The following is a 70487-nucleotide window of genomic DNA, read 5'->3' on the forward strand; positions in this document are numbered from 1 at the left end:
CACAGGTCCCGGTCTGCCTACATAAGGACTGAAAACTGTATTTTAAAAATACATCTAGATATATGGGTAGTCATACAAATGTCTGTTGGAAATCCCATGGGAATTGTGGCCAAGGGAACACACATAAAGAAAAAGCATTTCTAAATTTGGGTCACTAAGGTCTGTGAGTGTAACCTTGTAAGCCCTGTGACTCACACTTGCTCACACTTGGGGGTGGAAACAGCACACATTATGAGGAAGTAGCCCTGCCTTGCCTAATAATCAGTGTCAAGTCACAGTGTGGGAGCCGGGTGGTGGTGGGGGGGGGCACACCTTTAATCCCAGCACTCTGGAGGCAGAGGCAGGTAGATCTCTGTGAGTTTGAGGCCAGCCTGGTCAACAGAGCTAGTTCCAGGACAGGCTCCAAAGCTACACAGGGAAACCCTGTCTTAGAAAAATTAAAAACAAAACAAAGCAAAATCAAACATGGGGTTCTCATCTGTAATCTCCGCGCACTAGCGTCTACCATAGGAGGGTCACTGCCAGCCTGAGCTGCGTCATGAACTCAGACCAGATTTGGCTACAGTAAGAGCTGTCTCAAAGGAAAAGGGGGAAACAAACAAACCTGAAGGATTACCCTTATACCCCCAGCATTTGTGAGGCTGAGGCAGAATGAGTATGAAAACCTGTTTAAAGAGGAAACTGGAAGGGGCGGGAGAGAAAGCTCAGCAGACGAGAGCCCTGGCTGCTTGTAGTGGTTTGAAATACAATGGCCCCCAGAAGGAGCAGCACTATTAGGAGGTGTGGCCTTGTTGAAGGAAGTGTGTCACTGTGGAGGCAGGCCTTGAGGTCTGTCTCAAGCTTCACTCGGTGCAACAGTCAGTTGGCTACCTGTAAAATGTAGGTCTCGCAGCTATTCCAGCACTACTGCGTGCCGCCATACTCCCTGTCATGATGACAATGGACTGAACCTCTCTCTGAAACTGTCAGCCAACCACTCCAATTAAATCTTTTCTCTGTAAGAGTTGCCATGGTCATGGTGTCTCTTCACAGCAATTAAACAAATAAAAAACCCCTAAGGCACTGCTCTTGCAGAGGATCCAGGTTCAATTCCCAGCACAGACATGGCAACTCACAACTCTTAAATTTTATTTTATTTTTATTTTTGTGGGGAGGTTGCAGGGGCAGAGAGTGGGTGTGAGGGGACAGGAGATGGGTGGGATTGGGATGCATGATGTGAAAAACACAAAGAATAAGTAAAAAAGAAAGTTAAAGAAGAAAAAGCAGGTTGAGCAAGCCACGATGAATAAGCCAGTTAGCAGTATCCTCCATGGTCTCTGCATCAGCTCCTGCCTCCAGGATCCTGCCCTGCTTTGGTTCCTGTCCTGCTTTCCTTTGATGATGAGCAGTGATGTGGAAGTGTAAGCCAAGTAAACCCTTTCTTCTCCAGCTTGCTTTTGGGTCATGGTGTTTCATCACAGCAATAGAAACCCTAAGACAAGTGCCGCCTTTCTTCTTGATATTGTAGGCGAGGGGCGTAGCAAAGAAACCGAAGACTTGACTTCTCCATTAGGGGGAAGGTTTTGGTTGTGAATAAAAGAGAGACTATTCAGAAGCATCTGGAAGAGTCCAGAGAAGAGAGAGAAAAAAATAACCCTAGGCAGGGCTAGGGAAGTGGGAGAGAAAGAGAGAGAGAGAGATTTAGAAAAGGAGTGAGTAGGTTGGGGGAGGGACTCCTTTCGGGGATTAAAAAACCCATTTCACAAGTTCCTGAGGAATGCTGGTCTTTAGCCGCTGGGAACCCTATAGTCTAACTCAAGCTCATTTCTAGACATACGGAGACCTAGCAAGTAGCTAAACAACTTACCGGTTTCTGAAAATAGCAAACATAACAATCTGTATCTATTAACTAGGATCTTACTAAGTAGGTTTTTCCAAGGCACCCAAGAAGAAAACATCACCAGGTGATGTGAACATACATCTTCGCTGTGTGAAGCACACATGGTGGCATGTGAACTCAGGTTATGTGAGTTTTGACTCAGCATCCTGTAGGCGGGGTTTTTGTCAGATCTCCGGCTCCCCAATAAACAACACAGAGATTTATTATTAATTTTAAATACTTGACTGATAGCTTAGGCTTATTACTAGCTCTTACAACTTAAATTAGCCCATTTCTGAAAGACTCTCGAAGAGGTCCTTCTCTCGGGAGGAGACCTCCCAGACGCCAAGGAACAGGCTGAGACCACACGGATGCAAATCGCAAGAGGTTTATTGGGTAAACACAGGTACCTGAGGGCAGCAAAGTCTTTCGGAGGACTTGCGCGCCTGCCAACTGGAGGGAAGAATTTTTATAAGGAAGAGCAAAAAGCAAGTTTACAGAAGCAAAAGCGTGGTTATCGGAATGAGGCGGGGGCATGAATGGTTTCCTCTCTCAGCATGGGTGTCAGCAAAAGTCATCCTGTTCCTATCTTATAGATATCCTGTTTTGCAGTCAACCTGCTTTGTTGATGTCCTATCTTATTGATATCCTGCCTTGCAGTCTTCCTATCTCATAGACATCCTGTTCTCTTAAGCACATGGGATGTTCTTACGAGAGCAGGCTGGCTGCTGATCTGGAGAATTTTTTTTTTAAGCAAACAGGACGTTCCCCCGGGAGCATGCTAGCTGTAGGGTCTTTCAATTTCTATTCATTTACATGCTATTACATGGCCCGTGGATTGTTTTTATTTTCTACACATTCTGCTCCCTCTGTCTGGCAACCCTGCCCTTCTGCTTCTCCGAGTTCTCTCAGTTTCCTCTCCTGCCTAACCTCTCCCTGCCTAGCTATTGGCCAGCTGGCTCTTTATTAAAGCAACAAGAGCAACACATACAAAATGGTTATTCCACAGCAGCTTCCATATCATGTCCTGGTCTGGCAGACACTCCGTGTCTCCTTTTCTTGTTTTGTTTTTTGGTACATGGTCCCATCTATTTCAGGGTAGCCTCGAACTGCCTTTGTAGCTGAGGAGGATTTTGAACTCCTGATCTTCCTGCCTCTACCTCTTGTGATAGGATTACAGGTTTGTGCAATGCTGTTCGGTTTATGCAGTGTGGGTTCTCGAACCTAGGGATAAGCAAGCACTCTAAAAAATGAGCTATGTCTCCCATCTATCTGTGCCTCAGTTTGGTATTTCCCTTCTCCTCAATGAATGAGTGTCTATACCCACCTTGAAGTCAACTGCTCTGGCTCCATTCCTCCCGGAGTGCTGGTTCCAGCCAAGGCTGTGTGCACAGGCATGAAATGGTCCCTCCTACAGGGACTGGGCAGGGTGCCCAGCGCCTCACATGCTGGTTTCGTTTCTTCCGGTCCTGTTGTCAACATTCCAAGGCAGCAGAGCTGAGGAATCGAAACTAAAGTCCCTCAGCCTTGGTTCTAAGAAAATGAAACAGGAAAGAGGCAGCCACTGCAGTGAAAGCCTGTTCAAACCGGTTTCTTGAGCTACCCCACCCAGCCACGACTTCAGAAACCAGCCTGGAAACCAGCCTGCCCTGGGGCCACAACAGAGGAGGTGAGGAAGGGAATGGGAAGAAGCCATTAAACCTGGGATTCAGTTGCCTTCCGTGCTGAGTGTCAAGAAATTTCAACACCACTGATAAAGGCAGTTATCTGCAGAGATAACGTGTTTTCCTAAAGACAACTCAAAGGAGCAAAGGAAGTGTTAAGTCACAAACCCTAGAACAAATGACCAAGACGCTTACTTAACATATCAAAGCGAACTTGTTCCAGGTTCACCCTCAGCCCCTACAGGGTCCTAGTGGTTTGCATACCCTCCCCCATCCTAAACTTCTCCAGCCCAGAGGGTTGAACTACCCTTCCCCACATAGTTCAGCAATTAGAGTTACCCTGCTGTCTTTTGGGTCTCCTATCTGCTGCACCTGGCTCCCTATCTCCTCACGTGGCTCAGGGTCCTGTCCACTCCAGACTCTCCCAGACATCCTGATAAAATGTTTTCCATTTTATCTACAATAAACCTTCTTCTTCATACCAGGGGACAGCCATGTTCTTCCTTCTTTTCCTTCCTTCCTTCCTTCCTTCCTTCCTTCCTTCCTTCCTTCCTTCCTCTCTCTTTCTTTTTCTCTTTCTCTCTTTCCTTATTTTTTTTTTCATTCAAAGTGTTCTTGCTTGGGGTGAGAAAGTTAGTGGTCTTGAGTTTCAGCCTGTGGACACAATAGATGGAGCCACACACCTCAGAGAGCCCCAGCACAATTTCATCTACAAAGGAAACTCTCAGAGCAGTAAATAAACAAGGACAGACACTTTTATCTAAACTTGGTTTAATCTTTTCAAACTTGCTGTAAATTATGCTCTTTAGACAATATAACTTAGACATAGGATCCTTGGCTGGGTAGTGCTGGCACACATCTTTAATCCCAGCACTTGGGAGGCAGAGGCAGGCAGATTTCTGTGAGTTCAAGACCAGCATAGTCTATAGAGCGAGCCAGAGCCAGAGCTCAGAGCTGGAAAGGTCTGTGCTGTCCCTTTAAGAGACAAGCCTCTCCCACTCCCTTCCCCATCCACTGATGCAGGCAGATCTTCCTGCTTGCAGTCTGAGTCTCTTCCTTTTTCTGTCTCTCTCCCATAGAAGTAGCTACTGCTGTGGTTCCTCTCTTTCCCCAATCTGTCTCTGTCTCTCTCTGCCTCTCTTTGCTCTTCCCCCTTCTCCCCTTCCCTTTCATAACTCACTAAATAAATATCCAACCTCACTCCACATGGTGTGCCTATCCATGTCTCTGTCTCTCACCTGCCACATGGCTCCCAGCCACCTTTGGAGACCTGCAGAGTGATCTCGTGGTGTGCCCATCGATCTGTTTGTCTTTCCTCATGGGACTGGCTGCCCCATGGAGGTCTCTCACCCACCACATGTCTCTTGGCTGGAGAAAAAGATTAAAATGGGAGCGGGAGTGAGCAGTACCAAGACACCATTGAGGTACACGCTGAAGCGCTTCTGGGAGGAGTTTGCAGAGTTGGGCAGATATATGGAGCACCGGCTGTCTCTGGGCAAGACCACTTCCTTGGCTCAAGACCTACGAATGCCCCCTTGTTGGGGACCAAATCCTTTTGGCTTAGCCAGTTTACCCAGAGAAATCCAACACCTCCACCTGTTTTCTCTGCCCTGTAGGAGGAAATTGACACCCCCCCCATTTGCCGTCACAGCCTCTAAACTCACCCAGGAGGAGAAAGTAGCGCCCCCTGCCATGCCAAGGGGCAGGGTTTAGGAGCTGGAGAGATGGCTCAGAGGTTAAGAGCATTGTCTGCTCTTCCAAAGGTCCTGAGTTCAATTCCCAGCAACCACATGGTGGCTCACAACCATCTGTAAAGAGGTCTGGCGCCCTCTTCTGGCCTGCAGGCATACACACAGAGTATTGTATACATAATAAATAAATAAATATTTTTTAAAAAAAAGGGGAGGCAGGGTTTAGTCTTTTCTTCCTCAGGCCCCCTCTCTCTTCCCACATCACCTAGAAATTCTCTTCCTTAGACTCCTTCCAGCTCTGACTGCTCTGTAGTCTTTGTCTCAGTCCTTGTCCTTGTTCTGCTGGGATGATGCTCTCAACTATGGAAGCACCTCCTCTGGTCCTCCTCTGGAGCTCCTCTGATCCCCTCTAGTCTAGTGTTTACAAGAAAGGGGACTAGTTCCCCTGCTGTACTGGTGATAGCAAGGGGTGGGGAGTGTTTTTTTACTTCAGGTCCCCTCTTCCCTCCACACACTCAAGAGTGGCTCTAGCTATGGAGGTTTCAGGGGGAATTTCCCTGAGGCAAAGGCAGCCTCCATCCTTCCCTCATGGGAGGCACCTCTGGTAGGTCCAAGACCTGCAGGTTCCCACTCTCCACCTTCCTTTCAACCAGTTATCTGTGTAATGGGGAAACTCAGAACCAACAGTTCTCCAAGACCCTCAGACTTTCATTAGCCTTCTGTCTTCTACATCCCCAGCTGACCTGGGCTGCCTGTCAGCTCCTGGTCTACACCCCCAGCTGACCTGGGCCGCCCGTGTCTCTGCAAAGCTTGCCAGTTGCCGACCCGGGTAAACCCTAACATTCCAGAAAAACAGCGATCAGTACCGCTTTGTTATACAGTCAGTCCCGGGTATCAGAAGAAGCTTCAGAAGTTAGACGGGTTTGAGGGACAGAATAGGTCACAATTATTAGAGGCTGCTCAACAAGTTTACAATAACTGTAACTCTGTAGGTCTGTGGTTCTCAACCTTCCTAATGCTGAGACCCTTCAATATAGTTCCTCACAGAACACCAACCGTAAAATTATTCTCATTGCTACTTCATGACTGTAATTTTTCTGCCGTTGTAAACCATAATGTCAATATCTATGTTTTTTCTTGGTCTTAGGTGACCCCTGTGAAAGGGTCATTTGATCCCCTGGGGTCACAACCCACAGATTGAGAAACACTGCTGTAGATGAAAAGCGAAACAAAAGATTGACCCAGGCTGTAGGGGTAGCACATAGGGAGACCAAAACAAAGGATCCCATAGGGGGAAGTCAGAGACCCCGGAAGAGGAAGAGATTAGAGGAGGACCAATGTGCTTACTGTAAACAGAAAGGACACTGGGGAAAAAAGACACAAATTGAAACAGTAAAGAAGGACACCCTGGGTAAGGACTGGTAGACCAGGGCTCTATCCACTGAGTGCCCAGGAGCCCAGGCTGACATTAAGGTAGGAGATAAATTTGTTAAATTTCTGGTCAATGCCCAACAAACCCATCAGCTAATTGGGAAAGCCTAGGCACTGGGACCTGCAAGTGGCTGGCTATCTGAAAGACTTCTTCCTGTTTCTGCAAGGTGGCCGGCTTTTCCCTTTTTTTTGCCAGCAGTTGCTGCCACAGTCATGCTAACAAAAGAAATTGACCGAGTGACTTTGGGCAGGAACTGTTGCTTTGTGGTACCTGCCAGTTCTCATTGTTATCTTCTCTGGATAGGTGGAAGCCTGTCCTATCCTAGCCAAAACAGCCTCAATGGTCACCAAGACACCCCTGTAAGAGTTAATTCCTAGATTTAGATTGCCCCCCTCCCGGGGTCTGACAACGGCCTGGCCTTCACGGCCAAATCTGTCAAAGGTTCTAAATGTTGATTGGAAACTTCATCACATCTATAGGCAACAGATAGAAAAGATGAATGGGCCGTTAAAAGAGACTTTAAATAGGCCCTTGAGATCAGTGAAAATTGACCAACCTCCTCCCTTTTGTCCTAAGGGTCAGGTGCAGCCCATATCAAGGCTGAAATCATGTTTAGGAGACCTCCCCTGCCCAGAGATGTTCATAAGGCAGAAATTATTATCCAATTTCACCTCAAGTCCTTACAGGCCCTGCAAGAGATCCAAAGGGCCACTCATCAGATGCTGTATCTACTCATCAAAAGCCTGCATCTGAGCCTGCCCACGAATTCTAGCCTGAAGACCTCGTATGGGCCAAGAGGGTCATGACCCATGGTCTGGAGCCAGCACGGAAAGAGTCACACCCTGTGGTTATCACCACTCCACAGTGGTGAGGACACCAGTGTCACCCTGTGGATCCACCACACCCAGCTGACAGAGGCCACAGAGGACAACAGATGGATCCTCATCAAGTCATCTGACGCCCTGAAAATAAGACTGGTATGGGCCCTATCATTATGGTTGTTCTATTTTGTCCCTTTGTTCCCCCCAAGGGAAAGGTCCAGAGCCCCTGTGAGCCAGGAACTTGAGTATGGGTCCTAAGAAAGACTGGTTGCAGGAACTCATGGCCAGCCTGTTCTTGGAGACCCAACTGGTCTTCCAGGTAGATTTCTGTACAATATTACATCCAGAGGCTACTGGGGAATGGATGGTTCGCTTACTCCTGGGGAGGAGGAGCATGGCTGTGGGCTGTGAGCCCACCGATGAAGAGATGGGGTTCCCGTCTATGCAGTCCTATGCCTGCCCAGCTTCCAGGAGCCAGGCAAACACGCATTTTTTTTTTTTTTTTTTTTTTTTTTTTTGCTCAGTTGTGAAACCATGTCTTCCTGGGAGCATGCTGATCCTGTCATGGCCCCAGAAAAACAAACCCCACCTGTGATCACCTGACCCGACCCATTGGCCCAAACTGGCCCATCTCCAGACCCTCAGAATATGAGCCCCCTAAAGCGGCAAGCTCCAAACTCCAGTTTTGATGTGGGAGTGTCATATCAATCTGTTGATTTCATTGGATGAGCAATAAAGAAACTGCTGGCCCTGATAGGTTAAAAGATAGGTGGGCGGAATAAACAGAATAGGATGCTTGGCGGAAGAGGAAGTGAGGTCAGACTCTGCGCTGCTTCCAGAGGGACCGGACAGCTGCCATGCTCTGCTCTCCCAGGCAGCTGCAACCCACGATGGATTTAGGCTAGAATCTTCCCGGTAAGCGCACCTTGGGGTGCTTACACACATTACTAGAAATGGGCTAGTCCAGGTGCGAGAGTTAGCCTAGAAGAGGCTAGATAGAAATGGGTCAAGCAGTTAAATGAATACAGTTTGTGTGTTGTTATTTTGGGCATAAGCTAGCCAAGTGGCCGGGGTGTTGGGGATGCAGCCCCGCCGCTCCTATTTCAACACAGTTTCCCAAGAATTCCTTTAATAACCCCGGGAATAAAGGTGTAGGAGGAGCCCCTCAGTGTTTGGGTTGCCAGAGAGTTCACCAGTTCCTTCATCATCCTCAACTGGACATAGGTTGGCACTGCTGGCTGTGCCTAGACACCAAGCCCCTAGTCAAACATGCAGGGCTGTCTCTTCAACGGAAGGGATATATAATTGAATTCTCACCTGAAGGCTGGGGTGGATGAGGTTAATAGTCAGGTGACCTGTGTTGTCTGTGGGGCCAGGCCACAGCTGGCTCCCCCAGGCTCTTATGTCAATCATCCTCCTAGACTCACCTTGGGTGTCTCTCAGTCAATAGAACCCTCTTTACAGAAGAGGTCACGTGTGCCTTACAAGGAGTTTCAATGTAGTCATGCCATGAGCATTATTATACACGGGATGGAGTTAATATCACCAGGAAGCTTCTTCTTCACAATTGTGCTATGCGTACATGGTCTGAAATGAACTGCCTGGTACCAGACTCAGTGTGAGCCAGTGCCAGCGCTGAGTCCTGCTGACTGGGACCTCTTTCTCGTGTCATGTTGACTGACACTCTGCTGGCCATGGTGTTTGCAGAGACCCCACTGGTTCACGGCCATCATGGCAGGGAACATGACAACAGACAGGCAGACACGGCACACGCATGAGGCACATACATAGAGTCAAATGGGAAATGTTTGAACTTCTGAAACCTCAAAGCCCACCCCTCCCCCACAGTGACACGCCTCCTCCAACAAGGCCACACCTCCCAGTCCTTGGCAACCCGTTCCACCAACTGGACACCACACCAACATTCAAACATACGAAAATAAGGGACTCCACTCATTCTAACCACAAGTCATTTCTTTCCTTCCACCTCGTGCATCCTGGCTACACTGAGGTCATCAGGTTTGGTGACAAGTGCCTTTGCCCACTGAGCCATCTTCCTGGCTCAGATGCTTTTTTTTTTAAATATGTATTTATTTATTTATTTATTATACAATATTCTTTCTGTGTGTATGCCTGAACGCCAGAAGAGGGCACCAGACCTCATTACAGATGGTTGTGAGCCACCATGTGGTTGCTGGGAATTGAACTCAGGACCTTTGTAAGAGCAGGCAATGCTCTTAACCACTGAGCCATCTCTCCAGCCCGCCCAGATGCTTTTCTGAGCTGACTTTAACAAAGGGGCATTCAGCTGTGAAGCTGCATGGCAGGCAGAAAGGGGCAAAGCTTCAAAGTGTGAGACTGTCCTGGTAATTCAGTTTTCTTTTACATTTTTATTTTTTGATTTTTTTGAAACAGAGTTTCTCTGTGTAGCTTTGTAACCTGTCCTGGAGCTCACTCTGTAGACCAGGCTGGCCTCGAATGCCCAGAGATCTACCTACCTCTGCCTCCTGAGTGCTGGGATTAAAGGCATGTGCCACCACCGCTGGTTTATGGTGTATTAAGCAAGGAAAGCACTCCAAGAACAGGAGTGGACATCTGTGATGTTTTGAATGAAAATGATCCCCATAAGCCATTAGAAAGTGGCACTTTTAGGAGGTGTGGCCTTGTTGGAGGAGGCATGTCACTGAAGGTGGGCTTTGAGGTCTCAGATCCTCAAACCAGCCCCAGTATCTTTCTCTTCCTGCTGCCTGGCAATCCAGATGTAGAACTCCCAGGTACTTCTCCTGCACCATGTCTGCCTGCATGCCGCCATGCTTCCTGCCATGTGACAATGGACTAAACCTCTGAACTGTAAGCCCCAGTTAAATGTTTTCCTTTGCTGTGGTCGTGGCGTCTATTCACAATAATAAAACCTCAACTAAAACAACTTGTGAGAGAAAGAAGAAAAGCTTTGTTTGTGTTTGTTTTTGTCTGTGTAATAGCCCTAGCTGTCCTGGAACTCGGTCTGTAGACCAGACTGGCTTCGAACTCACAGAGATCCACCTGCCTCTGAGTGTTGGAATTAAAGGTATGTGCCACCAACACCCAGCTGGAATATCACTTCTTAAAATGAGAAAAATCCATGAATGGAGAGATGCTCGGTGGTTAAGAGCACTGGTTGCCTTTCCAGAGGACCGGTTTTGGTTACCAACCCCACACGACAGCTCACAAATCACGTGTGACTCCAGTTTCAGAGCACCTAAGGGCTTCTTCTGGTCTCAAGCAGACAGTGTTTAATAGACAGTGGGGCCAGAATAAAGAGCACTTTATCTGCAGAAGAGGAACTGTATACATTTTATGTTTCCTTATTACTTGAACTTTTACAAATAAAATTGTTCGGCTGGAAATTTCCAGTTGACTCCTGCTTGATCCAGAAAGAACCATTCCTCTCTCCAAAACCCACTCTCTTATAATCTCCAACAAAGAAAAGGCGCCAAAAGCCCAGTTCTGCATTGTGGCAAACTCCTCCCCTGACATTGCCAGTGGCTCAAGACCCTGGCCAAAGCAGTCAGCTTTGACCATACTTGGGTCCAAACCCAGCTTGTGGAGGACACGTCATCGCTCCTGCCCTACAGGGTATACAAGGTGCATGCTTCTGTTCTGCTGCATTGTAAGCGGTGCAGCTAGGAAAGGAAGGGATCCTGGCCGAAAACCAAGGCAGGTCACAAACTCACCCCAAGTGTAGCAGGTTATAGCCCTGCTCCAGGGAAAGGCTTACCCCACTTAACAACTCTGCTCCAGCAGGAGAGGGCTTCCCCAGCAAAGCTGTTACAGTTCTGCTCAGGTCCCCAGAGTGTAACAACTCTGGTCGGCTAGGGGACGGTTTTCCCAGCTATAGCCTTATAGCCCTGTTCCGCTTTGCTCTGCTCCCTTCAATTCCTGCAAAAGACAGCCTCACCCAAATCTTATCCAAGAGACTTATTGGGAGGGAAGGAAGGAGGAGGACGGCTGCCGGCTCCAAGGTGGAAAAAGCAGCAACAAACTGACCGGGCACAGGGTTTATATGAGGTTTCTTGGGGGTAGAGTTTTTCCAGAGTGGAGATTTTCCAGGGTGGCAATTGGTCAAATTTCAATCCCTAAACTTGGAGAAGCTTGGTGATTCGCTGGATTTTGAGTTTAGGGATTGGTTCGTTTTGTGCTCAGGGATTGGTTGGTTTTTCTACTGAGTTGGTCTGAGGTGTAGTGTTTCTTTGGCTCTGGTTTCAGGGCCAAAGTGTGTTTCTTTCACCGGTGCTGGTTTCAGGGTCAGGGTGTGTTTTTTGTTTTTTTGTTTTTTTTTGTTGACACATATACGTGACTTCTCCTGCCCGATCTTTCGGGCTGGAGGACTTACCAGGGAGTTGCTTTGCTCAAACAAACCTGCTCTTTTGCTTTTTTAATTTGGCTCGATTTGGCTTACTGCATCGGCGAAGAAACCTATTACCCCGTTACAGAAAGCCTATTAAAAATGTATAACTTTCATAAGGTCACAGCAGATGCAAACCTCTCAACCCTGCCTTATCTGTGCTATCTGGCAGCCCTTGCCTGGCTATCTGACTCAGTGCAATACCAGGTTCTACACACACACATTGAATTAACGTCCCCGTGAGCTGTGACTCCCAGGATAAAAGTTGATCACTTTCAAGAAAATCCCAAAAGCAATTATTTCCTTCGTTTGTGTCTTTCAAATTTTCAGTAGCAGACATGGATTACACTTTTGCAGTGCAAGTCTCATCCGAGTTTCACACACGTCTCATCTAGTTTCACACGCGTCTGAAAGCCCAGCTACCACGACGCCTCTGCACCAGCCTGCCTCACGCATGCGCCCTACGCCTGAGGTGTGGGGGAGCGGCCTGCGCGCGCAGCAGGTCAAACGCAGCTGGGCAAGACTGTCTCCCCTCCCGCGTCGACTTTGCCCGAGGCGGAAGTGAGTGGGAGGGGCCTCGTAGAGGCGGCCGGCCCCGGAAGTGGGCGGGGCCGCGAACCCCACGGCGGACTAGCAGTCTCCCAGTCGGGTTGCGGCCGAGGCCGGTCCTGGCTTTGTAGCTCTCTCAAGATGGCGGCGCAGTCACCCAGCGGGATCCGCCTCAGCGCGGTGAGCAGCCGCGAGGGGAGGAGCGGGCCGGGTCCCAGGAGGGCGGGCGGGCGGGCCAGCGAGCGGGATGGCAGTGGGCGGCGGCGCCTCGAGGACCCGGCGCGGTGGCCGGGGGGTCGCGGCGCGGACGCAGAGCCGCCGCCATGTCGCTCCGCTCGGACGAGCGGCCGTGAGGCGATCGGTGCGCGCCGGGCGGCTCGGGCCGGGCTGCGGCCCCCGTCCGCCGCGGGCGGCCTGCCCCCGTCGGGCTTCGCGGCTGCCGCCAGCTGTTGTCGGAGCCGCGCCCTTCCCCGCCCACCCGTCCGCCCGCCCCGGAGCGGTGCCGCTGCGGGCGCGGAGCCGTCGGGCCTCGCCGGGGGCGGCCGGGGCTGCCGTGCGGACGCGGTTCCCGCTCGGGTCCGTCCGCCTCGACCGTGGCACGGACGCACCGAGCAGGGCCTCTCAGCCCCTCTTCGCTCGCCCGGCTCGCCCCTGCCGCTGCTTCTGGCCGCTGCCAGTTGTGACAAACCCTTCTGAAGCAATTGGGAGTGGTCACACAAAACGACTTACACTTTCAGGTCCAAAACATTGTGGGCGTGGCTTCTTCACCTGATGATTTCTGCAAAGTTTTATTCTGCGCTGGTCCTGAGGCTCTAGGCGGGGAAAGTACTTCCTCAGCCCAGGAGGTCGATGTTTGAAGGATGGCGGCCGGGGTTGGGGTTTTGGGGGGGTGCTGTGGTGTGGCATCCCTGTAATCCCAGCGCTCGGGTGACTGAGACAGGCAAATTCTAGGACAGTTTAGGGCGGGAAAGTCCTGTCTCAGAAAGAAAAAAAAAGTACTCAGTGTTATATTTCATTGCTGAGCGGTAAGGGTTTCTGGAGGTAAAAGCATGTCTCGTTTCCCACCGGCACTTCACGAGTGCATCCGCTCCGCGTCCATTCATTTGGCCATGATAGGGGATGTGATAGCCCCAAGTGTGCGTGAAACGTTACCTGGTTTTATTGCCTCTGCCTATTTGTGAGGTTGAGCATTCTTCATATGTTTGTTATGTTTTTAATTGCCTATTCATAGTTTGCCCAATCTTTTTTACATTTATTTACTTTATGTCTATGAGTAGTTTGCCTGCATGTGTTTATGTATGCTATCTACCTGTGTGCCTGGGATGAGAAAAGGGACTCAGATCCCCCTCCATTACTGAGTAGTGAGTTGCCCTGTGGAGTGCTGGGAACTGAACCCCGTCCTATGTAAGGGCCGTAGGTGCTCTTACCATTAGTCATTTCTCTTGAGCCATAGTTTGGCCATCCTAACTCCCCTTTCTTTTGAGAGAGAAATCGTACTGATTTACGAGGCTTGTTTCCATCTTCCAGGTCAATGACTTTTCGTTACATACTCTGTTTAATGAAATGGTTGCTTAGTAGTTAAAAGAGAGCAACTTGATTCTTTCTTTCCACTGGGTTTAAGCTCCTTAATTCTGCTTCCCAACTGGGTGAGTCTGGATAGAGTAACACTCACCCCCCTAGGCTCCAAAGGGTTCATGTTCCCAGGGAAATAATAAAAATTATTATGTGTTGGGGCTGGAGAGATGGCTCAGTGGTTAAGAGCACTAGCTGTTCTTCCAGAGGTCCTGAGTTCGATTCCCAGTAACCACGTGGTGGCTCAACCATCTATGGTGGATCTGATGCCCTCTTCTGGCTTAAAGGTGTACATGCAGATTGAGCACTCATATACATAAAATAAATAAATCTTTGCTAAAAAGAAAAGAAATCTGTGTTGGTTATGGCCAAGGTCCTGGAGCAGATTCCCCTGAGTAATGAGGTGGTGGTGGTGAGTGTGTGTTAGGGGTTATCCAACAAGGGGTCTCCTGTTTGCCAGGAAAACATTCTGTCGCTGTATTCCCAGTCTTAGGGAAGTTTCTAAATCATACAACAAAATATAAAAAATAAAGTTGTGTTGCTGTTTTACCTTGCCTGCCTTATGCACCTGATTGGTCTAATAAGTTGATTGGCCAATAGCATGGGAGGAGATATAGGCAGACTTCTGGGCAGGGAGATGAAATAGGAAGAGGAATTTAGGATTGAGGTAGAAAGAAAAGGAACAGCCAGGGAGACACCAGGGGCCAGTCAGCCAGAGAGCAGAGAGGGAGGAAGCAGGACACTAGAACACACCGAATGGGAGAAAGGTAAAAAGCCCCGAGGTAAAATGTAGACTAATAGAAACAGGTTAAATTAAGTTAAAAGAGTGAGAGGGACAAGCCTAAGCTAAAACTGAACGTTCATAATTAATAAGTTCCTGTGTCTTTATTTGGGATCTTGCTGGTGGTCCAAAGAAAATTCCAACTACATATAAGCTCAGTGCTAAGAAGGCTGAGACAGGATCAAGAGTTCCGGGCCAGCATGGACCATGTTTCTTGATCCTTTTCCTAAGTAAGAAAGATAAGGCCAGGCGGTGGTGGCGCACGCCTTTAATCCCAGCACTCGGGAGGCAGAGGCAGGCGGATCTCTGGGAGTTCGAGACCAGCCTGGTCTACAAGAGCTAGCTCCAGGACAGGCTCCAAAACCTCAGAGAAACCCTGTCTCGAAAAACCAATAAGCCACAGCCTGAAGAGTGCTCGTAGGTAGTCACAATCAGAAGAAAAAGGTAAATTAGATGTTTAGTTGGTTTGGGATCAAGTTCCCACCTTTTCCACCTCCTTACAAATTGCATTCTCTGACTCTTCAAGATTGAAGTGAAGGGCTATGGAAATGGCTTAGTTGAATAAAGTACACTGGAACCATGAAGTCCTGAGATCAGATTCCCTGCATTGGGGAGGTACCAGTCAATCTAGACACGACTAGTGAAAGACTGTCTCAAAAATAATTGAATTAATAATGGGCCTGGTAATGTTTCTATAGTTCTAGTTGCTCAAGAGGCTGCGGCAGGAGGATCACAAGCTAAAGGCCAGTCTGCACAACTTATGAGACCCAGTCTCAAAATATAAGTGAACCAGGGATATAGTTTAATGGTAGAGCACTTGGCCTGGCAAGGGAAGACTCTGAATGCCGTCCTTAGTATACATAAAGAGAAACAAACAAGGGAGCTTGGCCTGTGCCAGTAATCCAGCCAGCACTTGAGAGGTAGAGGCAAGCTCTGTGAACTCTGAGTTCACATAGATGAGTTCCAGACCAGTCAGTAACAGTGAAACTCTTGTCTCAAAAATAAAGATTGAAATGAGGAAGCAAGCACACCAAATTCCATAAAGTTGGCAGCATTGCCAAATAGAGTGTCCTTGAGACCCTGGATTCATCTCTGGTGTGGTGGCAAAGTCTAGAGTTAGCAGTTGGCTCTAGGCATGGCAGTGACTTTAGTGCTAATTTGGCATGGGCTCTTGGGAACCTCAGAATTTTTTTTTACCTATCTACTTTTGGTTCATGACTAGTTGGTACACTGTAGCTCCTGAACCAAATCCAGCCTGGCACCTGTTTTTGTATGGTCTGTGATCTAAAAAATGAGCGCTCAAAATGGTTGAAAAAAGTTCCATGACATGTGAAATAAATGTTAGTTTCCATAGTTTATTGACCACACCAAGTGCATGAATTTGCCGATAGCTATGAAATGCTTGGATGAGGACAAAATCTAGAGGTTGGTGAACTTTGCAGTTATCAATAGCAAAGCGTCAAGGATCAGCCTTAACATATACCACCTTTATTCTTTGTGGGGTGGCGGTTTTGAGACAGGGTTTCTCTGTGTAACAGCCCTAGCTGTTGTAGAACTCATTTTGTAGACCAGGCTGGCCTCAAACTCACAGAAATCTCCCTGCCTCAGCCTTTAGAGGATTAAATGTGTATGCTACCAAGCCTGGCAGTTGCCTAGGTTTTTGTTTGTTTATCTTGAGTCAGATCTCCAACAGACCATACTGGTCTCGCAACAAACTTGATAGGGATAACCTTAAATTTTTGATATCGTGGTTCCCAAGTGATATAATTACAGACTCTTGGTTACTATGCCTAGTTTTATAAGGTGCTGGGGGTTAAGCCCAGGGCTTTATGCATGTTAGTCAAACATTCTGCCTATACATACATTCCCAGCCTCTTGAGTTGGGGAAGTGGAGGGAAGAGGTTCAGGCGTTTAAGTTGAGTTCAAGGCTATTCTAGGTTACACAATCCTGCCTTCCCTGCCACTGCATGTGCGCATGTGCGCGCGCGCACACACACACACACACACAGAGTTTCTCTATGTTGCTCTGTAGACCAAGCTGTCCTCCAACTCACAGAGATCTGCCTGCCTCCTGACTGCTAGGATTAAAGGCATGTGCCCCCATGCCCAGCTAAAGATTTTATTTTTTATGTATATGGGTACTTTGCATGTCCATCTGCATACCAGAAGATGGCATCAACAGTTGTGAGCTGCCATGTGGGTGCTGGGAATTGAATTCAGGATCTTTGGAAAAGCAGTGAGTGCTCTTAACCCCTAAGCCATCTCTCCAGCCCAACCAGCCCTGACCCTGCCTTTAAAAAAAATTGTACTTAAACTAGTTGATTATGTGCCTAAATTGCTCAAGAAATTAAGTTTGCTATAACAGGGTTTATTGACCTCTTCTTATCTGTCATAGAGAGTAAAGTCATACTTTAAGAGCTTATTAATTGCAGTGCTTTGTTATTTGAAGAAGTCATGGATACACACCAGGCCAATGTTCAACTGCAATAAACTTGGAATAGATAATGCAACCAACTCAGAGTGTTGAATACTGTCTCTGAGAGGCCGCCAGCAAAGCTCAGTAAGGCAGTTAGACCCAATCAGTACACTAATAACCAAGCACTCTCTTTGCAAAATCTTGTCTCAGAGTAGGGAGATTTAGGAAATGATTTTGTCAGACATCAGGGTCTTGGCTGGGTCATGTAGAAACAGGTCCTACATGGTACTTGGGGAGGCTGTGGTATTGTGGACATTAAGGAGGCAAGGATTTTATATAGGTCTTGACGTGTAAGCTATTGAGTTGTTTCCCCTTATCTTCCAGGCAGCTTCTAGGCTTTATATTCTTGGAGCAAGCATCTAAGTCATTTTTTATTTGGTTTCAGTGTTGTTTAGCACAGAAACAATGTTTATTGGATGTTGTTTTCATAATTAAGGGATGCATTAAATAATATGAATTGTTGGTTTGTTTCAGCTTTGCCCGAAGTTTTTACATACAAATTCTACTAGTCATACTTGGCCATTCAGTGCAGTTGCTGAATTAATAGGTATGTAAATTGACACTTCATACGCTGTCTGTTAATTGTAATTATAACTTAATAACTTCTGAAAAGTAATATGCAGCTATACTTTTTAAAATATTCCTGAATAACGTTAGTGTAAAAACTGACTTAACAGTTGTTTATGCTCCTATCAGATGAGTTTCTCCAGCCTTCCACAAACTACCAAGTGTTTTCATAGCTTTAGTTCTTAATTTGCTAAGTTTACAAAGTGTTTATGTTGCAGATGTGTTTTTACTAAGACTTACTCTTCACAGTGTAACACAAAGTGGATTCCTCGTTCAGGTGTTAGAATTAATATGCTGACTTTATGATGGTTTCTTGTGTCCTCTAAGGAATGATGAGGCCCAAGATATACCTTAATTATTTAATGAGCATGAGACAACATATATATTATGTTCAGATTAATATCATGAGGTCATGATTTTCTTCTTAGGAAATTACATGAGCAAGAATAGTCCCGTCCCGTCCCGTCCCGTTCCCCCCCCCCCCCCCCCCCCCCCCCCCCCCCGGTTAGGCTTATGTTTTAAACGGGGAAATGCTATTCTCAGGGGTTTCTTTGTATGTTTTACAGTGGATCTTTATCAAAGGAGGGTCCTACCTGAGATATGGGAGGAGGAGGAACTTTGAGTTTTGTTTATTAAGGAAGGGTCTCCCTCCAGCCCAGGCTGACCTGGAATTTGCAGTAAGTCTTGCTAGAGCTGGGATTGCAGGATGAGCACCCTGCCCACTTGCAGGAACCCCTCTCCTTTGGTATAATACTAAGATTTTCTAAAGTCAGAACCAACAAGCATCCAGGTGGTTTTATTTTTCTTCTCCCAGATCTGCAGTGGATGTGCTACAGCACTGCAAGTCTTTGTTTGTAGTGGCAGACTAGCAGGAATACCCATGCCTACAGCTCTTTGTTGTATTACCAAGTCTAAGTTCTTAATGAAATACTATTTAATCTTTCCTGGAGTGGTTGGAAAGGATTAATTGTAAACTGTTTTATAGAAGAGTAGTTTAAAAGCCATTTTTAAATGATTTTTATTTTTTTACATCCAGACCAAAGTTTTCTCTCCCTGCTTTCCTCCTAACCCCTCCCCTCCCACCTGCACCTCCCCTCCCCCATCCACTCCTCAGTTTCTGTTCAGAAAAGGGCAGGTCTCCCATGGATAGCAACCCAGCATGGCATATCAAGTTGCAGTAAGAACTAGGCACTACCCCTTCTATTAAGGTTGTATAAGACAGCCCAGTATGAGGAAAAGAGTCCAAAATTCAGAAAGCCATTATTTCTAATAAATACTTCAAAGTATATTTCAGTTAGAGACTGTTCCGATGGATCTTGATCTTGAATAAATCATAGATTGATTTTATTACTGATAAGTTAAATATTTTTCATTTTTAACATAGTCCTTTATTGTGCCTGTTCTGAGAATGAGTGTGTAAACAAGATGTTAAAGGAGAGGTGCACAGTGCTGGAGTTGTGAGCGCCACACGAATCCCAGTGGCAGATCCTGTAGGAGGTGACTCTTTGATCTGTATGTAGCTTAGAAGGCAGGGGTTCTGCCTTCTTATTCTTAACTTCCTTAGCTTCTGTGTCCACTGCTAGTGCTCTTCACACTCAACTTAGTTTCCTGGTTTTAGTCATCTTTGTGAGCGGTGGTGCTTCACACTTCAGTGAGTGCTTGCCAGTCTTTATTCCTGCATGATGTGAAGGGCTTGGAGAGAACTAATTCTGATAGAGCCCACGGAGGCAGTTTGGTTTCATGTTTTCAAACCTTAGGAATTCTAACAGTTAGAGCTTTAAAGTAATAATGATATTCTATTGCTTGTTACATTGTTCTGATGATCAGCTTCTTTAAAATGCACTCAGAATTTCTCAACCCTTTGTCTTCCAGATAATGCTTATGATCCTGATGTGAATGCTAAACAGATCTGGATTGATAAAACAGTGATTAATGACCGTATATGCTTGACTTTCACTGATAATGGGAATGGGATGACTGCAGATAAGTTACATAAAATGCTAAGGTATGTAAAAAAAAAAGTGTCATACTTTGGAAAATGGTGGCTTCTGCCTATTTTAAAATTCACACGTGCCATACAAAATATCATTTTATATCCTTAATTCTGTTTTTAAGACATGAAATGCCATATGCACAGCGTGACTAGGTCTTTCATTATTTTCTGTAACTAGGTTATTAGGCAATCCCATCATACTCATCACCCCTTCCCTTTGTCTGCCTTACCTAAAATTCCGGCATTCCTTTAGAGGTGGAACACACAGATAGTAGCTGTTTTTACTTTGACATAAGTTAGGCTTACCTTGTATTGTCTTTAATATTGTCTTTAAAGAGATGGAGAGAATGAAGAGGCATAAAATAATTCATGCATTCTCAGGCTGCAGAGTCAGTGACAGTGTCTGCACTGGGTACTGAAGTAAATGGTACGGAGCAGCGGAAGAATGCAGAAGCAGAAGTTCTTGTCTTTAAATGTTCATTATGCTGCCAAAGTCAAATTGACCCCACCATTAATCATGCCACATAGCCTTGTTCAGAACAAGAGAATTGTTCATATCTAGAGGAAACGATCCATGGCCTGGAAGCTGAAGGTTTGTAGACCTCGTGTTAAAACCCAGACATGTAGCCATACATTCCAGGTGATGAGCTAGTGTAAGTACCTAAACCCATTCTTTTCAGAGATGTGAAAATACAGCAGGGTAGGGCCAAGTTGCTCAAGATTGTATATACTCCTAGAGTGAGTGGAATCACCATTTGAATCCAGACTTTTTACTTAGTATTATGTTGAATTTTTAGAAATAAAAGAATGAGTGTTTATTTAAATTTTTCTTTTCTTTTTAGCTTTGGCTTCAGTGACAAAGTCACCATGAATGGTCATGTCCCGGTTGGATTGTATGGGAATGGCTTCAAGTCAGGTTCTATGAGACTGGGCAAAGATGCAATAGTTTTTACCAAAAATGGAGAAACCATGAGTGTGGGATTCTTGTCTCAGACCTACTTGGAAGTTATAAAGGCGGAACATGTTGTTGTCCCTATCGTGACATTCAACAAACACCATATCCTTTTCATTTTGAATTAATGCTGCAGAGAAACTTGAAAAAATCTGGAACATTTCTTTTATCTTCCTCAATTCTTGTCTTGCCCTGTCCTTTGTTTTAGGAAGGGTCCCTCTGTGTTAACCAGGCTAGCCTCCAAGCTACTGATTTTCTATCCCATCCAATCTAAAGCTGGAGTTAAGAACACGCAGGGCCTTACCCATGTCCTAGTAGGGTTTCTGTTGCTGCAACAGAACACCATGACCAGAAAGCAAGCTGAGGAGGAAAGGGTTTATTTGGCTTACACTTCCATATAAGATCATAGGAAGTCAGGACAGGAACTTACACAGGGCAGGATCCCAGAGGCAGGAGCTGATGGAGAGACCATGGAGGGGAGCTGCTGCTACTGACTTGCTTCCCATGGCTTGTTTAGCCTGCTTTCTTATAGAAACCAGGACTACTAGCCCAGGGCGGTAACCATCCACCAAGGGCTGGGTCTGCTTCTTCCTGGTTCCTTCCTCTCTGATGATTCTAGCTTGTATCAAGTTGACACAAAACCAGCCAGTACACCCATCCAAAATTTTGTTGTTCATTGTTCATTTAAAAATTATGTGTATAGTGTTTTGTCTGCAATATGGATATGGACCATGTGTATTGTAGTATCTACAGAGGTTAGAAGAGTATTGATTCCCCTGGTTCTGTTACAAATGGCCATGGAGCTGTCATGTGGGTACTGGGATTTGAGCCATCTCTACAAGAGCAACAAGTGCCCTTAACTAACTCTACGGCCCCCCAGTTCTTGTGTTTTTTTTTTTAATTTTTATTTTATTATTTTTTTTAATTTTTATTATTATTATTTTTTTTATCCTGTATAGTCTATTTCTTGTCTGTATATGCTTCCTTTACCCTGTGCCTGAAGCCTAGGGTTCAGTTTTTTTCTTTACTGGACAACCATAATGAGCTTATGGTTGTAGCTGTTTGTTTTGTTTGTTTGGTTTGAAACAAGGTCTCACTGAGTACCCCTGGGAGGTCCTGAAAAATCACATTGATTGCCGGCCCGCTCCCTGCTTTTTTAGTGCTGGGATTGAAGGAGCAGGTGCCACCATGCCTCCTTGTGTTGATTGTTTTCCAGGGCTGCAGGTGACAAGACTGAGTTTCAGTATGTAGTACAAGATGACTGGCCTCGGCTCTTATGCAGCACGGATTACAGGCATGAACCGCTTTGCCTACCTTGGAGTTCCTTACTTCAAGATTATTGTGGATTAATAAGAGAGACTGTGTTGACCTGGCTCGAAAGTTTCCCTAATAGTGAAAAGCAAGATGATTTTAGGAACTCACTGACATAAATCACTTAGAAATAATGAATTTGCTCTTTTTTCCTTCCTCTTTTAGAGTTGAGGTGAAATGCCTTGAGCCTCACGTAGCTGAGGTATAGGTGGACTCCGCTGAGCCCTGGGCATGCTCACGTTTCATCTTCCTTGTGTTCTTTTGAAATCACATTGCTTGACAGGAGTTCTAAATAATTTAGGGGTTGGTTTCTCTTGAGTTCACTAAAGTTGGCTTCTATATTATAATTGTGTAAAAGTTGTTGATTTCATCTTTAACTAAGGACATACGTCAGATGATTAATTTAGCAGAATCAAAAGCAAGCCTAGCAGCAATTCTGGAACATTCTCTCTTTTCTACGGAACAGAAATTACTGGCAGAACTTGATGCTATTATGGGTAAGAAGGGGACAAGAATCATCATCTGGAATCTTAGAAGGTAAATGTAGATCTCCGTTGTAAAGTGCACACACAGAGTTGGTTGCATTATATTTAGCCTTGTTACACAGACTAGAAATGAATAGAAAATGCATTTGTTGGTATACTTCCTGATTTGTGGTTTCGTTTCTTTTTTAGTTTTTTAGTTTATTATGTATACAGTGTTCTGCCTATATGTATGCTTATATGCCAGAAGAGGGCATCAGATCCCAGTATAGATGGTTGTGAGCCACCCAGTGGTTGTTGGGAGTTGAACTGAGGACCTCTGTAAGAGCAGACAGTGCTCTTAACTTCTGAGCGCTCTCCAGGCCCATAATTTTTGTTTTCTAAGGATATTTTATTGAGCCCAATTGGCTTCAATGAGTTACTTTGAAATTGTTCTAAAAATGTCGTAGTTGTATCAGTTTCCAGTAGTGCTTTGTCTGTTATTCCATTCCTAGGCCCAAAACAAAAAAACTACCTAAAAAAGAGATGAAATAGTAGCTAGGAAGTATAACTTGTGAAATTTAGATTGCATGAGCTAGCAATCCAGTAAGTAATGTAGATGAAAATTTTGCCTTTCTAAAATTGTATATATAGTTCTTGGGTTTGTAGAGGGCTCAGTGGGTAAAGGTCACTTGCAGGCAAGTCTGGTGACATGATTCAGTCCCTCAGATCCACGTGAGAAACCACAGAGAATGCATTTCCTAGAGTTGTTCTTAAATCTCTACACGAGTTCTCTCCCGTCTCATATGTGTGCACGTGCACACACACAGAATAAGCAAACAAAATAATTTTAAAAGTTAAAACTAATACTTCCCTTGTCTTTGGACAGTTAAGACCTTTAAATATTAATAAATACTACAGCAAAACCCTGTCTCAAAAAACCAAAAAAAAAAAAAGTAAGTCTGCAATACATTGAACCATAGAAATAAAGCACAAATAGCATTAAACCTGAAGCATTTTAGAATTTGTTTTTCTGGTGTATTGCATCTCCTTTTGCTTGTGTTCATTCACTTCTTATTCCCCCTCCTGGTTAGGTTTCTTTCTTTTCAGTCAAGCTTTCTGTTTTTGAGTAACTGGTAATTCCATGTGTAGGCTGGCCCTCCTGTCTCTTTACAGTTTTCTAAGTCTGTTAGTAGTGCCAGGGTACTGTCATTGGTGCAGGAAAGTGCAGGGCACTTGGCTCAGCACAGCACCCACAGTGTGCTGTGACCACACTTGTTTCCTTTGAGCTGTGTTTCTCAAGTCCAGGCAACTTTTGACCTTCTTGATCATGTCCAATGGAAAAGGTTCCATAAAGGTACTAACTCTGGGTGTGAGATACCTGGGACCCTTGCAGGTGTTTCCAGCTCTTTGCATTTCTTTGTAAGGACGCTAGTTCAGTGTTTTTCACACTGACACTCCATTGTGAGTTCAGGTTCGGTTGTTTCCCACCTCCCCTATTGAACAGCATGTGTGTTGTTTGTAGCCTGACACCATTAGAGATACTGCTGTAAACACAGATGCAGGTGCCTTTGGGAATGCCCAGGAGCGTAGTTTCTGTGCTGGTGATGTGGGACTTCCCTCTGTATGCTGTGAATACCATTGGTTAATAAAGGAACTGCTTTGGGCCTATAGTAGAGCTATAGGGGAGCTAGGCGGGGAAAACTAAACTGAATGCTGGGAGAAAGGCAGAGTCAGGGAGACTCCATGTAGTCCTGCAGGAGATAGACGCCAGAACTTTAGTTCGTAAGCCACAGCCACGTGGCAATACACAGATTAATAGAAATGGGTTAATTAATATGTAAGACTTAGCCAATAAGAAGCTAGAGCTAATGGGCCAAGCAGTGATTTAATTAATACACTTTTTGTATGATTATTTTGGGGCTAAGCGGCCAGGAACCAACAAGCTGCTCTCTCCTCCTACACTGTAAGGCTTTCTTAGAGGTCCTATGTTATGTTCTGTCCAGCAGCTCCTGGAGGATGTGGTTTCCTGAGTCCCCCTGCTGCCTTTCTTCTGTCTTGTACTTGCCCCCGACCCATGGCCTTCTGTTTATTTGCTTGTTTATTTACTCATTTTTCTTACCATATAGTATTTACTCATTTTTCTCAATGTGACATTACATTTTGCTTCTGTCTAAATTCTTGTCTTACAGTTACAAAAATGCAACAGAATTTGATTTTGAAAAGGATAAATATGACATCAGAATTCCTGAGGATTTAGATGAGGCTGCAGGAAAGAAAGGATACAAGAAACAAGAAAGGATGGACCAGGTTGCCCCTGAGAGTGACTACTCCTTAAGGGTACGTACTCAGATGTTGTTGGAAATGAGCAGTCAGTGAGCACTGAACTGTTGGCAGGGTTGCCTTATCCACTGGGCTGTCTACTGGAAGTGTATTATACATGAACCGACACTAAAATGCTCATTTGGCTACTGGTTGTTTTATTTGCTATGAAAATCTTATTTTAACAGGTGGGTTGGTATATAGCTTGTCTCACCAGGCCCTGGTTTGACCTCTCTTACACTGTAAATTGGACATGATGGTAGATGCCTGTAATCCTAGAACAGGGGAGGTGCAGGCCAAAGGATCAGGAGTTAAGGTAACCCTAGCCTACATAGAGAGTTGGAGGCTCACATGCGTTAAACAGTCTCAGAGAGAGCAGGAGGGAGAAAACCTTGATTTAACTTTGAAGACATCAGTTCTTAGAGTGCTTTTGCTTTTCCACTCTACACTTATTTATTGGAATTGGTGAATCAGTGCTTTTTATGGTTACCACACTGATTAATTCAAGTCACAGAGCACCAAATGCAGTGTTTAAAAAAATATAATGTTATAGGATACACATCTAATACACCTTCATTTGTCTTCTAAGACAACACAGTATTGACTAGATAATATACAATAATAACATTTTGTAGTCAGATCTTGAGATTTGACTTCAGAAGCAGGTTATGTTTTTAAGATTAAGTGTGTTAACTGCTTGTGTCACTGACAAACACCTGACATGAGCACTTTAAGAAGGGTGGTTTATTTTAGCTTATAGTTCTGAGGGCGATGTGACAGAAGGGACAGATGCTACTGGTCATACTCTGTCCTCAGAGGGGACAGAATAAGGTATGGTTTTGCTGAGCCAACTTTCTCCTTTTTGTAGTTTGAGACCCCAACCAGGGAATGGTGCTACCCACTTTTAGTGTGGCTCTCTCCTTGTCAATTAATCTAATTTAGAAAATCCCATATAGGCACTCAAAGAGATTTGTCTCCAAAGTGGTTTTCAGTCCTGTTAGTTGACAATATGACATCACATTGGGAGACACACAAATTGTGGTCCTGTGATGTTGGTAATATGATCATTGTTTCTTTCTTTTTTTTTTTTTTTTGAGGTAATTTTTTTTTATGATTTTTTAATTGAGCTCTACATTTTTTCTGCTCCCCTCCCGACCTCTCCCCTCCCCAATTCAACCCTCCCCCAAGGTCCCCATGCTCCCAATTTACTCAGGAGATCTTTTGTTTTTCTACTTTCTACTTCCCATGTAGATTAGATCTATGTAAGTCTCTCTTAGTGTCCGCATTGTTGTCTAAATTCTCTGTGATTGTATATTGTAGGCTGGTTTTCTTTGCTTTATGTTTAAAAACCACCTCTGAGTGAGTACATGTGATAATTGTCTGTCTGGGTTACCTCACTCAAAATAATATTTTCTAGCTCCATCCATTTTCCTGCAAAATTCAAGCTGTCGTTATTTTTTTCTGCTATGTAGTACTCCATTGTGTAAATGTACCACATTTTCCTTATCCATTCTTCTATTGAGGGGCATTTAGGTTGTTTCCAGGTTCTGGCAATGACAAACAAAGCTGCTATAAACATAGTTTAGCACATGCTCTTGTGGCACGATTGAGCATCCTTTGGATATATCCCCAAAAGTGGTATTATTGGGTCTTGAGGAAGGTTGTTTTCTAATTTTCTTGAGAAATCGCCATACTGACATCCAAAGGGGCTGTACCAGCTTGCATTTCCACTAGCAATGCTGAAATGTTCCCTTTTCCCCACAACTTCTCCAGCATAAGTTGTCATCAGTGTTTTTATCTTGGCCGTTCTTTCAGGTGTAAGATGGAATCTCAGAGTTGTTTTTTTTTTTGTTTGTTTGTTTGTGTGTTTGGTTGGTTGGTTGGTTTTGGTTTTTTGACACAGGGTTTCTCTGTAGCTTTGGTGCCCGTCCTGAAACTAGCTCTTGTAAGGCGTGCGCCACCACTGCCCGGCCTCAGAGTTGTTTTGATTGGCATTTCTCTGATGACTAAGGATGTTGAACATTTCCTTAAGTGTCTTTCAGCTATTTTAGATTCCTCAGTTGAGAGTTCTCTGTTTAGGTCTGTACTCCATTTTTTTTATTGGATTATGTGATCTTTTGGTGTCCAATTTCTTGAGTTCTTTGTATATTTTGGAGATCAGACCTCTGTCTGATGAGGGGTTAGTGAAGATCTTTTCCCATTCTGTAGGCTGTCATTTTGTCTTGTTGACCGTGTCCTTTGCTTTACAGAAGCGTTTCAGTTTCAGGAGGTCCCAGTTATTGTTTATCTCAGTGTCTGTAATGCTGGGGTTCTATTTAGAAAGTGGTCTCCTGTGCTTTCTCTGCTATAAGGTTCAGGGTGGCCAGCTTTATGTTGAAGTCTTCGATCCATTTGGACTTGAGTTTTGTGCATGGTGCTGTTTTCAGTACTGTAGCTCTGTAGTAGAGTTTGAAGTCAGGGATTGTGATGCCTCCAGAAGTTTTTTTTATTGCACAGGATTGTTTTGGCTATCCTGGGTTTTTTGCTTTTCCATATGAAGTTGAGTATTGTTCTTTTGAGGTCTGTGAAGAATTTTTCTGGGTTTTTGATGGGCATTGCATTGAATCTGTAGATTGCTTTTGGTTAAGATTGCTATTTTTACTATGTAAATTCTGCCTACCCAAGAGCATGGGAGATTTTCCCACCTTCTGGTGTCTTCTTCAATTGCTTTCTTTAAAGAATTAAAGTTCTTGTCATACAAGTCTTCTACTTGTTTGGTTAGAGTTACTCAGATATCTGTTGCTATTGTGAAGGGTGATGTTTCTTTGATTTCTTTCCCAGCCCTTTTATTATCAGGGCTTCTGATTTTTTTTTTTTTTTTTTTTTTTTTTTAATTTTTCTTGTATCCTACTACATTACTGAAAATGTTCATGAGTTGTAGAAGTTCCTTGGTAGAATTTTTGGGACCTCTTATGTAAACTTTCATATCATTAGGAAATAGTGAGAGTTTGACTTCTTTTCCCATTTGTATCCCCTTGATCTCCCTTTGGTGTCTTATTGCTCCAGCTAGGATCTCAAGAACTATATTGAATAGATATGGAGAGAGTGGACAACCTTGTCTTGTTTCTGATTTCAGTGGAATTCCTGGGACTTTCTCTCCATTTAGTTTGATGTTGGCTGTTGACTTGCTGTATATTGCCTTTATTATGTTTAGATATGTTCCTTGTGTCCCATGCTCTCTCCAAGACCTTTATCATGAAGGGATGTTGTATTTTGTCGAAAGCTTTTTTGGCATCTAATGAGATGATCATATGGTTTTTATTTTTCAGTTTGTTTATTGGTGGATTACATTGACAGATTTTCGTATGTTGAATTATCCCTCCCTGCATCTGTGGGATGAAGCCGATTTGGTCATGGTGGATGATGGTTCTGATGTGTTCTTGGATTTGATTTGCTAGTATTTTATTTAGCATTTTTGCATCAATGTTCATGAGTGAGATTGGTCTGTAATTCTTTTTAGTAATGTCTTTTTGTGGTTTGGGTATCAGGGTAATTGTAGCCTCATGAAAAGAGTTTTGCAATGTTCCCTCTGTTTCTATTGTGTAGAATAATTTGAGGAGTATTGGTATTCTTCTTTGAAAGTCTTGTAGAATTCTGAGCTGAAACCATATGGTCCTGGGATTTTTTTGGTTGGGAGACTTTTGATGACTGTTTCTATTTCTTTAGTAGTTATAGGTCTGTTTAATTGCTTATCTGGTCTTGATCTAATTTTGGTAAGTGATATTTATCCAGAAAGTTGTCCATTTCCTTTAAGCTTTCCAATTTTGTGGAGTACAAGTTTTCGAAATATGATCTGATGATTCTCTGTATTTCCTCCGTGTCTGTTATGTTCCCCTTTTCATTTCTGATTTTGTTAATTTGGATAATTAATCTCTCTTTGCCTTTTGGCTAGTTTGGATAAAGGTTTGTCCATTTTGTTGATTTTTCTAGAAGAACCAACTCTTTGTCTCATTGATTCTTTGTATTGTTTTCTTTGTTTCTATTTTGTTGATTTCAGCTCTCAATTTATTTCCTGCCATCTAGTTCTCTTAGGTGAGGTTGCTTCTTTTTGTTCTAAAGTTTTCAAATGTTCTGTTAATTCACTAGTGTGGGATTTTTCCAGCTTCTTCGTGTAGGTGTTTAGTGCTATGAACTTGCCTCTTAATACTACTTTCATTGTGTCTCATAAATTTGGGTATGTTGTGTGGTCATTTTCATTGTATTTTCAGAAGTCTTTAATTTCTCCCTTTATTTCTTCCTTGACCCATTGATGATTCAGGTGAGCATCGTTTAATTTCCATGTGTTTGTGGGTTTTCTGGAATTAGAATTGCTGTTGACTTCTAGTTTTAAACCATGGTGATCTGATAAGTACATTGGGATATTCCAATTTTTTTTATATTTGTTGAGGTTTGTTTTGTTACTGAGTATGTGGTCAACTTTTGAGAAGGTCTCATGAGGTGCTGAGAAGAGGTATATTCTTTTCTGTTTGGATGGAATATTCTATAGATGTCTGTTAAGTCCATTTGAGGCATACCATCTGTTAGTTCCCTTATTTCTCTGTTCATTTTTTTGTCTGACTGACCTGTCCAGTGGTGAAAGGGGACTGTTGGAATCTCCCACTATTAATCTGTGGAGTTTAATGTACGATTTAAGCTTTAGAAGTGTTTCTTTTACATATGAGGGTGCCCTTGTATTTGGGGCATAGATATTCAGTATTGAGATTTCCTCTTGATGGATTTTTCCTGTGACTAATATGAAATGACCTTCTTTGTCTCTTTTGACTGATTTTAGGTTGAAGTCTATTTTGTTAGATATTAGGATAGCTATACCCGCTTGTTTCTTAGGTCCATTTGATTGGTATATTTTTTCCCAATCCTTTACTCTGAGACAATATCTGCCTTTGAGGTTGAGATGTGTTTCTCGGATGCAGAAGAAGGATAGATTCTGTTTTCATATCCAATCTGTTAGCCTGTGCCTTTTTATAAGTGAGTTGAGTCCATTTATATTAAGGGATATTAATGACCAGTGATTGCTATCTCCAGTTAATTTATTTTTCATTTTTGGGATGTTAATTTTTGTGTTTTTCCCTTTGGGATTTGCTGCTATGAGACCTTCAGTTGTATGTATTTTTGTTGGTGTTTCCAACTTCCTTGGGTTGGAGTTTTCCTTCTAGTATTTTGTGTAGGGCTGGGTTTGTGGCTAGGAATTGGTGAAATCTATTTCTACCAATTTTGTCACTAAATATCTTGTTTTGTCCTTTTATGGTTATTGAGAGTTTTTGCTGGGTATAGTAGTCTGGGGTGGCATCAGTGGTTTCTTAATGTCTGCATAACACTTGATCATGACCTTCTGGCTTTCATTGTCTCCAATGAGAAGTCAGGTGTAATTCCAATAAGTCTACCTTTATATAATACTTGACCTTTTTCCTTTGCAATTCTTGATATTCTTTCTTTACTCTGTATGTTTAGTGTTTTGATTATTATGTGGTGAGAGGACTTTTTTATGGATCTAGTTTATTTGGTGTTCTGTAGGCTTCTTGTATCTTCATAGGTGTATCTTTCTTTAGGTTGGGAAAGTTTTCCTCTATGATTTTGTTAAGTATATTTTCTGTGCTTATGAGTTACAATTCTTCTCCTTCTATACCTAGTATTCTTAGATTTGGCCTTTTCATGGTGTCCCATATTTCTGGATATTTTGGGTTAAGCTTTTGTTAGACTTAATGTTTTCTTTGACCGATGAGTCTGTTTCCTCTATTGTATCTCAGCACTTGAGATTCTTTCTTCCATCTCTTGTATTCTGTTGTTCATGCTTGCGTTTGTGGTTCCTGATTGTTTTCTCATGATTTCTCTTTCTATAATTCCCTTGGCTTGTGTTTTCTTTATTATCTGTATTTTAGTTTTCAAGTCCTGAATAGTTTCTTTCATAAGTTTGATTTTTTTTTTCTTGGTTTTTTTCTAAGTGATTTGCTGATGTGAGTTTCAAACATTCTCTTAAAGTTATTTTTTAGGTCATTTTCTTCTGCTTCATCCATATTTGGTTCTTCAGGTCTTGCTATTGTAGGATCTTCAGGTTTTACTGATGTTCTTTGTGGTGTTGCTTGTGTTCTTACCTTTTCTACTCATTTTTTCTTATAATAGATGTGGGTGGGGCTGTCTGAGATTCTGTTGAATAATCTTCTAGGTGCCAGCGAATCCAAAGCTCAGATGGTTGTTCTTCATGGTACAGTCAGTGCCACAGTTCTAGTTACCCCGTTGGTAACTCTGTGTTTCTGGAGATAGCTCAGCACTCCTGTGCTTTGCTCTGCTCCCTTGGAGTTTGCTGTCTCAGGCCTACTTTGGCCTACGTTGCTGGCTTTGCTCTGTTTCTGTAAATCCCATCTGGATCCCCTCCTGCAGAAGTTCCTGGCTTGGTATTGGTCCTGCAAAGGTCTCTGGCTCTAATCTACTACCTCGGAGTTCCCAGGCTCCGGTGTACCTGGAACCGCAGAGGACCTGTCTCAGGCTTACTCCCTCAGAGGTCCCAGACTCACATCCAGACCTGTAGAGGTTCTAGGTTCCTGCCTATTCCCTTTGATGTCCCAGACCTACAGAGGTCCTGGCTCAGGCCTATTCCCTCTGAGGTCCCAGACTCACACCTGGTCCCACAGAGATATCTGGTTCCTGCCTATTCCCTCGGAGGTCCCAGGTTCACTCACACCCAGACTGGTAGAGGTCCTGGCTCAGGCCTAGTTCCTGCGTGGTCCTAGACTCATGCCCAGACCCATTTGGGTCCTGGCTTAGGTCTACTCCCTTGAAGGTTCCAGATTCACATCCGGACCATCAGCAGACTCTGGCTCACTTGTTCAGCAGTTACCCCCCTGTACCTGTTCCAGTGGAAATTGCTGGCTCTGGATCTGTTTGCTGGCTCAGTCCTGATCCTTCAGTGTCTCGGGACTGGATTGGCTCCCGGGACTGGATTTGCTCCTGGCTTCTGCTCCCTGTGGAGCTTGCTTCCTCATGCTCTCTCTGTCCTAGGTCAATCATTGTTTCTTAATTTGAATGAAATGATATTAATTTTATGCTTTTTTGTGCTAAATTACATATCCCAAACCAAGAATCTGACCTTTGCAAATTTGATAATGTACATTTTCCGAGGTCTGAGCAAATATAATAGCAAATGTGTGCTGTTTCTTTTCATATATTGTTACTGGGATATGTCACTGCTGTTAAAGTCATGCTTAAGTATGAAACAAGTCTCAGCAGTGAGAGCAGACAGTTTGCAGGGCAGTGTTTGCAGAGACCATGAGTTGGGTTACAGAAGTCATCATACCATGTTCCTTGGACTGAGGAACCAGGGGAAATGTAAGACATGTTCAGATTTTACTTTTCTATTGAGTGTTTCATTTGTCCTCTGAATTATTCAACACATGTTATTCAGAGATTGCTCATGGTAATGGGGAGAAGAACATGTCTATCTGTTCACCACTCTGGGAGCTCAGGCAGGAGGATTGCTCTTAGCTCATGGTTAGCCTGGGCTTTAGAGGGAGACCCCATTTCAGAAATCCCCCCACACACACACAAAGTAAAGGAATGGAAACAGGTTTTGAACTGGGTGTGTTAGCACAGTCTTGGGACTCGTTGCTCATGAGACATGGAGGCAGAGGATGGGGAGTGCAGTCGTTTTCAACTGTGTGGAGTCCAGGCTTCCGGAGAAAAAACCTTGCCAAGCTTACAACATTTTCTTACTTGAATTTGAGATTGCTTGTTACTTTTTGCCTAATAAATTGTCTTAGTTTGTTTTTAAATTATAATACCAACAATGAAAGATCAGGGTCAGACAGAAAATGTTCTTTTTTGTGCCTTTGCATATTTTTTTCTCATTTACCCATTTATTTTATTTGTTTGTTTAACTTTAAAAAAATTATTCTTTGGCCAGGCAGTAGTGGTGCATGGCTTTAGTCCCAGGTCTTGGGAGGTAGAGGCAGGCAGTTTTGTGTGAGTTCAAGGCCAGCCTGGGCTACAGAGCAAGTTCCAGAACAGCCAAGGCTATACAGAGAAATCCTATTTCAACCCCCCTCCCCAAAATTCTTTAAGAATATATCTATGTATACAATGTCTTTTGCTCGTATCAACTCCTCTTCTCCCCTTTGTTCTTTAGAAGCAGGGTCTCTTCAGGTGTTGGCCTCAAACTTGCCGTTAGCTAAAGCTGACCTTGAACTCTGATCTCCACCCTCTCCTTACAGGGTGGGTGTAGGTGTCAGCTACTACTGCTGGTTCCTGGTGGGGAGCAGGCAATCCAAGACTTTTTGAGAGGTTCCCATGAAAGGGCAAAGGGCATGCTGTGGCCTTGTCCAAGGGCAGACTTGACAAGGTCTGATCTAGGACTGGGGACATGGCCTCTAGGGAGTCAAGGTATGCTGGTCTGTGACACACTTGAAATATCCTGTGTTCCCTTTGCACATTAGTCCATGATTAACTTGGTGCTGACCCTGTCCTTTTCTTCTGCAACAGCAAATGGGACGCTGTGCTGTTTGGTAAACTTGCTGGCATAAGCCACAGCTTTGTTTTCTCATCATTTTCTAAAGATTTTAAATTAAGTCAGGCGTGGTGGTGCACACTTTTAATCCTAGCACTTGGGAGGCAGAGGCAGTTGGATCTCTGTGAGTGCAATGCCTTGTCTACAGAATAAGTTCCAGGACAGCCAAAGTGACAAAGGGAAAACCTATCTTGAAAAAACAAACAACAAAAAATTTTAGATGATATATTATACATGGTACTTGACAACTTTGATTCAGCAATGTGTCAGTATCTTTGTGGGTCAGCACATTGTTCACTGGTCTCCGTGCCATTGAGTGTCACTGCTCTAGAAGTGGTGGGACCTGGCAGAAGGTAAGCTGATAAAGGAAGAGACTAAAGTCTCATTGCAATAACCAACTTTCTTCAGAGCCTCAGATGATATATATTCTGAGGGTTAGCAGGCCTTTAATCCCAGCATTCAGGAGGCAGAGAAAGGTGGATATCTCAGCTACAGAGCAAGTTTCAAGACAGCCAGTGCTACACAGAGAAATCTGTCTTGGAAAACCAAACTAACAAAAAATTCTCATTAGTTCAAGCTGTATACAGCCGCAAGGACAAGCTGCACGAGGCAAAAACACGTTTTCCTATAGAGGCATGTAAAGGCTGGCTAAACATTTAGTTGATTAATAACAGCAAGCAATAATGAGTAAAAAAATCCAAGTAAACTCTCTCTATTCCTACACCTGGGAGGAGTGTGGAAGCTCATTCCAAGAACAGTTCTGTGTTTGAGGAAACTGGGGTCACAAGACTATTGTTTTCTTGGAGTGTTCTCACAAGCACGTAGAATTCTTGCACGACTCCATTCCTGGACTGTGTTCTGACACCCGAGTTTTAGAGATAAATCTCACTATGTAGCCTCAACGTGGAGAGCCTCCTACTTGGGCTCTGCGTCCTGGAGTTTACAGGTGTGGTGGTCACTCCTGCAGTACTCCTCAGGGAAGTATAAGCAGAAGGACAGGCGTTCAAAGCCATCTTCAGCTATATGTTGAGTTCTAGGTGCTATTTTGAGACTGTGTCAAAAACTTTCTCCTAAAGTCAGAATAACTAATATAATTTCGTGTTGTTTGATAACTTGAGTTTGAACTCAGGGCCTCATACACTGAAGTGCACACCTTTACCACTGAACTATACCCCCACTCTGTATTCTGTATTACTTTATCGAGGAATTAAGGTGTTTGTTAACAAAGGAAGCACTTTCTTTTTAAATGCATATCTCAATAATATTGAATAAATCTGTGAATAATGCTTTAGAAAGGACAGATTTTGCTATGTTCCTTTCCAGGCTTATTGCAGTATTTTATATTTGAAGCCAAGAATGCAGATCATCCTACGTGGACAAAAAGTGAAGACACAGCTAGTTTCCAAGAGTCTTGCCTACATTGAACGGGATGTGTACCGGCCTAAATTCTTAGTATCCTTTCTTTATCGTGCTGTGTGAACACAGTGGAGCACATTCAGTGTCATTTGTCCTTATCCTTTCTATCCTTGTAACATCTTTAAAAATTACATTCATTTGTGTGTACCTAGTGGGTGCATGTAGATCAGAGGAGAACTTGCAGGAAGTCCCAGGAATTAAAGTCAGCTTGTCAAGTCTAATGGCTAGCATTTTACCCGCTGATCCAGCCCACCAGCCCTTCCCATAGGAATTCTAATCTCCAGATTTTCTTTCTGTGTGTACTTTGGGACTTACTTATTTTTAATAGATTTGTATGTTTTTATTTTATATGTATGAGTGCTTTGTTTGCATGTGTATCTGTACTGTGTGGGTGCCTGGTGCCCAATGAGGCCAGGCCAGTAGGGTGTGTGATCCCCTAGGACTGAGATCATTGTGAGCTGCCATGTAGATGCTGAGAGTCAGACCTTTGTCCTATAGAAGAAGACCCACCTAGCCAGTAATTAGTAATACAGAAATGTAACATGAGGGCCTGCTTGTTGGGGTTTCTGTCCTGCCCGGTTCTCACAGTCATTAGGTCCCAAAGAATCACACAGAAGTATATATGAGTTACAAACTGATTGGCCCATTAGCTCAGGCTTCTTATTAACTCTTATAACTTATATTACCCCATTATTCTAGTATATTTTAGCCACATGGCTCAGTACCTTTTTCAGCAGGGTAGGTCACATCTTCCTTCTTCTGTGGTCTGGGCAGGACTGTGGAGAAATGGGCTTCCTTCTTCCTAGAATTCTCCTGTTCTCTTTGACCTGCTTCTACTTCCTGTCTGGTTGTCCCACCAATAATTCCTGCCTGGCTACTAGCCAATTAGCGTTTATTTAAAACACAATTGACAAAATACGGAATTGTCACACACCACTTCCCCCTCTTTTTTTTTTTTTTAAACAAAGGAAAATATCCATAGGCAATTTTTGGGGGGGAATGTGGACGTAGTATTCCAGGCTGCTTCCTGCTGGTTGGGGGCACTGATAATCTTATGGGGACCTAAAGAAAATTTAGAATTATGATCAAGTCCTGGCTGGAGTATCCTATGAGTCTTGATCATCTCAGGCAGCAGTCTTGAATCTGTTCTGGATGTAGAGCTCAGACATCTGGGCCATCTGCTCCTAGTCAGATTTCTCAGTTGATCTTCCTTGATCAAACCTGATTTTTCTTAATTCAGAATGAATCCCCAGCCTCTCATTTCCTGTGGAAACAAAAGCAAAATCTCTTATCCAAAGTAACATGCCTTTTGACTTCAATTTTGAAGTCAAGGTATTTTCAAAAATACCTATCTTGGATTAATTTAGCACATGTATAAACAAATATCTTTTAGCAACTATTCCTCCTTCCTCAGCATTTAAACAATTCAAAGAGAGCATAATAACATACAGTATCCAGATTCTCTATGTATTTTTCATCTTTACGTGGCTTTATTTTAACCTCTATTTCTTTTATTTTTACTTTTTGGCTTTTTGAGACAGGTTCTCTGTATATCTTTGGCTGTCCTAGAACTCCCTCTGTAGACCAGGCTGTCTTTGAACTCACAGAGATCCACCTGGCTCTGCCTCCCAAGCTTTGGGATTAAAGGTGTGCACCACCACACCTTGAAATCACAGAGGTCTCTCTAAAGGTGTGTACCACCACACCCAACTACTTTCTTTTTTATTTTAAGGACTTTAACCTTTAGCCTACATATATTTTTAATACACTGTAAACCATTTAGAGGTTTTCTTCATCTTTGACTCTCTCTTTACTGTATATCTCTCTTTTTTTCTGACCACATGAATCTTTAATTTGCTAAGCAATATGGAGAGGATTAAAGCCGTGACTTTGACAGCTGGATCCAGCTCATTCCTTAGCTTTATGATATTCCAGCCTCATGGTGGAGGTACCAGCCAGAGCCATGTTTATTGCTACAACTCTATGGCGTTTCAAGGTCCTTGCCAGCAAGCAAGCTGCAACAGTGTGTCCACAAACAACACTCAAATGCTCTCTTTAGCTGAACCTCCTGCCTCAAAGAGTCAGAGTTTGCACTGGCAGGACGGCCAGAAAGCCGGCATTTTAAAACGGCACAGCTTTTTTTGTGCTGTTGCTGAAAGCCAAAAAGCATGCGGTCAGGTTTTATCAATACCATTTAACTGTTTTGTGGCAGGACCTCTTAAAGAGCTGCAGGGTTTTGCAGCTAAAGCTGAGTCAGGAAGCCTTTCTTAAATGAGAGCGCTTGCATGCCTCTAGCAAGCAGAGCAGACCCGAGAAACTGTTGCTACCAGGAAGCCATGCTTTACTCTATTCTTCCCAAGCTCTGTCAAGCTTTATGTGGATATAGTTGTTCACACATTGGTGCCCTTTGTAACATGAGGGCCTGCTTGTTGGAGTTTCTGTCCTTCTACCAGGTCCCACAGCAGTTTGGCCCCAAAGAAAATCCCACAGAGATCTATATTAATTATAAACTGATGGGCCCATTAGCTCAGGCTTTTTATTAATTCTTGTAACTTATATTAACCCATTGTTCTTATCTATGTTAGCCACATGGCTCAGTACCTTTTTCTGTGGGGCAAGTCACGTCTTGCTTCTTCTGGTGGTGTGGGCAGGACTGGGGAGAAATGGGCTTCCTCCTTCCCAGAATTCTGTTCTCTTTGACCTGCCTCTACTCCCTGTTTGGTTGTCCCGCCTATACTTCTTGCCTGGCTACTGGCCAATCAGCATTTATTTAAAACATAATTGACAGAATACAGAATTGTCCCATACCACTTCCCCCTCTTTAATAACAAGATTTAATAAGAAGCCTGAGCTAATGGGCCCATTAGTTTATAATTAATATAGACCTCTGTGTGATTTTCTTTGGGGTGAAACGGCTGTGGGACCTGGTGGGAGGACAGAAACCCCTCATGTCACACAGAGAGTCATTGGGGAGGGATGACCTGTTATGTTCAGACTTTTCCTTAATGTTTTAAGACTAGAACAGTGAGAATTACTTTTGGATTCAACTGCAGAAATAAAGAGCACTATGGAATCATGATGTATCACAAAAATAGACTCATCAAAGCTTATGAAAAAGTGGGATGCCAGTTAAAGGTAAGGTTTATATTTGGAAAGGAAACGTTTTTAGCAAAAGAATAATGTATTTTTGTTTGTGACTTTTAGCTGTCTTTTTTTGAGGTGGGAAGCGGTGTTTGCATTTTGAGACAGGGTCTCTCTAATGTATCCATGGCTATCCTGGAATTCATTGTGTAGTCCAGTTTGGCCTTGAACTTAAAGATCCCTTGGCCTCTGCCTCCCAAGTCCTGGGATTAAAGGTGCTTATACCACACCTGGCTGGGCATAGGTCTTTTAAAAGCAATATTAGCCTGGCATTTGCTACAGTCACATGTCATTTGATACTCACTACTCCTACAAGAGGAGACAGAGAGTTTATTTTACTTTATAAATTTGGAAATTGGGACCAGGAAGTAGTTGCCCAAGAATGAATAGAAAGTGCGGTTCTCAGACACAGAAGTGCATCTCTGTGCTGAGTTGTTTGGAGGGAGGTGCTGGTGACTCCATCTCACTATATAACTCAGGCTGCTCTCAGACTGTGCTAGCGGGACACCTTCCATGGATGCAAGTCTCTCGACTGCATGATTGTTTGTTAATGGAATGATATTTTAAAATAATTATTTTATATATGAGTGCTCTATCTGCATGTACACCTTTATACCAGAAGAGTGCATCAGATCCCACTATATATGGTTGTGAGCCACCATGTGAGTGCTGGGAATTGAATTCAGGACCTCTGGGAGAGCAGCCAGTGCTCTTAACCACTGAGCCATCTCTCCAGCCCAAAGGCATAAATTTAATTGCTGTTTGTTAGTTATTTTAACTTGGCCGTTTTTATTAGTGCTTATGGAACCAGCCCAAAAAGTAGTAGCTGGTAGGTTAGACCTGCCCTCCTTCCACTTGAAGCCACGGGTAAAGCTTGGTAGCAGGGGCTTGTTCCTTGAGCCAGTTTTCTGGCCCTGGAATTACTGCCCTTTAAATAACTTTCTTTGTTATATTTATTTTGAGTTGTTTGTCAGAACCCACCATGTAGTTTGTTCTGTATGTTAGGGTCTATGCATTTTCTAGGTATTTGGTGATTAATTATGAGGATAAATTATCCTGTTAAGGTTTGTTGTTTGATTTAAATATAGAGCTCTTGGGGAATTAGCATGTGACCCTTGCACAGGGGCCTTGTTAACCTGTGTACCCTTCCAATTTTAGTATAGGCTGCTGGTGTGAGCACATGTTAACAGTTTAGACTGGGTGTGTTTTCTTTCTCTTTTTCCCACAAGTATTTTGGTTCTCTTTCTTTTTTTCTTGTTTGTTTGTTTTTTGAGACAGGGTTTCTCTGTGTAGCTTTGGAGTCTGGAACTCACTTTGTAGATCAGACTGGGCTCAGACTCATAGAGATTCACCTGCCTCTGTGTCCCAAGTGCTGGGATTAAAGGCGTGTGCCACCACCACCCAGCTTTCATCTTAGTCTAAGTTCCTTGTAGCATGTATTCTATGTTCTGCACAGCATGGTTGTATGGTCCGTTTAGACTGCTGTTTGTGCCAGGTGAGAAGGCGTGAACCACAAGCTGAAGCATCCTTTGTAGGTTGCTTTAGAGGTGGTGGGATGCGGAACTGCAGTTTGTCGGTGTGCAGGTCTATGTGCAGGACTGTGCTTGGGAAACAACACGCATCACAGTAGATGTGATCCTTTTCCCTTGTGTCAATTTGCACATAATTCTCATCTAATGGATGCTTGCCAGGAATGGGTGTGGAAGAAAGCTCTGCTATATCTAGGAATTAACATATAAAAACACCAAGCACTTACCAAGACATTTCAGAGGAGTCATATAAAGTATAAGGAAGTAAGTAGTTTATGATCTAAATCTTAGTTGAAGGGTATAGTGAACATTGTGTGTTATATCTGAAATGCTGTTCATTCTATTTCAGGCAAACAACATGGGTGTTGGAGTGGTTGGAATTATAGAATGTAATTTCCTTAAGCCAACTCATAATAAGCAAGATTTTGACTACACTAATGAGTACAGGTATGTTACCCATTTATTTGCTAATGTTCTGAGGAAATGTGTTACTGAGATGGCTGGAATATTCACCTTTCCATCCCTTTATCCAGAGGACATATTTCAGATGGGATAGACTTATGTAGACCGACTTTGAACTACCTATATAGTCAGGCTGCCTTGAACTTCTGACAGTCTTTCCTGCACCTCCTAAGTGTTGCAATCACAGGTGGATACGCCAATACTAAGCAGGCAGGGTTGCCCTCTTTTCTGTGACTCCTGGGATATGTATTACATTGAGAACCAGAATTGTGTATTTGCTCATGGTGGGTTAGCTGACCAATTTTGAGACCGAAGAGATGTCAGTTGTCAGTTCCCTTTTCTATGTAAGTCACTCACAGTTCAAGTTCTGTAGTGTTTTTATTTTCTAAGTATGTATGTATTTATATGTCTATGTGGATCTGTGCACATGTGAGTGCAGGTGTCAGGAGGTTGTAAGCCATCTCATTTTGGTGGTAGGAACCGACCTCTGGCCATCTGTCTGCAAGAGCAGTAAGCTCCTTTACCCTCTGAACCATCTCTCCAGCCCTGTACAGTTTTTCTGGGTTTTTTGTTTTGTTTTGTTTTTTTTAATTATAAAACAAGGTAACCAAGGCAACTTAAGGAAAGAAAGCATTTAATTTGGGGCTTGTAGTTTAAAGGTTAAATCCATGGCCATGAGCTGGAGAGATAGATGGCTGAGTGGTTAAGAGCACTGACTGTTCTTCCAGAGGACCCGGGTTCAATTTCCACCACCCACATGGCAGCTCACAACTGTCTGAAGATCCAGTTGCAGGGGATCTGACACCTTCACACCAGTGCACATAAAATAAAAGTTAAATAAGCCATAAAATATTTAAAAAAAAAAAACCCATGGGTCCAGCAAATAAAAACATTAAGAGGATAACAGGACTAATTTTAATTATTAAATTACAACATTTAAGGAATATGTGCCGTCAGTCTCACAAAGTCTTTGGAAGCTATTATGAAAGTGTATATACCTTGATAACAAACCTAGGCATGTTGTGAAAGGACGGTTGTGGGTATCTGTTATTGTTGATTGAAAATAGCAGGAAATGCTAGTAAAGCCAAAGGGACTATATTCTGAGAGATTATGGATTAAGTTTGTTTTACATTTATTTATTTCAAGTATCTGTGTTCACAAGAAAGTCAGAGTAAGTTCAAGGAATCAGTATGTACCACCATACACCTTGAGGGGCCATCAGGATTGGCGACAAACACCTTTACCTTCTGTGTCATAGCGGTAGCTGGACAGGTAGTTTCAGTATTGAATACCAGCATCTTGATCATGTTGATTGAAGAAAAAAAAACCAAATATCAGGTGTCTTCATAATCCATAGAGAAGTGCACTTCATTAAGTTCAGTACCCATTTGTGAACTTTTTGTTGTTTTGTTTTTTTTGGCTTGTTTGTATGTTGATTTTATTTTGTGTGTGTGGGTGTTTTGTCTGCGTCTATATTTATGTACCACTTGTGTGTCCAATGCCTGTGGAAGCCAGAAGACGGCTTTGGCTCCCTGGAAGTAGAATATGGATGGTTATGAGCCACCATGTGGGTGCTGAGAATCAAGCCTGGGTCCTGGGGGTGCACAGATCTTTGTGAGTTCAAGGTTAGCCTGGTCTGAGTAGTGAATTTCTGGACAATCAGGACTATATAAAGACACCCTGTCTCAAGAAAACTGGGGAGGCAGGGGAGAGAACGAAAGAAAAGGCTGTGAAGCTGTGAATTTATTGGTTGGGATTAAAATGCAAGGATCCTCTGGTTCTCTCAGTATATTCCTTCATAGGTGTACTGGCTGATTTTGTGTGTCAACTTGACCCCAGCTAGAGTCATCAGAGAGGAAGGAACCTCAGTTGAGGAAGTGCCTCCTCGAGATTCAGCTGTAAGGCATTTTCTTAATTAGTGATTGATGGCAAAGGACCCAGCCCTTGGTGGGTGGTGCCATCCCTGACATGGTGGTTCTGGTTTCTATAAGAAAGCAGGCTGAGCAAGCCATAGGAAGCAAGTCAGTAAGCAGCTCCCCTCCATGGCCTCTCCATCAGCACCTGCCTCTGGGATCCTGCCCTGTGTGAGTTCCTGTGCTGACTTCCTCCAGTGATATGGAAGTATAAGCCTAATAAACCTTTTCCTCCCCAGCTTTCTTCGGTCATGGTGTTTTGTTGCAGCAATAGAAACCCTAAGACTATATAGTATGTGTCTGAGCTCTTCCTTCTCTGAGCGTCATCCATATAAGACCTCTAGGTCTCCCTGTCCTTTTCCCTCACTTTTTGTCCCCACACTCTTAAAATCTAGGAATTTACAATGGTTTTTACAGAAAGAAAGGTGGCGTACTTGCATGTGATTTATTAGTCATACAATTGGAGTTTTTTATTTTTACTCGCAATATTCTTATAATCATTGATTATTTTTATGTTTACTTAATTGATCTTGAGGGCTGGAGCAATAGCTCAGAGGTTTAAAGCACTGGCTGCTTTTCCAGAGGTCCTGAGTTTAATTCCCAGCAACCATATGGTGGCTCACTATATCTATAATGAGATCTGGTGTCCTCTTCTGGCATGCAGGCATACATGCAGGCAGAATACTATACAAAATAAATAAATCTTAAAAAAAAAAAAAACAGATCTAGAACTGATGTTTTATTTTTTTCCTGAGTTAATGTTATTTTTTTTTTTTTTAAGGCTTACAATACTAGCATTAGGAGAAAAGCTGAATGATTACTGGAATGAAATGAAAGTGAAAAAACATGCAGAATACCCTCTCAGTTTGCCAGTTGAAGACATACAGTAAGTACTGAGGACTGCATACTTTAGTGGTGACTTTCCACAAACTTAGGGTATATGAGAAAATAAATCCACACACTCCAAATTAATGACTTGATGTCTGTTGATATCATTCATTTCATCTTTATTTGTTTTTAAGTATGGGTATTTTGCCTGCATGTATGTTTTTGTGCACCACTTGTGTGCCTGGTAGGAGAGGGCATTGGAGAACCTGGAACTGAAGATTGTTCAGCAGTAAGAACTGTTCCAGAGGACTCATCTTTGACTCCCAGTACCACCTACCTAGTAGCTCAGTGACAGTCTAATTCAGTCCCAGGGAACCCTACACCCTCTTCTGGCCTCTCTGGGCATCAGGCACTCGTGTTATGCATAGACATACATGCAGGCAAAACTCTGATATACATAAAATGAAACAATGAAAAAATTTTTTAAAAAAGAATTGTACAGTGTAATGCCTAGCATGTGCTCATTAGTACATGTAGCTACTGCGTAAGTTCTAATTGGTCTTAATAATAAAAAAACAGAGCCAGATATTGGGGTAAATGCCGAAAGATCGGGGGAAGGAGCAAGCCACAGCCAACTAGCTCTTACCTTGCTAACTTCTCAGCTGAAAAGGGATGACCTCCTGTCTCCTCCTGCCTTATATTTCTCTCTCTGCCCAGGTATATCACTGTATGGCTGTACAGACCTCCAAACATCTATGGTTAACTAGTAGCTAGCTCCATCCTTTGATCTTCCAGCCAGCTTTATTTGTTAGAGTATAAACAAAATATAACCACACGTAGCACATACTGCTAATTCTGTAAGTGAACAGTGAGAAAATTCCCATGTAGTGAGAGGCAACAATAATCGTGGTACTGTGCCTGTACCTTTGAAAGCATGGAAAGCTTTGTCTGAATTTGGAAAGCTAACAGTAATCTTAGGAAACAAGGGTTATTGGGTTAGTTTCATCTCTTAAACTTTGTAAGCCTTAAGTTCATTTGAGGTTCTATGTTAACAGGACCTTGTTTATAAAGAGTACTTGGTCTGCCTCTAAGCCTTGGGCTTACTCCTGGGCTAGCATCGTACTCATCTATAATTCAGCTTTTGTGGCTTGCAACAAGGACTCTCTAAGCTTATTCTGACTTTGCCTCCCAAGTGCTAGGATGAAAGGTGTTTGCCCCATGCTCATACCCACTGTTTAAAAACTGCATTGAAAAGGTGAGGGAAGGGACAGAGAGATAGCTCAAGCAATAAGGTACTTGCTGGCAAGTGTGAGTATCATAGTTTGATCCTAGAACCCAGGGGAAATTGCTGGGCATGGGGACATGCACTTCTAATCCTTGCCTACAGGGCCAGCGAGAGAACTGCCTCAAAAAAATAGGATGGATGGTGTTGCTAAAGAAAGACCCTGGAGGGTGACCTCTGGCTTCTACAGTCACATGTGCACACACAAACATACACAGGCAAATGTTATTGTGAGTCAGATGTGTGATCAGCACTCAGTGGGCCGAGAGTAGAGGATGAAGAACTTGAAGACAGCTGGGCATGGTGACATGCACCATTAATTTCAGTATGCAGGACACTGAGGTAGGTGGATCTGAGTTGAGGCCACCCTGGTCTACATGCTTTGAAGTCAGTCTAGAGTTGAAACCCTATCTCAAACAAAGAGAAAATCTTATGTATAATGAGTCTTCATAGTTTTTTATTTTCTTTTACATAAGTATATGAGTGTTTGGCTTGCGTGTATATCTGTGTACCTCATCAGTGTCTGGTTCCACCTGACTGTTGGATGCCCTGGAACTGGAGATGGTGTGAGTTATAAGTATGTGCTGAGACCTGTACCTGGGTCCTCTAGAAGAAAGCAAGTACTCTTATCCAATGAGTTATCTCTCTAGATGGATGTACACCTCTTCCTAAGACAATCTCCCCCTGCATTTTCATACCTCATCTTTCAAGACAGGGTTTCTCTATAGCCCTGGCTTTACTGGAACTTAGTCTGTAAACCAGGCTGACCTCTGTCACCCACCAAGTGCTGGGATTAGAAGTGCGCCCTACCACCATCTTCTTCCCCCACCCCCACCCCTGCCTGCCTTCTTTAAAGCAGGACCTCACTATAGCCCTGGGTGGCCAGGAACTTAATAGACATCCTTTTACTTTTTAAGGGCTAGGATTAAAGAAAACATTTGTTCTGTTAAAATTGGTATGTGACCTTAACCTCTTGAAAGTTACCAGCATTTAAAAAATTATACATTACAGTTTTATCACACACTTTTGAGGATTGGAAATAAGCAGATATTTAGTATGGAAGCACTGCAGAAAAATAAATTAAATACTTGAGTCCATAATTCCATTTTAATATTTTGTTCTTGTTTTGTTAAAGGAAGCGCCCTGATCAAACATGGGTTCAGTGTGATGCTTGTCTAAAATGGCGAAAATTACCAGATGGAATAGATCAGCTTCCAGAGAAATGGTATTGCTACAATAACCCTGACCCACAGTTCAGGTACCATATGTTGGTCATGCCCTTCCTGGAAAGGCAGAAAGCACTGTTGGAGGTGTTTGGACAGGACTGCTAATGTGTTATTCTCCTATGATCTTTGTTTTTCCTTCTTTTTTTTTTTTTATATAGAAATTGTGATGTTCCAGAAGAACCTGAAGATGAGGATTTGGTACATCCTACTTACGAAAAAACCTACAAAAAGACGTGAGTGCTGTCTTGAGTGTGGTGAGAAATGAGCCCCAGTCATGTCCGGCACAGGTGTGATGGGGGTGTAGTGAGCACAGCAGTGCTGCTTGTGGGGCAGTGTGTGCTGTGGGGCCGTGTTTACTGACCTGCATTCACTGCTGTCCTAAGAGTTGAGCTGTATTAGATGAGCTGTACAGAAGCAGGCCTGTTAGGAGCCTACGTCTTGACAGAAAAGGTGGCTACAGTAACAAGGATGACCTGGATTCAGAGAGATGGCTCAGGTTAAATTAAAGCTCTTCTAGAGGATCCAGATTTGACTCTTAGACCCATGTGGGAGCTCATAGCCACCTAGAACTCCAGTCTTAGGGTACCCAACATCCTCTTCCGGCTTTCTTGGGCAGTGCACACATGTGGAGCACAGGTATACATGTAGACAGAGCATCTATACATAACAGGTGAAGTCTATCTGTAAAAGGCACTGTCCTGTGTTAGGAGCTCAAAGGAGAGTTGCTTCTGACTTGGGGAGGCAGATACAATGTGGACCAGTAAGTTTTGTGAAGGAGGTCATTTCTGAAATCACTCTTTTCAGAGTGGTAAGGGTGTATGTGCGTGGTCATTTGTACAGCTTAAGTAGTGTGACTAGGGATAAACAGGAAATGGAGGTGGGATAGGGAACAGTAGGGTTACAGTGATAAACTGGACATAGAAGGCTAAGAACCTTTTATGTATCTTTTGTGTATGTTGCCTGTATGTTTGTATGTGCACGTGGAGACCACAGGTCAGTGTCATCTGTCTTCCTCATTTGCTCTGCTTTTGTTTTGAGAAGGGTGCTACTATGTAGTCCCATCTTGCCTAGACTTTATATATAGACCAGGCTGTACTCAAACTCACAGAAATCCTCCTGCCTCCACTACCCAAGTACTGGAATTAAAGGTGTGCACCACTGCACCAGGCTCTCCCACCTTCTTTCTTGAGCTGGGTTTCTAACTAGCTGGAACTTGTTACTGAGCTTAACTGGCCAGCCATCGAATGCCAGGGGTCCTTCAGGCTCCACGTTCGCAGCCCTGGAGTTAGATGTGTTGTCATGCCCAGCTTTTATGTAGATTCTAGGGCCTGGGTTCAGAACTTGGTTTCTCAGGTTTGCTCGGCAGGCACCACAACCCTTCTCTCTAGTATGCTAGTATTTATTTAATTTTAGCATGGTTTTGGAAGTAATGAAACTACTTAAAAGCCTTTGATATCTTTGTTTTTGGTCTGTGATTCAGGCAGACAGTTGTTACTAAGATTTTTTTTTTTAATTAAAGGAGAGAATGTGGGGGGGTGGGTACTCCATAGTCAGATGTTCACCACTGATTATAACAAAATTGAAAGTAAGTTAATTGTAGATATTTGAATAACTTGGTAGTGAAATAGATACATCATTGGGTTTGTGAAATAATAATAGGGTCGATATCGAGATGTTAATTTCTCATCTTTGTTTTAAAGCAGCAAGGAGAAATACAAGATCAGACAACTGGAAATGATCTCTCCGGTAATGACACCTTCCATTATTCCATTATATACAAAAATTATATCTGTCTTCATTTTATAAAGTTCTGAACTTTTATAACCAATTGAAAGGAGCCTGTTGAACTTACTCTTTTTTTTTTTGGGTACCCATTCTTGCTCTTTTCCCCAAGTCTTCCTAGCCCAACAGCTTCTTTAGACTGTCCAATTAATATTTAGTGGGGTGTTATCCAAGTAAGGCCACCTTTTACAGATCTTGTCGGAAACTCAGAATTGCTGAAATGAAGAGACTAATGTCTGTGAAGTGCACAACCATAAATGGGACATGAATATCATACCCTTTTCCCAAGGGTTCAGGAAACGTCAAGGAAGAGGTGGTGGGGAGGCTGTGAGCCCCAAAGGGCAGGAGGAGAGGAGTGCATTCAGAGCTGTGACTGCCTGCACAAGGTCAGACTAGACTACAGCAGCCAGCCTGAAGGGGAGGGGCCCGGTATCACGGTCAATGGTGCTAGGGGAGAGTCAGCTTTTTTTTCTTTTCTTTTTATGTACATTGGTTTTCCTGCATGTGTGTCCACACGAGGGTGTCAGATCCCCTGGAACTAGAGTTACAGTTATGAGCTGCCATGTGGGGACTGGGAATGGAACTTGCAAGAGCAGCCAGTGCTCTTAAACCTCCGAGCCATCTCTCTAGTCCCATGGAATCAGTTTTCTTTAATGGTATGGCTTCTAGTAGGTTGTCTTTGCTCTGGTGAATGGCTTCACCCATTTGTATATGGGCAGCCAGGATTGGATTTCAAAGAATCTTGTCATTAGAGCTATATGTACAGAGGGAAGCTGATCAGAGTCATGAGGTAGAGGGCAGGCTACTTGATAACTGTGGATAGGATGGGCAGGATGTTTTAGCTGAATGTAAATATTTCGTGGGCAGGAAGTTTTGTTCTGCCTTGGGGGTGTATATTTAATTGTAATTGAATTGCAGGGCTTTCTAGTGTAGTGTTATGGGGAGAACGGGACTGTGGGAGAATGAATAATGGGACTACTTTTGGTTTGAAAGTACTATTTTTACTTTCATTCCAGTTTCTCAAAAGAGTATTTTTGTTTTATCTTCTAAGTCATGTGTATATTAGGTTCACAGCATAGTAATCTCTTTTGCCTTTGTGGGCCACTTACAGTCTGTCATGAATGTTTGCTTTCCTCCTCCCCTTTAACATTGTCACAGTGGATCTGGAGGTGGCTCAGTTGACCAGGTGTATTCTGTGCAAGCATGAGGAACTGAGACTCAGGTGCCTAGCACCTAGGTGCTTGTACTGAATGTTTGTAATCCCAGTGCTTGGAAGGCTGAGACAGGTGGATCCCAGCCATTCCAGCCAGACGGGTAAGCTTCAGGTTCAGTGAAACCCTATATCAAGACATGAAGTGGAGAATGAGGGAGGAAGACAGCCAGCATTGGCCTCTGCCCTCACAAGCTTGAGTCCTCATGTGCGCACACAACCAAACATGGGCATACATACAAAAAATAAGATGTGAAACCATGCTACCCTTGTAGCAGGCTGGATCAGTTCACTAGTTCATTCACCCATTCCTAGTTAGCAAAAGAAACACATATGGGTCTCAAGAGATGGCTTGGCAGTTAGGAGCACTGCTTATTCTTCCAGAGGTTCTGAGTTCAATTCTCAGCCAAAGCATGGTGGCTCACAACCATCTGTAATGAGATCTGGGGCCCTCTTCTGGGACGAAGGCATGCATGCAGGCAGAGCACTGTATACATAATAAATAAATATTTAAAAAAAGAAAAAAGAAATCCACATGCTTAGGATATGTCTCAGTATCTTGGGTAAAAGCAACACTGATTGCATGTATATTGTGTTTGGTAACTTTTACATTAAAATAGTTCCTTTAAGATCCTTCTTTTTCCCTCCAACAGATTAATCCTGAGATATTGTTTACACCAAGTGTTCCAAGTCAGAGCTTTTCTCCTGTGAAGGAGAGTGTTTCAAGACCACATCTTCCAGAAGTCGGGAGCTCCTTTGCAACAAGGCTTATAAGTAACCTTGTTTCACCTCAGTCTGAGCCCGAGAACAACAGGTTAGTGGCGACTCTTCTGTAGCACTAATGCAATTCTAAGAGATTACAATTCACATCCATGTGAAAAGTTTAAGGATTCTCCCTACTTCTTCAACCACATATTTAAGTTAGCTAGAAATCGTTACAATAGCACATACTGGTGATCTCAGCACTCAGGAAGTGGAGGATCACGAGTTCAAGCCCATGCTCACTTGTGGAGCGTTTGAGGCCAGCCTTAAGATTATTGTTTGTGGAGAAAAAACAAGATTTTACATGCACATGGGTGAGTGTGTATAATGTACTATGTGGTTTGATCAGATCTCTACTTCTTGCTGGGTTAGCAGCAGAAGCCTATAATGCCAGCTCCTAGGATAACCAAATTTAGTTCAAGGTCTGCTTGGAGTTACAGGGTGAGAGTTCTGGGCCTCTATACCACTCATCTCAAAGCAAGAAGCATGGGAGAACCAGGGCTGTAGTTTGGTCGTGGGAGTACCTCCCTATTGTGCCCAAGGCATAGAAATCATAACCCTGTTGGTGCACTTCAGTTAGCAAGTGTAGTTAGCAAGAAGCAGAACTGCAGAACCCAGAATACAACGTTTGTACGTTTGGGGACTTTCCTGGACCCTGGTCTTTGATGGATGAGGTCTTTTGTTCCTGTTTTGGCAGGTGTTGGGCTTGTATGCTAGGTTTAAGTTTAACATGGTGTCAGTTGTGCTAAGGTCTGGGGGCTGTTAACAGTATGTAGTATAAAAGTCACTGCCTTTATAATGGCCAGTGCCCACCTTAATTATTTATTCTGTCCTTGTTATAAAACACCCTGACATAAGCGGCATAAGACAGAGGGGTCTAGAGAGATGGTTCAGCCAGCAAGATCACTAGCTACCCATGCAGTAGATCTGTAGCTCTAGTCTCGGGAATCTGGTGTCCCCTACTGGCCTCCATGGGTATAGCATTCAGACAAAACATAAAATAGGTTTTTTTTTTTTTTGTTTTGTTTTTTTGAGACAGGGTTTGTTTGTGTAACCATCCTGGCTGTTCTGGAACTTGCTCTGTAGCAGGCTGGCCCGGAACTCACAGAGATCTACCTGCCTCCTTCTTAAACAGCAAGTACTCTTACTTCCTATGCTATCTCCCCAGCCTGAAGACTAATTTGGGAGAATCATTTTATGTGAAATTGACCTTGGCCAGCAGGCTCTCTATCCTTCAGGGATGGGTCCTAAGTGGGAGGTGGACAGCAGATGAGAAGGTGAATGAGCTAAGGAGAACTAGGGTCAGAAGATCTTGCACAAGCTATGCCGTATGTCAAGCAAGCACATAGGTCAGTACAGCACCCTATGTACAGGTTTTCCTGGAAGGGAGAGCAGGAGAGCAGAAACTGTCATACAGTTGAGGAAGTCAGCAGGAAGCCAGTCGAGCGGTATTATACAAGGGGAACACATAAGATTGAGCACACAGCTGCCTGCACTGATGGCCATAGCCCTGTGCAGTGGGACGAGTTGGGTTCCCAGGATCCACAGCCCCCTAGGGCTGGGGCCCCAGGCTATTACTGGCTCTGCCACACTCAATACTGATTTTAGACAAGGAATTTCATTCCTTCTCGATGTTTCAGGGAAAATCTTGGATCAGACTAACTCTCAAAACAAAATAATAGAGAATACTGTTTGCCTTTGATCATTGAGAAAAAGGATGGTCAAATGAAAATGTCATTGTCATTCCCTCACAGTTCCAAGAAGGGCCCTAAGCGGTTGACATTGTTTGGGGCTTGTATTTATTATAGTGCTTGGAAACCACATGTGAAGATACTCTACAGAGATCTCAGTAGTTAGCTGGATGTGGTGGTCCACACCTTTAATCCCTGCACTGGCCAGCCTGGTATACAGAACGACTTCCAGAACAGCTAGGACTGTTACACACAGAAACCCTGCCCCCCCCCCAAAAAAAAAAAGAAGAAGAAAGAAAGCCCAAGAGAGAGATCTTAATAGTCAATTATGTCCTAGTAGGAAAAGGAGAAAGTAATGTTAGAACTGAATGGTGTGATATTGAAGAAGTCAACCTAAGTATTAGGATTTCAAGATAGAGTTGTTACAATGCCTTTGTTAGCATAATGACCTCAAGGTCTCGGAAGACTGAGAACGAAGGAGTCATACCTTCCTGGGATAGATCTGAGGGTATGTAGCTGGTCCTATTTCTGCCTGTTCTGCCAAGACGTCAGGGTCCCAGCCGCACATTTCCATCACCATGGGACCTCCTGATGCCATGCTTTCCTTGCTGTGATGGATTATACCCTCAAACTGAGCCAGATGAGCCCTTCCTTCACTACACTGCTTGTTAGCAGGAAGAGTTGTCTTCTGTCACGCCCACACCTTACAAACTCACATTTTCTATACATAATTTCTTACAGCCTGAAACGGAGACTCAATACTCGTTCCTCAATTTTGAATGTGAAGACACGGAGATTAAATAATCCTCCATTTGAAAATTCATCCTACAGGAATGATGATGATGAAGATGTCATCATTTTAGAAGAAAATAGTACCCCCAAACCTTCAGTAGATCATGATATTGAAGTTAAATCAGAACAGAGCCACATTGAACAAAGTGGTGTTCAGGTTGAACTTGTCGGCAGTCCTGAAGCTTGTGCCAAGGCCAGTTCAACAAGCACCTCCACCTCTAGGTGTGATCAGGGCACTGCTGTCTCCACGCAGACTGAAGTCCCAGGCTTAGTTGTTAAAAAGGAAGAAAGTGTTGAAGATGAGATGGTTGTAGCAAACGACAGAGTGACACTGCCCTCCTGTGTAAATGCCGGAGCAGAGATTCAGGAAACCTCGGATAGGTCAGCAGATGATGCTGGCCGTCAGCTACAAGAACTGAGAAGTGAGCTGCTTTCGGTCACACAGGAAAGAGATGATTACAAGAGACAGTGTCACATGTATACTGATGAGATAAAAGTCTTACAGCAGAGGATACTAGAGATGAACGACAAATGCATGAAGAAGGAGACTTGCCACCAGTCTACTGAGACCGACGCTGTGTTCTTACTTGAAAGCATTAATGGTAAAACTGAAAGCCCAGACCATGGAGGATCTCAGTATCAGCAAGCTTTGGAAGAGATAGAAAGGTTGAAGAAACAGTGCAGCGCTCTGCAGCAAGTGAAGACGGAATGCAGCCAGTGTTCCACTAGTGAGAGTAAAAGCGAAATGGATGAGATGGCTGTGCAGCTTGATGACGTGTTTAGACAGCTGGACAAGTGCATTGTGGAGCGGGACCAGTATAAGAGTGAGGTAAGCTGCAGACGTAGTCACATCCAACATGTGGTTGGCGCACACTCAAGTAATAATAGTTGTGTTTATTGACTACCTCTTACTCCTTTGGTTTTGAACTGAGGGGTGGGCCTCCTGGCAGAACAGAGGGATATGGAGAAGCATTTTGATAAGTTCAGATCCCCACCACCTACCTAAAAACCCAGTGGGTATGGCAGCTTATCCAGAGATTGTTGTTGTTTTTGTGGGGGGGTTTTTTTGTGTTTTTTTTTTTTTTTTAAGAGACAGGGTTTACCTGTGTTAACTGTCCTGGAACTATCTCGTGTAGACCAGGCTGACGGCGAACTCACAGGGATTCACCTGCCTCTGCTTCCCGAGTGCTGGGATTAAAGGCGTGCACCACCACCACCCAGCCAGAACATAAACAAGTTAATGCAAGCTTTTATTGTAGCTTTAATTATATTAAGTGGATGAAATGAGAGCCTTTTCAAACAACAGCATTAATGTCTTGATGTTTCCCTTGTCTAGGGTCCACTTACAGTGTGTAATTAACACTTTTCCTCACCACAGCATGATAGAGAAGTGAATCTCAGTAAATGAGGCTTGTTTGGTAGAAGGTTACTGAGTGCTGGGCTGTAGCTCAGTAGTAGATTTCCCTGTACCCCCCAGCCCTTAAGGAAAAGAAAGACAAACATGGCTGGGGTGTATGTGTACTTAATGTGTTTCAGCGCTGGTAATTTCATCGGTGGTTTTTTACATTTCTTATCTTAAACTTCCACTTGGACTGCATTTAAAAAATTTTATGCTTATGAAAATTTATTTTTCATCAGGTTCATTTATTGGAAATAGAGAAATCCCATGTCCGTTCTCAGTGCGAAGAACTCAAAACTGAGATTGAACAGTTGAAGTCTACAAGTCAGCAGGCAGGAGCAGATGTTTCAACTTCAAGCAATGCTGAGGAATCCAGCAGTTATGTGGATGGGGAAAGGTACTGGAGCTGTCAGCACCAACACTACTTAACCTCTGTCTGCACACGCGCAGTAGACACTGTTTGCAGAAGTCACTGCAGAGCTTCTCATACGGAAGGTTAAGAAAAGGAACATTGTAGAAATGGTTTGGGTTTTTGGGTAAAAAATGAAAACTGGGCTGAATCTTTGAGAATGGGGTGAATTTCACCCACGACATACGACTCTACTAAAAGTGGCTCAGGACATGTCTTTAGCACATCCTCTTCACTGAGAAATCAGTGGATATTTGTTGGGGCTTTTGTTTATCTTGTGGAAGTGATGAGTTTTGTTCTTTTTGATACAGGATTTCCGCTAAATAGGTACTGGGAACTGAAGCTACAAGTCTAAACAATAAATTATTACCCTATTTGTCCTCTGTGACTGAAAGCAAAAGGGAGTAAAAGGGTTTGTTTGGTTTATGCTTCCAGGTTGTAATCTTTCATATATGGGAGTCAGAGCTTGAGGCAGGAAGGGGGACAGAAGGCTGATGCTGGCTTCCATTCTGACTCGTGTCCTTTAGACCCTCGTACAGACTGCCCTGGACTGTCGGAGCTTCTCTCTGACCTGGGCTGCGTCAGTCTAACAGTTAAGTCTGCAAGGACACGTTTAGAAAACTCTCACAGTTTAACAAAGCCTGCTCAACATTCAAACCACAGTTTTGGATACTTATTTAGCCACAGAATTTTTTTCCTAACATAATTAAAGAACAATTCAGTTTATTTTTTTCAAAGGGAAGGTGGAATTCAAAGTTTCATGTTTTAGTTCTTAGTGTTCTCACTAGCATATTTCTGCCTTCCTAGATCACAACAAATTGGAAATAATACCTAATTTGTGTGTTTTTCTAGTCCAGGTTGTCTCAAGATCCATCAGTTTTATGAAACATTCTACTTGGATTTAGCCTAGATTTGATGAATCAACTGGTTAATCAAGTTCAGTTTTTGAGGGAAGTTGCACTTTTCTTTTTATTCTGTATCATTGCACAGAGATTTTTTTTTATTTTCACTTAATTTTTAAGCCCATTAAGAGAAGTCATTTATATTGCAATACTCACCTAATCCATCACTATTTGTATTTGCAGCCTCAAACTTCGTTCTCTTCGAGTCAACGTAGGACAGCTGCTGGCTATGATTGTGCCTGATCTGGATCTTCAGCAAGTCAATTACGACGTTGACGTGGTGGATGAGATCCTAGGACAGGTGGTGGAGCAGATGAGCGAGATCAGCAGTACTTAGTTAAGGTGCAGACGTGGGTGGGGCTTCTGCTCAGTCTGGTACTGCAGACTGAAGAGCCGCATCTTCACTGTATTCTATGCATTCTAGTGTCACAGTTTCTGTGGACACTTGAAATAACCTGTGACTGGCTGGTATCGAGCAGCTTAATGGCTACCTTAGCTTCTGTTCGGAATATAAATATTTGTATTGAGCCCACACATATTTTTTTATTGCCCTAGAGACTGGTGTTTTTCACCACAGGTTTTCAGGTTGTTCCTACGGTTTGTGCAATTTTTCTGGCTCCCTAAAATGTATTTTTCTCAAAATTGAGGGCTGTGCCATAATGTAAATGGATGCGTTGTTACTGTTGTTTCTGTAAATGAGCATAATGTGGTGGCCTCCTGATGAGGTCTGCGTCTGTGGAACTCGGGAAACTCCTGTCTCTGATTAACTTGCTCGTGGGGAGAGGAAAGCCAAAGCTAGCTTCATTTTGCCTGGCTTTTTCTTGAGCTGAGATTGCTAGTCATTAAGTAAAAAGTATTTTCCAGGACAGAGGAAAGATCTTGAAAGTGTTAAAAATATCCAGTGACAACCATGTTTACTTAGAAGCCCATTTTTGGCTGTTGATTCAGCATAAAGTGGGTGCAATAATTATTTGAGATTTCTTTTTGTGAAATTTCCTGTATAGCCTTTGTAGGGTTACTGCAGGTCAATGTGAGCTGAGAAGGCAGTCTTTCTCAAATAGCACTGCATATCTTTTACTCTATTATGAATGTAAGTGTTTTTTTATCCTGGAGTTAATCACAAACAAGCCTGGGATTATAGTGTCACATGCCGTAAAATATGCTTTTACTGGTCTCAAGTTTTGTGCAATCTGAAAAGAGGAGATGGCCTTTTATTACATATGTAACTGTATATAATTAAGAATCATATTTTCCACAACTAAAATGTGTTATTTTTTCCAAAGTTTTATTATTGCTATTTATTTTAAGTTTTGTTTCTGAAAATTTAGTACATATTCATTTTGTGTATGTGATTAGTTATATACATCTGTTGTATACAGCATTGAGTTTTTATGTATATTACCTTCTGGAAAATGCAAATAAATGAAGTTTTTGTTTTTATTTGCTTAGTAAAGGTGATAGTTATTTTTGGTGTCAAGCTGATTTTCTCCAGTTGTACTAAGTGTATTTAATGACATTCTCTCAAACGCTTTTGAAGAAACTGTGTTAACTTCAGATATTTAAGCGCATACCCACTGAGCCCTCAGTTGACTAGTTTACTGTATTAATTCTGAGCTGTGCTCTTGTAAGACTTTCCTTTTAGTAATACCAGGCTCATTGCTCTTGAGGGTGAAGTTTTATGATTAAGAAGAAAGACTTGGTATTCGCAAAGGTCCTAGGGATGAGTCTGGGCCCTGTGCACTTCCACTGAGCCACCTCCCAGCCTCACATGACCACTGTTGTGCAAATCATTCATCCTGTCTGAACGACAGCACCGTTGTAAGTCACAGGAGCTCTGTGAATGTCTGAGGTGTGTACAGGGGCTCTTGGGAGATGCCCTTGAACATGTGTTTGATATGGCCATGATGTGACTTAATGAGAAATGAGTTGCTTGTAAAGCTGGTTCTTTGCAGTGTTTTCTTATCTTCAGCCTTTAACAAAAGAGGCCGAATCGCATGGGATTAGAGGAGCGGTCTTCCTGCTCTGATGCGCTGTCTAACAGCACAGAAACTGAGGAAGCTCGCAGAGCAATGGCTGCACGTGCGTGGATGCTGAGACCACACAGAGTAGGAGTGCTGTGGCACATCCCTGTGTCGCACCCATGACCCAGGCCTGCCTGTTCAGCCTCCCAATGTTGTCACACGAGGTTGCCATCCATGATCCTCACACACAAGAAGCACGCAGTTGAGTAACAAAAAGAGCGGTGTTAAGGAAGCAGTCATGTTCCGGCCCCTGTTGGTGGCCTTGTCGGACCTGCACTGAAACACCTCAGTGGCGTCATCTGGGGAGGTTTTAGAACTTCCAAAGTTGTTTGCACCCAGTTCTTAAATCAGTCGTTGGGGCTAGGCCCGTTATCAGGTTGCTTGTTTTTGTTGTGTGTCCCTGATTGGTCTAGAGCTTATTAGGTAAGCCAGTCTGGCTTAGAACCTGTGGTAGGCAGCTGTAGTAGGAGGCTGCTTGTTCATTTCCTGGCCGCCCAGACTCCCAAAATAACTATACAGAAACTGTATTGATTAAATTACTCCTTGGCCTATTAGCTCTAACTTCTTATTGGCTAGCTTTTACATCTTAATTTAACCCATTTCCATTATTTTATTTTTCACCATGAGGTTTGTGACCTGCTGGGAAGGTTCTAGCATATCTGTCTCAGGCAGTGGCTCCATGGATTCTCCCTGACTCCCCCTCCTCCAGCATTCAGTTTAGTCGTTCCCCCCACTCCAGCTCTACTCTGCCGTATCACAGGCCTAAGCCAGTTTCTTTACTAACCAGTGGTATTCACAGCATACAGAGGGGAATTGCACATCAGGCAGCTGCCTACCTGCCTCTGCCTCCCAAGGGCTTATAGGTGTGCTACCAGGCCAGCAATAAAAGCAATTTTAAAAAACCACTTGTCTAGTTAATTCCAGGCGCTGTTCTGAAGCTTGTTGGTGGGTATTCACAAACACTGTACTCAGTTCGTGAACTGAATGATTAAGCAAGGAGAGGGAGTCAGACCCCAGTGGGAAGTGTGCTGGAGTGGCGATGTTCAGGAAAGGACTACCTCCCATCCTCTGAAGGCAACTGCCGTGAGTTTGTACGGCCTTCCAGCAATAGCTGCAAACATGGGCACATCCCTGTGCTTCACATCTCAGCTCACACAGTGGTACTCAGGAAGATGTGACCGCTTCAGCGTCTCCTTGAGAGGCTGGGGCTCAAGGCAGACTGAATCGCACCACTGGCAACGAGGTCTTGGCTGCATTCTCTGATAGGAATGTGCTCCGTCTTCATTTGTGGTTTTCTTTTCCTGTGTAGGGGTTAGAAACAGGGCCGTGCACCTGCTGTTCGTCTTCTGATACCATGTCAAAAAATACCATGCAAATGAATAAATACCAAAGTACCTTTTCAAATATATCTGGAGTGTAAATTCTTCGCAGGAAATATTGATAAGGTTGGAAAATGTACATTTTACTGAGTGTTTTTCAAAGAAATGTTAAAGGGATTTATATTCCTTTGCAGTATGTGAATTATTCTTCGCTCCAAAATCTCTATGTCATACTGATTTTTGCTAATTTAATATAGAGAAAAAAATGGCAGTTCTTTGTCTTAGGTTGAAAGTGTTGACTGTTTTCTTTGCCTACTCTTTCCTGTTGGGTTGTTTTGCTGCTATAATGAATCTAAAAGCTTGAGCTGATATATTCATAAACACTATCCTAATAATATCCAGACAACTATGTCAGGAAACACTAGTTATTTTATTTCATAGATAGTTTATTCAAGAGAGTCTCAGTGCATTCCTATATCCTTGAAATTGTCTTTTGGACACTGGACCACGGTTCCCCAAAATCATGAATGTTAGCCTAGTGGAAAGGAAAGTGTAACCATATCTATTGTGTCTCAGAATTAAGGTTATTGGTTACAATGTTAATTTTAGGGTTCTTGAAGTTGAGTTAGGAGCGCCACTAAACGGTAAACCAGGATCTAAACAGTAAACCAGGATCTAAACGGTAAACCAGGATCTAAACTGTAAACTAGGATCTAAACAGTAAACCAGGATCTTTTGCAACCTGGTGATAAGTAAGGAAGACTTCAAACTAGAGAAATTGTAGGTGATGGGTTATTATAATAGTGGGTTATCTTCATTAGGGCTTCTATTGCTGTGAAGAGACACCATGACCATTAAACTCTTTTTTTGTTTTGTTTTTCTAGACAGTTTTCTCTGTGTAGCTTTGGAGCCTGTCCTGGAACTCGCTCTATAGACCAGGCTGGCCTCAAACAGATTTGTCTGCCTCTGCCTCCCGAGTGCTGGGATTAAAGGCTACCATTGTCCCGTCCGTGGTAGCTCTTATAAAGGAAAACATTTTGTTGGGCTGGCTTGCAGTTTCAGAGGTTTAGTCCATGCAGGCAGACATGGTGCTGGAGAGAGGGCTGAGAGTTGTAGAACATCTTGATCTACAGGTAATGGGAGACTGTACCACCCTAGGCATAGCATGAGCAATTAAGACTTCAAAGCTGTCCTCCACAGTGACACACTTCCTCCAGCAAGGCCACACCTAATAGTGCTATCCCCTACGGACCAAGTGTTCAAACATGGGAGTCTATGGAGGCTGTTGCTGTTCAAAGCAGACACAAAGCATGGGCAGAGTGGCCGTGAAAATAAGTACCAGAGCCCTGGGCGGTGGTGGCGCACGCCTTTAATCCCAGCACTCGGGAGGCAGAGGCAGGCGGATCTCTGGGAGTTGTCTAGAAGAGCTAGTTCCAGGACAGGAACCAAAGCTACAGAGAAACCTGTCTGGGGGGGGGGGGGGGGGGGGGGGGGGGGGGGAATGACCAGAAACCAAAAGTGGCTATTACTGAAACTCGAATTTGTCTACTGGAAGAACATCGTCCAATAAAGTCTGTCCATGCTTTCATGATGAACAGTGGTGGCTTTCATGCTGAACAGTGGTGGCTCTCCCTTTTAATCACAACAGTCACGGAGGGGGGGGCACAGAAGTAGGTGTGTCTCTGTGAGTTCAAGGCCACCCTGAACAACCAGAGGTACTCAAAGAAACCCTGTCTGGAGTGGGGCGGGGAGAAAGTGGACTTAGCAGCAGGTTGTGCCTACTGCGTTTTTTCCAATGGACATCAAGAAGTGAACCGCTCAGAGCCTGCCTTCTGTCCTGTCAGTTTGCTCTCCACTGCACAGGAATCATTTGTACCTGGACTGGAGTGATAGTTGAGTTGTGTTTGTACAAGGACATGAACTCAACCCTCAGGACCCCTGTAAAAGACCCAGGTATACTGACATCTAGTCCTTGGGAGTCCAGGCAGATTTCCTGGGACTTTCTGGCCAGTCAGCCTAGCTTACTTGAGTTCCCGCTAATGTCTTTAAAGAAGAATAAGGACTGTAGAGATGGCTTAGTGGTTGGGAGCACTGGCTATTCTTCCAGAGGACCTGGGTTCAATTCCCAGGACCCACACGGCAGCTCATGCATTGTCTGTAACTCCAGTTCCAGGGGTTCCGATACCCTCACAAAGATACACATGCAGGCTTGTTGGAGATCAGCTTTGACAAGTATACCACTTACTTGGGCAGGGGCATGGGAAAAGTTAGTAAAGAGAATGAAGACGCGAGTGAAAATAATAAAACAGAAACTTAACACCAGGCACATAAATAAATAATAAAAGGGTGGTCAGTACGTCAAGAAACTGAAGTTGTCCTCTAAGCGACACATAAATACACACATGCATGTACACAGACACAAAGGAGAGTGAAAACTTGTGCCATTGAGGGGCTTGTGTTTTGTCACTCCAGAAGAGTTCTTCACAGAGACTTAAAACTCTTGACCGATGACTAGTAGAACTGTTGGGTCTTGGTCTTGCCAGAGCTTTGGTAACTAATTGTGTTGACAATTGTGCACATGTGTGTAATGTATTCTGATTTCCATCTCTTCCAACATCCTTATCGACTCATCCCTACCACTTCTTTTTCTGGTATTATTACATTTTTGGTTTTGCTTTGTGATATAGTTAGGTTGACCAGGACCATCTGTGTGACCATTGGATTAGGGTGGACATTGCCACCAGAAGACATGCGACCAAAGGCAATGATTTTGTCTTTCCCTGACAGGAGCAAGTGGTATAAGAACGAGGGGTGGGTGGGGCGTGAATCTGTATTCACCTCCCAATCATTGGAAAGAGCCTTCCCTAAGGCTGAGAGTAGCATTAGTTTGGGCACAAACATAAATATCCAGAAGGCAGCTGTACATGGTCAGGTCAGCTAAACAGCATTCGAGAATCCACACCATTCCCAGTTAGCTCTCAACCCTATGCTTGTGGATCAGTCAGTTGTAGCTCTCAGGTTCGACTACAGCACCATGCCTGTCTGTCTGTTGCCATACTGCCTGCCATCATGATCAGGGCCTCACCCTCTGGAACTGTAAGCCCTAAGAACTCTTTTTTCCTAAGTTGCCTCAGTCATGACATCTCTTCCCAGCAACAGAAAAGTAACTAAGACATGGGCACATCTTTTTGTGATGGTTGACCTCAAGCAGTGGTGCCACTGTCATACAAGTGAGCACATCTTCCTTTTGTCAGAGCTTCTAGAATCCCTAGAAGAGAGGAGAGGAGAGGAGAGGAGAGAGAGAGAGAGAGAGAGAGAGAGAGAGAGAGAGAGAGAGAGAGAACACATGAAGCGGTAACACTATGGTATAGTATTGCTGGGATCCGCTGAAATTTGCACAGGCCTATTTATAGAGTTGGTAGCTGAGAAACCACTTCCACGAAGACGCAAAAAATGGATGAACGCTGCTGGGCTTTTCAGAGTCCTGGGTTCTTGATAACGAAGTGGAGTCTTTACACAACTCTAAGTGTAATCCCAGCACTCTGGAGGTGGAGGCAGGAGGATCAGACGTTTAAGGTCATTCTCAGACTACATCATATGTTTGAGAGCTTCATCATGTGCGGGGATGCAAGAGACCCTGTCTCAAAAAAAAAAGAAAAAGCATAACTGAAAATGTAAATGCTATTTTGTCTAAGGTTGATAATAATTTTTAATTTTTTTAGATTTCTAAATTTCATGTGTATGAGTTTTGCCTGTATGTATGCATGTGCACCACACCTCTACCTGGTGCCACTGGAGGTCAGAAGAGGTGTTGGATTCCCTAAAGCTGGAGTTAAAGGTGGTTGTGAGCCACCATGTTGGTACTGGGAACCGAACTCTGGCCCTATGTCAAAGCTGCAAGTGCTTTGAAGATGACCTGGGGGGACTGGAACACCGAGTGACTGCTCTTCCAGAGGACCCAGGTTCAAATCCCAGAACCCACATGGCAGCTCACACCTGTCTGTAACTCTAGTTCCAGGGCTCTGGCAGCCTCATGCAGACATGCAGGCAAAACACCAATGTTCATAATATACAAAAAAGATTAAACAACGACCCATGAGTCATCTCTCTAGCTCTTGAAATTAACCCTTTATAAAAATGTACTTTTCATGGCTGGAGAGATGGCTCAGTGGTTAAGAGCATTGCCTGCTCTTCTAAAGGTCCCGAGTTCAATTCCTGGCAACCACATGGTGGCTCACAACCATCTGTAATGAGGTCTGGCACCCTCTTCTGGCCTGCAGACATACAGACAGAATATTGTATACATAATAAATAAATAAATAAAATTTGTTTTAAATGTACTTTTCATATGCTGACCTATAAGAAGTCAAGGCCATAGGAGACAAGAGTCTTGCTACTTAAAAATATGCGAGAAGGGTTATGGGTGATGAATTAACCATTAAATAATTGGAATGGGAGTTACGGCTTGATTTCCTGTGCACATTCACAGCCTGAAGCCCAGGTTGGCCTCAAACTTTTGAACTCCTAGCTCTTGTCTTGCTTGCTTCCACCTCTTGAGTATTGGGTTAATACTATAACAACTATGCTAGGCTCACATCTCTAGGAGAGGGCAGAAAACAGGTTCTAGTTTATTGACATTTGGAACTCCAGAAGCCATTCTGGGAGCTCTCAAATATTCACCGCTTTGGGCGGATGTTATTTGGTCATATCGAATGAGTCCCAGTTTCCCATCTGTCCTACAGTGTTATATTTTGTTTCTGTTTAGTCTTAAATTGTCCAGGCTGGCCCGGAACTCTCTAAGTAGCTGAGGATAACCTTGTGCTTAGGATCCCCCTGGAGTGCTGGGATCACAGTCAGGGTGTGGAGATGGAACCCGCCCCTGTAAGCTGGGCTGCGTTTCCAGCCCTGTTTATCTTTTAGACTGCAAATTCCCCGCCGGCAGACCCGGGTCGGGTAAGCTGAACGCCTAGAAAAACACGGCAGAACTGTCGGGAAGGCACCTCCAGAGGCGCGGGAACAGATTCCGGGTCCCGCCCCGCGAGAGCCACGGGCCTTGGCAGTCCCGCCCACGGGAAGGAGGGGCGTACATAGCCCTGCCCACCGGAAGCTGAGGGTCGCGGCGGCCCCGCCCACGGGGAGGAGGGACGCCCTAGGACTCCCGCCCTGCAAGAGCCTTTGCCTTGAGACAGCCCCGCCCACACACGGGAGGAGCGTCCTGGACACGCCCTCCAGGAGGCGTGGTCTGCGGCGCGCGGGAAGCAGCGGGCGGTGGCGGCTCCTTGCGGACCGCGTCCCGGCAGGTAGGTTCCTTGCTGATCCAGGGTTTTCCGCGCCTCAGAACCGGGTCGGGCTGCAGCTGCTCGCGGGGCCGCGGGGCGGGATCGCGGCGCTGGCTCAGGCGGAGGCCGGTCCGTCCCAGGCCGCCGTCCCGACTGGGACCCGGGACCGGACCCGCGCGCCTCCCGCCAGGCCCGAACCCGCGCCCCTCCCAACAAGTCCCTCTGCCGGGAGGCCGCTGCCCAGGGGGACTGCTCGTACCGGGGTACCGGTCCCAGGATCCCACCTCGGCGGGATGCGCTGCAGCCCCCCGCCTCACCTCCGGCTCGGGCGTTTGATTTCTTTCTTTTCCGGAACTACCGGTAAAGTAGTGGGAGCCTGTGTGAATGGTTTAGCTGAAGTTTGCAGATGTCCGTCATCAGCCTCGTCTCAGCTGGCGTTGCAGTGCAGTTTACCTGGCTCGCCCTTGCTGTTCCAGGGTCGTTGTTTTAACTCGTTGCTAACGTTTCCAGCCTCCCTTTGCCCGGCGGGGACTCTGGAGGATGAAAGTGATCACGTGTGAAATCGCCTGGCACAACAAGGAGCCAGTGTACAGCCTGGACTTCCAGCATGCGGTAGCCTGCAGGATCCACAGACTGGCGTCCGCGGGAGTGGACACCGCCGTCAGGGTAAATGGGCAGGTGGGAGGACACAGGGAAGTCCCATGTGGAGTCCAAGTTTTCATTCCTTCATTGGAAACTGAAACCAGCAGCTCAAGTAGGTTTGCCACCTAGCCTGGAATGCTAAATTCCCAGGCCTGGGGTAAGCAAGGAAGGCTGGAGAGATTGACTTTCTTAACTAACTTTGTCTACTTTGTTACTAGTTGGTCCCCACTGTCTTAGAATATCCAGACCGCTGGTGCTGGTACAGGATGGAGGATCCGAAGTAGGAGATTTTCCTCAGGGATAGTGAGTTTGAGGCCAGCCTGGGCTGGGTGAGACCTTGTCACAAAAATGCTGAGACTCTTTCCTGTGTGTTGTGGCCATTTGCCCTAGAAAGAGCTGTCAGGGAAGATGGCAGCTGCAGGGACTGCTGGTTTACGTTTACTCAAACACTTCCTTCAATTTGCAAAGTTTCAAAAGGAAAATTGCATTTTCTGCCAGAAAACATAGTTGTCTAGTGAGAGGGAATTAGACGGTGGCTGGTGTCTTTCTTTCTCTCGTGAATATTTTGCTGTCAACAGATCTGGAAGGTGGAGAAGGGGCCAGATGGGAAAGCCACTGTGGAATTTCTCTCCAATCTCGCTCGGCACACCAAAGCCGTCAATGTTGTACGGTTTTCACCGACTGGGGAGATCTTAGCATCCGGAGGCGACGGTAAGTATTGTATTTAACAGTCCATCAGCCTCTTGCTTAGCTCTCCTGACTAATGGTGACATTTGAGCTGGGGGGTGACTGCAACCACAGCACTTGGAGGCTGAGGCGGGACGACTGAGATTTGAAGGGCCAGCTTGGGATAGAAAGCAAGAAGGTCAAGGAAAGAAAGTCAGGTAGTGAGATCTGAGCTGGTTGTGTCTTCCCTTTGGGATGTCATGGACCCTCTCTGTCCGTATGCCTTTCCGATCGTTGGATAAGTACCATTTTTGGAGTGTATCAGGTGTGAAGATGGCAGACTTAGCATTGAACTCGAGAAGCTATGTCTGAGAAAGGCTTCTTTTTTCCCCATTTGTCCCCCGCAGACTGGTTGGGTGTGGTAGGAAAAGTCGGCACACTGTGTCATTGTCCCGGAGTGGTACTGGGTGGGCCTATCTCTGGTGGTTGGTGTAGCCCCCCCATAGTTTCTGCCTCTTTGGGGTGGGTTGATCTGTGTTGTCCGTCTGTGCTGCCATGACAAGAAAACACAGACAAAGAGATCTTTATCCCATACATTGCGTACTTTAGAGGACAGCATAAAGTAAAACAAGTCGGAGGTTTTGTTTGCACAAAGAGGAATGATTGAGTTGTGTGTCATAATGCCCAGAATGTGTGTGTGCCAGAATGCCCAGAATGGTCGTGTGCATGTCCGTGTACACGCAGAGATGTACGTGCACGCACACGGTTATAGGGAAGTGGTAAGTGGAACAGCGTTGAGGCTCTCACTGTCTCCTACGAAGTGGCCCTGGACAGCTCCCCCCTTCCCAGAGTCCTATAGCCTCGAAGACCGCCCCTCCCTCTAGTCACGTCGTGGAGAGCGAGCTTCGATCTTTCCAGGCTCACTCCCTCTCCAGCAGGCTCCACTGAGTTTGTACGCTCGGATCCCAGGTGGCTTTGAGTGCGCTCTTCTGTATTTCCGCTCGCTCACTCGCTCTTCTTCCTGGACAGGCGGAAGGAACGCATGCGTGGTGGGTTATATGGTGAGCCTGGGAGAAATCGCCAGGTTCAGACCATTGCTCGTGTCAAGCTAAGGTTTCTGATGTGTCCGTAATGGCGTGAATAGGTGGCAGGGATAGGTGACTTAACCATGTCCAGGCCACCATGTTGTAAGGACTTTATGTGGATTCCCCCCATTCTGTCCTCACGGTGCCCCATGAGATGGGTATGCAGCTGTCTCTAAGTCATTTGTCCGGTTTCTCCATGTAGTTAGATACTCTGCAGTGGTGTTTTGCTGGCCCAGGGAGCCTATATGTATGAGTGTAATAGGAGCGGCGGGCTGCTTCCCATCATCCGGCTAGCTTTATCCGAAATAATTATATGGAAATTGTATTCTTTTAAAGATTGCTTGGCCCATTATATTGGCTAGCTCTTACATATTGATCTAACCCATTTCTAATAATCTATATAGCCCATGTGATGGCTTACCAGGGACGATCTTAATTTGCGTCTATATTGGATGGGAGAATCATGGCAACTCATTGACTCGGTTTCTTTCTCCCAGCATTTTGTTCTGTCTATTCCACCCACCTAAAGGTTGGCCTATCAAATGGGCCAAAACAATTTCTTTATTAATTAACCAATAAAAACAACAGATTAAAAAAAATCACTCCCACATCATATGAGAAGCCTAGATTGGCTTTATTATGAATTGTTTTCATTTTTGTTTCAGGGAAGAAGACAAATTTACTTGTCCTGTTCAAATTTCTTGTGTTTTTCTAAGATAGGGTCTTCTGTAGCCCAGGCTAGCTTTGAACTCACCATGTAGCCAAGGCTAGCCTTGAATGTCTGATCCTCCTGACTTAAACTCCCTGAGGCTGGATTATAAGCATAGACATACCATCATACAGTCTGTCCATAGACTTAGAAGTGAACGACTGACTCTTCAGGGCTAGAGTGGCCATTGAGGGACGTATAACTTACACAACACCCTAAAACTCCAGAGGTGAGGAGGGCGTGGGAAAGCTGCTTCATGCTCTACTGATCCTCCCACAGATGCCGCCATTCTGTTGTGGAAGATGAATGACAGCAAGGAGCCAGAGCCCAGCGCCTTTCAGGAGGAGGACGAGGCTCAGCTGAATAAGGAGAACTGGACTGTGGTAAAAACCCTGAGGTAAAGGGGAGGGGCTGTGGGAGATATGTTTGTGTTACTTTCTGTAAGTCATTGTGTGTGTGAGCAAGAGTGCATGCCATTACGTGTGGGCAGCTCCAGAGGTCGGAGGGGGCGTCAGAGCCCTTGGAACTACAGTTACAGGGGACACTGTGGTCCTTCTCGGTGCCGAGAACTGAATCTGATCCCTCCGGAGAGCAGCGAGTGTGCTTAAGCTCCAGCTGGGTGACTCTTCTTTACAGCCTGAGTACTTGAGTAGTTTGTGTGCTTGCCGGGCAGCGGTGGCACAGCACAGGACTTTACACGGGGGCTGGCAGATCTCTGGGTTCAAGGCCAGCCTGTTCTACAGAGTGAGTTTCAGGACAGCCAGGACAACACTGAGAGACTCTGCCTCAAAAACAAACAAACAAACAAACAAACAAAAAAAAACAGAATAAACAAAAAGTTTTGTGTGCGTAACTTAAAACTTTTTGCCTACTTCATAAAATAATAAAGGATAAAAACAGAAAAAAATAGATTTTTCTTCCTATTATGAAATTTTCCCTGATAAAAATAGAATTGTGCCCCCCCCCACCCCCGTTTTTGAGCCAGGCAGCCCCGGCTAGCCTTGAATTCCATACTGTTGCCCAAGTTCCCAGTGCTGGGATTATCTGTGTGGGCCTACGAGGCCCTTTGACTTATTTTAGATACATAACCTTGAGAACACAGTTTATAGCCAGGGCTGACAGAGCTCCACTGAGAATTTCTAGAATCTCATTTAAATGTATGATCTCAGACCTGGAACTTTTTGATAGCTTTTCTCTTTTGCAGTTATAATCTTATTTCTTCTGTCTTTGGGCTCCAGGGGCCACTTAGAAGATGTGTATGATATTTGCTGGGCCACTGATGGGAATTTGATGGCCTCCGCCTCTGTGGATAACACGGTTATCATATGGGATGTCAGCAAAGGTGAGTGATATAGTTATTTATTTATATTAAATTAGGTGTATGTGCACATGCACACAGTGTCACGGAGTCCATGGTTGCCTGATCCCTGGAGGAAGAGTTGTGGACAGGCACTACCTGTGTGGTTCCTGTACAAGAGCAGTCGGTGCTCCGACCTGCCAGGCTCCAGACCAAGTGGTAGGCATCAGCTGTTAGGAGGAGCGGGGAAAGGCTGGGTTGGGGGTGCGGGCGGGGAGCCGCTATGGAAGAGGCTGAAATCAGGTTCTCATCCTAGATCTCATCATTTCATTCAGTCAGCGCCAACCTCAGCGGCATGTCCCTCTCTCACCTCCTTCTGTTCACCAAAGCCTTTACTGGAGAGCTCTGCATGCTTCCCCTTCCCCCCCCCAACACCCTCCCCACCCAGGAGACTCGGGTCCCAGAGTCCTCTGTTTCTGGTTTGTTATCCCCCCTCTCTATTTCTGTGACGAGGCACCATGACCAAAGCCACTTACAAAAGGAAGTGTTTACTTTGGTGCTCATGGTTTTGGAGGGTGAGAGTCCCCGTCCATCATGCTGGGGCATTGGGCAGGCAGTCAGGCATGGTGCTGGAGCCACGCTGGAGAGCTTACGCCTTATTCCACAGCTGTGAAGCCGGGAGGGAGAGCCGGCTGACTGGAAATGGCACAAGCTTTTAAAACCTCAAAATACACCCCTAGTGACACACCTTCTCCAACAAGGCCACACCTCCTAATCCTTCCCCAACAGTTCCACCAACTGGGGGCCAAGCATTCAGATGAGCTACAGGGCCGTTCTCATTCCAACCTCTGGCTGGCTGTTTTCTTTCTTGCTTGCCTTCCAGTGTGATCTCAGACCCACAGAGTCTGTCCCTTTGACTGTCTTTCTTCCATTTTACACTTAGAGACAAATCCCAGCCTGGGCTCTATGCTGTGTGCCACCTTTAAGTTTCCCAGCCCTGGCCTCGGGTCTGTTTCTCAAACCCTTGCACTTGCCAGGCCTGGCCTCGTAGTCTTCTTGACCAGCAGACTTGCAATCCACTCAGGTCTCCTGGAGTTCTCTTCTCAATCCCCAACTGCTTTAGTCCCAGCCAACTCCCTAGAAAGACTTTGAGGGAGAGAGATGCTCTCCTATGGAGTAGGGAGGACAGCGCATTGAGATTTGGCTGAAGCAGCCTGGTGGCAGAGGCGCACTCCTTTAATCCCAGCACTCAGGAGGCAGAGGCAGGTGGATCTCTGAGTTTGAGGCCAGCCTGTCTATGAGATCCAGGACAGCCAGGGCTACACAGAGAAACCCTGTCTCAAAAAGAGAGAGCAAAAGAGAAAAGAATTAGGCTGACACATGTTCCGTGCTGTGTGGGTCATGGTCACTGGGTTAGCAGTGGTGGTGGGTGGTGGCTGTGGAAGCTGGGTGGCAGGAGGTGGGTGAGAGGAAGGGGAGGGGGTGAAAGAGTTGGGAAAATGAAGGGTAGATCACTTTTGGGGGAGGTTTTCTTTGCCACCCCTCTCATGGATTGAACACAGGGCCTTGTGCTTGTTTTTTTGTTTGCTTTCAAATGGTTAAAACCTTTGAATGGTAATTTGAATTACTATTGCATAGTTTGAAGTATACTAGTCTGCGTAGGCTGGATTTGGGAGCTAGTCGGTTGTGAAAGTTTGCTAACCGTTCTCCTTTCACCGGGAAAGCTCTGCCGCTGGCTTACCCACTGAGTGCCCATGCTAGCCTTTCCAGTACAGCTGCTTCACCCTTCTGTGTCTGTGACCTGTGACTCTTCTGTCATATTTTCTAAACTTCAGCTTACTGGTTGGCTTGAGCTTCTTGAGACAGGGTCTCAGGTAGCCCAGAGTGTCTTGAAACTGTTCGTACCCAAGGCGAGCCTTGGACCCTAGGTGCTCCTGCCCTCCTTCCCAAGTGGTTGCAGCTTCCTCTTTGAAACCCAGATCACCTCCCAGCTCTCGGTCTTCCCGGCTTGTTCCTTACATACGAAGCCCTCTAACTGTACTGTGACTTCTCTTCCTCCTCTTCTTCTTCCTGACTCCTGTCTTTCCATCAGCTGTTCCCAGGTACCACCACCCATGCTAAGCTCAGATGAGACAGGGTAAGGGGTTCTCTCGTCCCCATCCCTCCCATCCTACCCAACCCAAACAACTAAACTCAGGTCCTCTGACCCACATAGCCTTCTGCTTGCTGTTGATGCCTGAATCCCCTATTCTTGAGTGCTGGACTGGAGGGTGGGGCTGTGTGGAGTGATCTTGGGGAACACGGCCTCTCCAGGACTGCCTGTAGAGTGGCCAGCTGGAACGAGGCCATAGTGTGGAAGTCTTAGTTCATGGGGAACAGGCCTCTCCAGGACTGCTGTAGAAAGGGAGGCTGGAACAAGGCCATAGTGTGGAAGTCTGAGTTCATGCAGTGTGCCGCGGTGGTCTTAATAATGCTTTTGTGTGCTTCTTCATAGGGCAGAAGATTTCCATTTTAAACGAACATAAAAGTTACGTACAAGGCGTTACCTGGGACCCTTTGGGTCAATATATTGCGACCCTGAGTTGCGACAGGTGTGTAAATAACGGAAGTTTTTGTAGATCCTCTATCACAGCCTCAGGAAGGGCTTCGATAGTCCAGTTTGGGCTCTTTTGTTCTTGATTTGCTTATTACAACAAGACGGGAATGAGAGATCAATTAGGCTGGGTGCCTTATGCAGAACTGGCACCGGTGAATCTTTCGTGGATGGATGAATTGGTGTAGAAGGAGCTTGTGTGTTTGCCTGCATGTGTGTCTGTGCACCGTGTGTGCCTGGTGCTCTCAGAGGCCAGAAGAGGGCACTGGATCCCCTGAAACTGGAGTTACACACAGTTATGGGCAGTCAGTGCTGGGCACAAACTGGGGTCCTCTACCAGAGCAGAGCACTCTCTTAGTCACCGAGCCAGTCACCAAGCCAGTCACCGAGCCCTCTCTCCAGACCTTTATTGGTTTTTTTTTGAGACAATGTTTCACGTAGCCCAGGCTGGCCTCAAACTTTCTACATAGCCAAGGCTGTCTCTGACTTCACATCCTCTTGCCTCCACCTCCCGAGTGCTCGGGTTTCAGCTGCTCTGCCAGGCCCTGGGTTATGCAGTGTTGGGGCCGAACACGCATCAGGCACGCTGGGCAAGCACTCGGGTAATGGAGTTTCATCCTCAACCCTCAACTACATTTAATTTAAAAATTGAATTTAATATGGCCCTGAAATAGGAACAATATGCAACCAATAGAGGTTTTTTTTTTTTTTTAATTGTAGACTGTCATGTTCTGAATACCGTGCATTTTCTGATGTCTTGTTGA

General features: G+C 44.3%; 2 protein-coding genes and 1 long non-coding RNA gene across 6 annotated transcripts in view; all 3 read left to right on the forward strand.

The window, feature by feature from the left end:
- Positions 1 to 3305: 3305 nt before the first annotated feature.
- On the forward strand, positions 3306 to 10698 carry LOC126513666 (uncharacterized). Its single transcript, XR_007595405.1, has 3 exons — positions 3306 to 3527; positions 7323 to 7622; positions 7991 to 10698. It is a non-coding gene; the product is annotated as an uncharacterized lncRNA (long non-coding RNA).
- Positions 10699 to 12427: 1729 nt separating this feature from the next.
- Morc3 (MORC family CW-type zinc finger 3) lies at positions 12428 to 55552 on the forward strand. 3 transcript variants are annotated; one of them, XM_050162120.1, is made up of 17 exons: positions 12428 to 12579; positions 17703 to 17775; positions 19668 to 19800; positions 20631 to 20844; positions 22440 to 22588; positions 24705 to 24852; positions 34691 to 34819; positions 37799 to 37918; positions 39803 to 39900; positions 42611 to 42715; positions 45075 to 45197; positions 45324 to 45398; positions 46866 to 46911; positions 48811 to 48971; positions 51352 to 52231; positions 53041 to 53198; positions 54296 to 55552. In XM_050162120.1, the coding sequence occupies exons 1-17, from the start codon at positions 12541 to 12543 to the stop codon at positions 54447 to 54449; spliced, it is 2805 nt and encodes a 934-aa protein (XP_050018077.1). In that variant the 5' UTR covers positions 12428 to 12540; the 3' UTR covers positions 54450 to 55552. The 3 variants fall into 3 exon arrangements, with proteins under 3 accessions (XP_050018077.1, XP_050018078.1, XP_050018079.1); XM_050162121.1 differs by having other exon boundaries at positions 46869 to 46911; XM_050162122.1 differs by lacking the exon at positions 54296 to 55552 and adding an exon at positions 54063 to 54289.
- A 7146-nt stretch (positions 55553 to 62698) lies between these two features.
- Chaf1b (chromatin assembly factor 1 subunit B) overlaps positions 62699 to 70487 on the forward strand; it is a 22230-nt gene continuing 14441 nt past the window's right edge. The window contains exons 1-6 of one of the 2 annotated variants that reach the window (XM_050162144.1): positions 62699 to 62752; positions 63242 to 63397; positions 63952 to 64084; positions 66113 to 66230; positions 67072 to 67175; positions 69625 to 69721. In XM_050162144.1, coding sequence (XP_050018101.1) covers positions 63272 to 63397; positions 63952 to 64084; positions 66113 to 66230; positions 67072 to 67175; positions 69625 to 69721 — 578 coding nt within the window. In that variant the 5' untranslated portion in view covers positions 62699 to 62752; positions 63242 to 63271. Of the gene's footprint in view, positions 62753 to 63207; positions 63398 to 63951; positions 64085 to 66112; positions 66231 to 67071; positions 67176 to 69624; positions 69722 to 70487 lie in introns of both variants that reach the window. The other variant, XM_050162143.1, reaches the window with a different exon arrangement.

The sequence above is a fragment of the Alexandromys fortis genome, unplaced genomic scaffold (genome assembly GCF_014885135.2).
Source record: "Alexandromys fortis isolate MF-2015 unplaced genomic scaffold, M_Fortis_MF-2015_v1.1 scaffold_128, whole genome shotgun sequence".
NCBI lineage: Eukaryota > Metazoa > Chordata > Mammalia > Rodentia > Cricetidae > Alexandromys > Alexandromys fortis.

Excerpts from the sequence above, each read along its gene's own strand:
- Morc3 (XM_050162120.1), top strand. The coding sequence starts at position 12,541 with ATGGCGGCGCAGTCACCCAGCGGGATCCGCCTCAGCGCG. Across the intron at positions 24,853-34,690 it reads AGAGTGACTACTCCTTAAGG|GCTTATTGCAGTATTTTATA; the intron begins GTACGTACTCAG and ends GTTCCTTTCCAG. Across the intron at positions 34,820-37,798 it reads TGTACCGGCCTAAATTCTTA|ACTAGAACAGTGAGAATTAC; the intron begins GTATCCTTTCTT and ends TAATGTTTTAAG.